We start from the raw sequence: 64,822 nt of genomic DNA on the forward strand, positions 1-64,822 counted from the left end.
CTCCACGCGCATCGAATCTATCCAAAAATCAGAACGAATAGATCACAATATGCTAAGGGGACATAGCCCAAGCGAAAACATTCAAAAAAATATCAAAATCTCGAATTTAGCAAAACCTGAGCCCCGGGCTTACGTCTCGAAATCGGGTAAAATTTACATTTTCAGAATCCTCGTACCCTCACGAGTCTAACCATACCAAAATTATCCAATTCCGATACCATTTGGTCCTTCAAATCATCATTTTACATTTTTGAACGGTTTTACAATTTTCTTCCCAAATTCCATCTCAAATCACGAATTAAATGATGAATTCAGTGATAGATTCATGTATTCTAGCCAAATCTGAGTTAAAATCACTTACCCCGATGAATTTCTTGAAAAACCTTCGAAAAATCGCCAAAATCCGAGCTCTCTAGGTCAAAATATTAAATAAAACCCAAAACCTCGTATTTATAGGTACCCCTCAGGTATCAGCTACCGCGGGCCGCACCAAAACTCACGCGGTCCGCGCAAGCCAGTGCGGTCCGCGCAAAGGCAACGTGCGGCCGCACAGGCCTCCCTCTGCAGTGACAGGCTTTAGTATTTTGGCTATAACATTTGCTACAGATGTCCAAATTACAATATCTTTACCTTTGTGAAAACTAGACACAAATGGCTACAACTTTTGTTTTTGAATCACCTCAAAATTCCTTGTAGATTAAACGATATAAGCTTCCGAAGTAGGACCAGCGGATCATTCCCACCGCATGACACCTACCGCGGCCGCACACCACTTTGTGCGGTCCACACAGCACTCAACGCGGGCACACCTATTTTTGTGCGGACCGCATGGGTGAGTTCTGGGGCCTGCAACCCCTGTAGACCTGGTACAACTATGATTTTTGCACTAAAACATCCCGGAACCTACCCGGAACTCCCGGAACTTCAAACCAACTGTACCAACACATCTCATGACATCGTTCAAACTTGCTCAAAACTTCGGAACGCTCACAACAACATCAAATCACCAATTTAACATAGGATTTAGGCCTAAGAACTCCAAGATCTCTTAATTTATGCTTTCGATCAAAAGGTCTATCAAATCTCGTCCGAATGACCTGAAATTTTGGACACACATCCCAAATGACACAATAAAGCTACTGCAACTCTCAGAATTCCATTCCGACCCCTATATCAAAATCTCGCCTATCAACCGAAATTTGCCAAAATATCAATTTCGCCAATTCAAGCCTAAATCTTCTCTACAACTCCAAAACTCATTCCGATCGCGCTCCTAAGTCACAAGTCACCTCCCGAAGCTAACCGAACCCTCGGAACTCACTTCCGAGCCTTCTAACACATAAGTCGACATCTGGTTGACTTTTCCAACTTAAGCCTTCTTAAAAGAGACTAAGTGTCTCATTTCTTACCATATCCTCTCCGAACTCGAACTAATAAACTCGATCATATAAAACACGGACAAAGAAGCGTAAAGAAGCTGAAATGGGGGAAATGGAGTGGTAACTCATGAGACAACTGGCCGGGTCGTCACAATTTTTTTTTATTTTTCACTAATTTCCCCAAGAAACACCTCAAAAGAAAATCTTTTTGGATTTTGAAATTAATACCTTAAAGAAGTACTAAAAGAAAATTCTCTTTTTTTTTTGAATTTTGATCCTAATATAGTAGAGGAAATATAAAAACAATTCATTTTAAGTCCTAGATATTAATTGCTTAAAGGAAAAACAATCTCAAAGGAGATTTTTTTTATTTCTTATAACAAAAACGCAAAATTTCTTCTTCTTTTTTTCTGGATTTTCGACTTGTAACACATTTCCACATACAAAATAAGAAATACAATAACAAAAGACTCGGCAAACTTAACCTGACTATTACAAATTCTAACATCACCTAAAAGACTAAATACTACTATACAGGACTAGAAAATAAAACAAAAATAATTGACTCAAAAACATAAAATGGCTCCTCGAGCAGCTCCTGAATGCAGTGATCCTGGGGTGTCTGTCATGCTCAAACTCCAGTAAGTAGATCCACACCTGTATGAGAAAACTTAAACTAGCACTATGTGAGACAATAACATTCCCTAAGACACATGCAAGACATGATTGACATTATTTTTGCAAAATGACTTATTTGGCAAAAAGGTGGCTAGAAGTGCAAAATTTGGCTATGACCCCGCAAAGCCAAGAACCTAAGATTTACTAGGAAGACCGGACCCTATGTGGGTTGCCTACGTATCACGTTCCGAAAGACGAGAATCAGGTATGCGTAGTTCGGGCAGATAGGATACGGGCGAGAAATAAAAATAACAACTAATTTAAAGAAAATATGTTTTTTTTTCTTTCTCTTTTTTTTTCTGAAAAATAATGAAACATGTAAACTCTTTTTTTTTATTTTCTTTTTCCCCTTTTTTTTATTTTTGAAAAATGATGAAAAAGTACAAAAATCTTTTGAATTTTCCAAGCTCTTTTTTTTCTTCCTCTTAAAAAAATGTAAGAGAAAACAAAATTAGGCCCCACTCGCTTTATCTTCACACTTCACCCTCTCTTTTTCTTTTTATTTTCTTTCTTCTTTCTTTTTTCATTTCTACATTTACCCTCAGCTATCATTGGTTCGCCAAATGACCCTTTTACCCTTGAATAAATGCAACATGTAGTACATAAGATGCATCAGGATGGTCTTTTATTTTTGGGGTATACCTGTCCTAGACGGACCCAACCCCTGTGTTGAGTCCCCTAAGTCAAGTGCACATGATGCAAACAAGCGTTCCTACTAGGGATCTGGCATGAAGCTGAGTTATTCTAGGTTCAAAACCTGGGTATTTGTTCTAGACTGTGTACCCGAGCGGACAACTCGAGTCGAGGAGGGGGCTACGTACCGGGAACCAAAAGGCCATCCGGCTTAGTAACTTGTCCGAGCCTCTTTCTTATTTCAAGATATGACACTAACAGAATAAGGAGTCTCGACCAGCGAGCACATCCTCGAAGATGAGAAAAGAAGGTTTCGTAGCAGTTTATATACAGTTCAGATGATATCAAAGCGGTAAAAAGCAGCATTTAGCACATTAGGCCCAAATATGTGAATAAAATCAGATAATAAATAAAGCCAAATACAACAATTATTCTAAGCTTGAATTCTAAACCCTAAACCAGAGATTCTGGGTTCTTTTCCCCAGCAGTGTCGCCAGAGCTGTCACACCTCCTTTTCACTACACCCCCGGAAGGGTATATAAGGGAGTTTTTCCAATTAAAGGACAATCGAAACGGGATTCATTATTAAAAGATTCAGAGTCGCCACTTGGGAGATTTATGGTGTCCCCAAGTCACCGGTTCAAATCTTGAATCGAGGAAAAGGTTGACTCTGTATTACAATCCGCTAACCAGAAATCCGAGTAAGGAATTCTGTTAATCCGGGAGAAGGTGTTAGGTATTCCCGAGTTCCGTGGTTCTAGCACGGTCGCTCAACTGTTATTATTGGCCTATTTATCTGATTTAAAACACTTTCACGACTATGGTAATTTTTAAACTTTTAACCGCTTCATTTATTTATTTATTTTTGGGAAATTGCAACGTCATTTAAAATATGTCTTGAACCACGTCACATAAATGCACCCGTGATCCACAACACATTTTATCCGACGTTGAGATTTGGATTTAGGTCACATAAATGCGCACCCGAGTTTAGGAAGGTAGATTATTGAAATAACGCGCCTAAAGCAACTACGTGTTTTTAACTTTGCGAGGGCCATGGGAATTCGCTAAATGGCGCGCCTCGATTTCCAAAGAATTAAGATTCATCAAGTGATGGCCATAGGTTATATGATTCAAATGTGTGAATGACACGCCTCAAAACTATTCAACTAAAAGAATTAAGGAGATACGTAACTAAAACTAATTTGAAATTAAATATCACAACCACACCGCGAAAACAGTACCCTTGATTTAATTATGTGCCTAAAGCTTGATCACCATATTCATAAGTTGTTTGTTCTCTTCCTATGCTTGAGACCAATTGTATGTGTTTAAAACTTGCAAAATGGTTTACGTGTAAAGTTGGGAGAAACTTTAGCTAATATGCATTCCATTTGTTTTATGAAATAACCATCACTCCACCCAGAGCAAACTCAACTTTGTATATCCTCTTTTAAAATGCCGAAATCAGTACTCATAAAATCTGTTCGTACTATGTACACATCTGGCATTTGCCTATTTATCAACATCACAATTTTAATCATATACAATTCATTGATTTTTTTTACACAATTAAGCAATCATCACTTCAATCCAGACAAGCTCATCACATGAACCAAAACTGCCTTCCACATAACTTCTACACATTCATTTCTAGTCCAAGTCCTAACTATTCTGTTAATTCGCTTATGATGATTGGGTTTTAGACGAACAAAATCAAGCCAATTATTGTCCAAACTTGTGAAAACTATTTACAGCTACCAAATCTATACCTTGTAATAATGTTGACATCACTTTGTTATAAGAAATGGGCTAATTGCACTCCTAAACTAAAAAAGGTAATTTATTGTTAAGAAAGAAAACTAGTTTACAAATTGATTTGATAGACAAATTCACACTACATATACCACGAATACACAACTGAACCTCTCATAATACTCCAATACTTTAAACATAATGGACTATATCAATTTACCTCTAACTTATGGTTATCCCAATAGCTGTTATCATACAAGATTACATACAAACAACATCACTTATCTCAACCAGAATTAAAACAAAAGTTTTGATGTTTGACGAAGTATACTATTGTGGTTCCTTGATATTTCCATACTACCATACACTTAGCTAACATGACTTAAACACAAAACTTAGCTAATGGTCAACATTCTACCAAGTTCCCCATCTCAGCAGTTCAAAACCAGATATAACCAATGAGCTTCATAAGTAAGTAAAATTACTGTAGAGCTATACTAACTTCGACAAAGGCAAGTTGACTAATAGCTCCCATGTTGAGCATATGACATGTCAATTAAGTAAAAAAACAAAACTGAAACTAAACTAATAGATTTGAATGTGCAGAAGACACATTTGGAACTTCGGATTTCATTTCATTGCAATATCAAAACCTTGTGTGAGATAAGTCTAGGAACATGTACCTGAAATTAGGGGTGTCAATGGATATTCGAAAACCGACTAAACCGACCGAACCGTACCGCATCGAACCGATTTTTAGGTTTCTTTTTAAAAAATCGTAGGTTTTTATATAAATCTATAACCGTAATTAAGGTAGGTTTTTTATTTTATAAAAATAAATCAAAAAAACCGAACCGTACCGAATAAATTTTACATGTAGAAAATATATTTATTTAGTAAGTTTAAAAATAATAATGCATTAAATTTTCTTTGATCCTTGGAATTATGAAAACTATTACAAGCCAACAATTAATTAAACTCAAAATACTAATTCCTAAAACCTATTATGCTACTTCTACTTAAACTAAGTTATTCCAAGTATCTTTATTAGCAAGACACGAAGTATTCTAGCAATTATGAGTAACAAACTACAATGTATTGAATATGTTTTCTTTCATATAATTTAGATTTATCTTTTTGAATACTTAATCTTCTATAAACTTTATTCTTGAGTCTTAGCTTGGTATATCTTTCAACTCGTGTGATTAATATTTTCTTTGCCTTTGTTTGATTTCTTTTACGCTGTTGTAGAATAGTTGATGGATCTATACTCTAGCCATATTTCCTTTTTTTTTTAATTCATTGCCCTTTAAACAGTAAAAATGTCTAGAGAGTTTTGCTAAGTCCTATAAAAGAACGTACGTTATTGCAATTCTACTTTTACTGGTGAATTTTACATGATATTAAAAAAATACCGAAAATTAACCGAACCGTACCGATACCGAAGAGAAACCGACATGATTGGGACGGTTTCGAAAAGTCTAATTTGGTTATACATAATAGAATAACCGAAAAATTGGTATGGTACAAATTTTATAAAATAACCGACCGAACCGAATCATTGACACCCCTAACTGAAATATAAAATGTAGGAAAACAAATGAAAATCAGTAGCCAAGCAGTACAGCAGCATAAACTCAACAACCAGTAAAGCTAAGTTGAACAGAAAAGTTATGTGCAACAGGCCCAGAAAAAGTTCGATCGAACAGTAAACTTCAACACGTCAAAACCAAACTTTCACAAACCCATCTTCATCTATTTTTAAACCCCCGACGAGTCAAATGTTCTTTCAGAGATTAGAATATCCAAAATGCAAAAGTGATCGATGAAACAGTAAAAACAGTACATCCTTTTTAATTTCAGATTGTTTCTCTTCAATCTCTTTGTTTCCTTTCTCTATTGATCTTCCTCTCTCCTATTTCAGAATACCCGACTGTTGTGTATATCTCAATGCCTATATCTCTCTGTCTATTCCTCTTCGTATTCTCTCACCCTCTGTCTCAATGTGTGTTCCCAGCTATATACTTCATAAACTGCACCTTTCCAGCTCCTCTTTTTCTTTACAATTGTATTATTTCAGCTTTTGAAATGTTCCCCTCATGTTATCTTACTTTCCAACTCCTAAAAGGGCATTAAGCTAGCCACTACCAGTCCCCTTTTCCATTTTTAATTAACTCCACTAACTTAATGCTTTTTGATTAATTCAGTATGTATTTCCTAGACCCTACCACTATTGAGAAGCCTCATAAGTAGGTGAATACCCCTTTTTATTAAACAATTCTCAAACTATATTCTGAAATCCTAATTATTTGATCAGAACTACTGAAAGTTCTGATTGTTTGCAAACTTGCACAAACAATTCTATAAAAACAAAATCATCAAGCAGCCAAACCAAACAACCTCAATTTCTGAATATATAAGGGTCTAATATTGAAAAGAAATCAGAGAATACCCCATACATGAGTGATTTAGAATTGAAACAAGCAAGAAATAACCAAAGAATGAACTCATTTGTGATTCGACCTTTAAAACAATTAACACCAAATTAACTAGACTTGTTACTAAACAAATTCAAACAAATTTAAATAAAAAAAAGATCTAATTAAACTGACTGAGTTAGCGGACCAACAACCAGAGAAGTAAAACAAATACTAAGAAAAACAATAATCAAGAAAACTTACCGGCTTAACTGGACAACTTGATACGCAAAATTTCCTTTTCGATTTCATCGCAAATGATGTTAGTCACTTGTTCTTTATTAAAAACAAGTGATTAACACCATTTCGTGATGAAACCGACTCTAAAATTATCATCACTTCTCGAGTTTAGGTTTGACTTTAGAATTCGGTCCCTTGGATTTAAGATTCGAGCAGATTGAACCTCATTCGAAGGAAACTGGTTATGGATTAGGAAAGAGGGAGATGTGGTGGTCAAGGGGTGTTAGTTTGGGAGGGATTGGAGGCGGCACCGCCACTGGAGAAAGTTAGGGCGGCACTAGGGTTCATCCTTTTGAATTGATATTCGAAGGGATTCAGGCATGTTCGAAGGTAATGGGTTACGGATTTGGGAAGAGGAGATCGAGGGGGTTCTGGGGTGTATTTTTGGGGCGATTTGGGCTACCGAAACCGCCGTGAGGCGATTTCCGGTGGGGCGGAAGGCAGTGGTGTGGGGCGGCGTTATATTTGGTCTCTGAGTGGATGAGAGATGAGGGGGGAATGAAACGGGAAGGGTCGAGTCTGGGAGGTTTGATATATTAAAATGATTGATTTAATTAGGGTCGTTGAATGATGGGAATCCAACGGCTCTAATTAAATCATGAATGGGAAACAGGGTCGTTTTGTTTCATGGGTGTTGGACCGGTTTAGGGGCGGGTTGGGGTCGGGTAATGGGCAAGGCTTTGGGCCGTTCGATCAAATGAAATCGACGGCCCTGATCAAAGCGTGTCCAAACGACGTCATTTGGTTCTGGTAGGGGCGGACCGGGTAGGGAACGGGTTTGGGCTGGACTGGGGATTAGGTCTGGGGTGGGTTTTTGTTTTGGGCCTGAGATTCTAACTAAATTGGCCCAAACCAGATTTTCCTCTTCTTATTTTCTTTTTCTTTTAAATTTTCTTTCTAATTAAAATAAAAATACAAACCTAAATTTAACCTTGACCAAATTATCCTAAAAATATTAATTAATTCTAAGTAGTTATTATCACAAATAACTAAATACCTAATTAAAAGAAAATCACACAATTTTGACATTAAACACTAAAATGCGAAGTACGTTATTTTTTGTGATTTTTTTATTTTTGTAAAACAACTTACTTAACTAATCCCAATTGTAAAATTAAATCCTAAATGCAAACTCAACATATTTTTGTATTTTCATTAATTTAACAAATAAACATGCACAGACAAACGCAAACAATAACAGAAAATACCGCAAAAATCCACAAAATTGCAAACAACGGAAAAAATATTTTATTTTGAATTTTTTGGGAGTAATCCTCATAGGGAAAAAATCACGTGCTCACAATAACCACTGCCAGTATCTAATACCCACAGTGAAGAATTAGTAGCTAAAGAAACCTTGAAAATATTTTTCATTAATGTCTCACCTTGTTACTTGTACTTTAGAGTTGCAAGATACTCCTGGCAGTTTCTCTTCCAATGCCCTTTCTTCTTATAGTGAAAACATTCAGTATCATATACTGACTGCAAGATCAAATCTTCAGAAATCTCTTCACCAAGCTTGTACCCCAACTTCTCATATTCTTTAGTAAGAACAACCGTATGATTGACAAGGGGTCCAACTTGAGAGTTTTCAATGTCCAACTGTGTATCAACCATCTTCTTAGGATATTCAATGATTGCAGTTGGATCCATATTCTGATGTTTCCTCTGGAATTCAGAACTCATAGAAACAAGAATGATGTGTTTAATAGCAAGGCATTCTTCCAAGTATTTTTGATAAAACTTGGTGCCTTGAACATCATTTTCTGGTGGGATTATCTTTGCAGGCTTATCGATCACATCAATGAGCTTTTTATGCATGAGAACAATTCTCAAGTTTCTATACCAGTCATCAAAGTTTGGTCCCACCAACTGGTTGGTCTCAAGTATTTCATGCAGTTATATAACAGACATACTGAGAAATCTAAAATACAGAAAAGAAAAGGCAATAATATAAGAACATATTTGCATATATCATAAAGACATGGACTTTTATCTAAATGATATTTCCACTAATTATTTAAACTATTTATCCTTATTATAGTTTACGAAATCTTTATTTTTGTTAGTGGAGTAAGGGAATCCTTTAACAATATGTATGAGCCCCTTGGAAGTCCAGTCGTATCTCACATATATTTTAAAGTTTGGCACTCTTACCAATTGTATCCCCATACAATTTCCTTAAATAGCTCTATGTCAAATAGTCCCCTGGTAGTCAGGTCGATCCTATTGGCATATTGAATTCAACCATCATGATAACAAAGAACTTATTAAATTTTATACTCCCCCGGGTGGTCCAGGCATCTAGTGTAAAATTGAATAATTCTTTCAATCCATACATCTAATGCAATAAATAATTTTAACATATTCTTGAATTATAAGTCTCTTGGTAGTCAGGTCGCTGCTTATAAAAAAGAAATAAGTAAAATTATTTACCTTGATGGATAGCTCTATAATAAAATATCTTATATTTTATTATTTAAGAACTCAAATTTTAGTAAGAGGGAATTGTTACTAAAACAGCTTTTAATAACATGAAGATCAAATCTTTTATAGCATGAGAATTTGGTTCAAGTTGTCTACATGCTTAGTCCTAAATTAGTTTACATCATATGTAATAAATAATTCAAAATTATGTAACGAACAAGCACATGACATAAAAACAAAATTCAACATTCTTCTAACATGTTTAATCTATATATCACATATATCACAAAAAAGTAATTCATGCCAGAATATCATTATTAATTAACATCTCATGAACTAATAACAATTAAAAAAATAACTAAAGAATCATGTAACCTATTATAGATTCCCGTCGTATCTAATACAAAATTACAAATTCAAGTTATGAACTATCTCAATATTATATATTACATATTTTATCCACAATAAAATAATATCAACATTCAAACGATTTGACTATTGCACAAGACTCATGTATTATGGTTTGAACTCTTCAAATATAATATTAAAATATTTCGTAAATAAAATTTATACACGAGAAACCATGGCTCTGATACCACTGAAGGATAGCGTATAGGTGTTCGTAACACGCAGCGGAAGACAATAACAATCCTAGGCAGATCTTTTCGTGTTTAAAATTTTATTTACATGTCAAAGATCGGATTTGAGACGTACCTGGTGAAGAGAGTATCGTTTCAAAATTTCTTCGATAGTGCGAAGACTCTATGCGTATCCACACTGAGACCGATCCTTACTATCAACTCTTTGATCAATGAAACTCGCGAACAAATTGAACGAAAAACTTGTGCTGAAATTTTTCTCAAAAATCTCAACTCAAATTAGAAGAACAAGCAACACTTTTCTTGTAATTGTATTTTCTCTCTTGGCTTTGTATTGCACTCCCACTTTCACAAAGTGTTTTTCTTCTTTAGAAAAATTACGGCAAATTTTTTTCATCACCCTTTATATAGCATCACATATAAACCTTTTTCCTATTTGGTTGAGGTAATGATTTGCTTAGGGTAAACGTTTATTCCAAAATAAACTTCATGGAATTTTTATGGAAAATTAGAAAATCACGTCTCAATTGAAATGTGACTGCCTAGCCTTTCATGTGAATCATCCAACTCAAAGTTGTATTCTCTTATTTGTGAATTTTTCATATATAAGGGAAATATTAATCTCATTCCAAATGGGTTTGAATTTACCGAACGTCCTTTTTAGGACTTTACACGTAAAGTTATCCAATCCACAAATGGATTCTACTTAATAAGTTTCCAACAACCTCTTGTTGTTTAATTAATATTTTATATATCATATCTAATATAAAATAATATATATTTTAACCAAGAGATATAATTATCTATTCCAAATGGAAAACTTTAATTTGTTCACAATATTAATCATATTCTTTGTGCTAGCAAAGAATATAATAATATTTCATTTGGACTAATAACTAAATTTATTTGACTAATTAAATTCTTTAATTTAATTATCAAATACTAAAGTAATTAATCTTTTAGCAAAGATCAGGACACTCGTTAGTGTGCGACCCCATAGGTTCAATACTAAGCCAGTAGTAAATTGATCACATCAATATACTAATCAAGGGTGGCGTCTAGCAACACTCCTTAATGATCGGATAGCATGAAGTATACAATCTAATCTCAAGAACTAGTAGAAGAATAATGTAGTAATTCCTTATGTCCTTATAACTCTAGATCACCCTAGGATATGGTTCAACTGTCAAATCCTAATAGGCGACCAACTATGTGTTCATGTAAAATATAATTAATCATTGAATAACCTAAGAAACTCATTTCTTCTTTCATTTAATTGCCCTGGCCAAGGTCTTAGTTTGGTCGTTTATAATTCATGACAACATGGAGTATAAACTCTTTACCAAGAGTTGATAGATTCCATCTTGATCAATCACTAATTCTACAAGTATTTAATCATACCCAATATCCTTTCAACTATCGCCCTAGGGCCATATGTGTCTGGTATCAAAGCACAATAAATAACTTGTTAATTACTATGACGATCTCAGGTCAAAGGAAACTTTTACATCACATTCGTCAAGAGAATATCATGTTGATAGTTTATGGTAATTCTAACCATTAGGAATTATCCAATGAGTCGGTTCAATGATCATATCTTTATATGCATCATCTATCTATGTGATTTAGTTAATGAGATCAACTAATCTTTATCTCAAAAAGACGATCACATAAATATTGATCTAACCGGATTACTAATGTCCAAATTAATAATCCTACGATCAAGAACAAATTTAGATTAAAATATAAGAAACTTTACTCTCATTATCATGATCTCCATCACAATGTCAAGTCTCAAAATTTAGTCAAGGACCTTATTAAATTAATCAAACAATTAATAATAATATTAGGCGAAATGGCTTCCTGGCCACTTTAACTTGTCGGGTTTTTTAAAGTCGATACATAAACTTATAACTTTCTCATTTGAACACTCGAACTCGTTTTTTCCATAACTAATAAACACATTTGACCATTGACCATGTAAGCGTGTATTACACATACACATACGTGTCCATCCAGTCAGCAAATGACCAATAGATGTCTTACACGTAAGGGCGCGAAAAGTCAAGCATCAACTCCTTCTCTTTGACTGTTTTAGCGTTCTTCTTCATCAACAATGGCTATCTGCTTTTCATTATTTTGTTTCACAGGTGGCTCTGCTTGATCCTTTTCCATGTTACTCTTTCGCTCCTCTTCCTTCTTTTCTTCCAACTTTTTTATTTCAAGGATTCAACAGTTAACAAGATAGTTCCCTAATTTCCTACAATGTTTGCAGAATTTGGGTATGTTTTAATATTCAATGCGCTGAAGGAATCTTTAAGAGGCAAATCATCATCTTCATCTCCAACCCAAATATTGGCGATTAAAGGTTTGAGTAAATCAATTTCCACGCTTACCTTCGCCATACTAGGTATGTTCATAGTTTTGGTCACCACATCAAGCTCCAATGGAGTCCCTACTTCTTCAAGAATATGTTTGACATAAGACCATTTATACATATGAAATGGTAATCCGGGCAGCAGGACTCAGACAGGATCTATTAGTAGGTAGGTCTTCTTCAGGATTAAAATATGGATTCCACTTCTGCAACCACATTTGTAGACCTTCAATTTCAATCACCCGCTTATATAGAACAAAATTGTAATCTTCATCATTAGTGAAGCTGAGAAACACATTTAATTTATCATAAACTCCAATTTTTGCAGATCCCTTCAAAGGAATTGTTTTAGAGAATCTTGACCTATAATTTGGGGTCGGGTCTTCAGAAATCGACCAACAATTGCCCTCTTACATTGAGCCGCCATGATGACATAGTAGTCTCTTGTTTTGAAGATCACTGTCGGCATGCCGTTGTGTGTCGTCTTTCTAGCTTGGAATTTCAGAGAGAATCCGAACATCCGAGTTCCTCCACAGGGCTGTTACCATCACCTTGAACATCCAGAAGGAGTACCGAAAGCTTTTGAAGGATTTCAATCAACGAACTTGGAAGGGGAAATTATGGGGAAGTTCAAAACTTAGCTTCAACTCTACAATGACAAAATATACAACTTTCCACCATTTTCACGATCTGAAAAATGAAAAAAAAAATGAAAATGGAGCTTCAGATTTTTAAAAATGGAGGAAGGGGGTATTGTGTACTGTTGGGCGTTGGGAAGGGGGTTTTCACGCTCCTGTGCGTCGTGTTCCTCACGCGGGCTGCTGATTAGGACCAACTGACGCCACATGGGCATGGTCAATGGTCAAATGTGTTTATTAGTTATGAAAAAAACGAGTTCGAGTGTTCAAATGGGAAAGTTATAAGTTTATGTATCGGCTTTAAAAAACCCGACAAGTTTAAGTGGCCAGGAAGCCATTTCGCCTAACTATTATAAAAGAATATCAAATGCCATATATTTTTATATCAAATAATGTTCAGAAAAATATGTTCAAATCATCAAATATGAGATTGGATCAAGGGCATATCTGCTATATCCCTAACAATCTCCCACTTGCATTAGAGCCAATCGCTCGTGTACTTCATTCCCAATTTTCACTTGTGCTTGTCAAACTCCTTTGTACAAGGAGCTTTAGTGAATGGGTATGGAGCATTTTCCGTTTCCATCGACCTTTTGAATCTAGACGTCTCCATGTCCAATGATTTCTCTTATCAAGTGATCCCTTTGCAGAACATGTTTGGATTTTTGGTGTGATCTTGGTTCTGTGCTGGAGCAATGGCTCCAGTTTTGTGACACAACAATGGAACGGTACCTTCTATTGAAGGAACCACACCAAATTCAGTTAAGAACTTTTCCATCCATACAGTTTCCTTAGCAGCTTCACTAGCTGCTATATATTCTGCTTCAGTCACTGAATCAGCTACTGTAGCTTGTTTGGAACTTTTTCAACTCACTGCACCACCATTTAAGGAGAATACATAACCAGAAATAGATTTTCTATCATCTCTATCTGAAGAGAAACTTGCATCAGTTTAACCTTCAAGTTTCAACTCAGAATCCCTATAGATGAGGAATTGGTCTTTAGTCTTTCTTAAGTACTTAAGAATGGTCTTCACCACCTTCCAATATTCCTCACCAGGATTTGCCTGATATCGGCTAGTCACTCCAAGTGCATAAACCACATCAGGACGTGTACATGTCATGGTATACATGATAGATCCCACTGCACTAGCGTATGGGATCCTACTCATGCTTTCTCTCTCTTCAGGTGTTTTAGGACAATCCTCCCTACTGAGAGTAATTCCAGTGCCCTATCGGTAGATAGCCTCTTTTGGAATTATCCATATTATACCTCTTTAAGATGGTATCAATGTACAAAGACTGGGAAAGTCCAAGCAGCTTCCTAGATCTATCTCTATAGATCTTTATTCCTAATATATAAGTTGCTTCTCCCAAGTCTTTCATGGAGAACTGTTCAGATAGCCAAATCTTGGTACTTTGCAATGCCGGTATGTCATTCCCTATGAGCAATATATCATCAACATACAACAATAAGAATATAATTGTGCTCCCACTAACCTTTTTGTACACAGAAGGTTCTTCGCCACATATAACAAAATTGAACTTTGCAATTGTCTTGTTAAAGCGAATATTCCAATTTCAATAAGCTTGCTTTAGTCCATAAATGGATCTTTGTAGCTTGCAAATCTTATTATGATCATGCGGATATGTGAAACTTTCAGGTTGTCATGTACATATCCTCTTCTAGCTCATAATTAAGGAAACTGTTTTCATATCCATTTGCTATATTTCATTGTCAGAACCTTGTGTCGCCTCTTCATAGGTCTCGGGGTCATCATTATTATGATCAACCTCATTTGATACATCATCTTGTACCATTATATTTGATCTAGTTGGTACATGGCGTTATCGTGTAGACCTTCTAAGAGGTTCTTGTACAACTTGCTCACCTTGTGCTGGATTTTATTGTTGTTCAATTTGGTTTGGAACTGGTTCATTAACCTGTTCTTGAACTACGTTTAGTTCTTGAACTTCAGCCATTGAAGATGGCAACTTCCTTGTCAACTTCAAAACATCCAATAAAGGTTCTTCAACTTGTGTCTCATGATCTTGATTTTGTGTTGATTCATTAGTTTCTTGAACTTCATCAAGTTTTATTTCTTCACTATAATTTCCTTCTAAAAGAAATTCCCTTTCTAAAAGGGTTGCTCCTCTAGCCACAAACACTTTATGGTCAGAAGGGTGATAGAAATAATATCCCATTATTTCCTTGGGATACCCAATGAACCTACACTTATCAGATCTCGAGTCAAGTTTATCAGACTACAGTCTCTTCACATAAGCTGGACAACCCCAAACTTTAATATGTGTAAGGTTAAGCTTACGTCCTTTCCATATCTCATGTGGTATAGTAGAGACTGACTTAGTGAGAACTTTATTAAGTAAGTATGTTGCTGCTTCCAAAGCATATCCCATAAATTTATTGAAAGATCAGTGAACCCCATCATAGTTCTCACCATATCCAATAAGGTTCGATTTCTCCTTTCAGACATACCATTGTGTTGTGGTGTTCTTGGAGGTGTCCACTGTGAGAGATCTCATTCTCTTTGAGATACCTAGTAAAATCTTCACTAAGATATTCTCCACCTCTATCAAACCTTAGTACTTTGATACTTTTACCAGTCTGCTTCTCAACTTCACTACGGAACCTTTTGAACATTTCAAAAGATTCAGACTTGTGTTTCATAAAATAAACAAATCCATATCTTGACATATCATCAGTGAAGGTGATGAAGTAAGAATATCCACCTCTAACTTGAATTTTCATGGGCCCACAAACATCTGTATGAATTAGTCCCAATAATTTAGAAGCTCTTTCTCCACTTCCAGTAAATGGAGATTTGGTCATTTTTCCTTTGAGACAAGATTCACAAGTTGGATATGATTCAAAATCATACTTGTCAAGGTACCCTTCCTTGTACAACTTGTTAATTCTTTTCTCTCCAATATAACCAAGCCTACAATGCCAAAGGTATGTATGATTTACAAGATCATCTCTTTTCCTCTTAAGACTTGAAACATGCATAATCGAATTAGCATTCACATTAGGTAAGACATAAACATCATGTTGGAGATAGCCCTTCACATATAAATTATCATCATAATTAATAGAGCAAATAGCATTGCCTATATTAATTCGAAAACCACGTTTGTCTAACATAGAAGCTACAATTATGTTCGAAACAAATTTAGGAACGTAATAATAATCATCCAACATAAGTACTTTGCCCGTAGACATTATTAAAGAAATTGATCCTACAGTTACGACCACAACTTTTACACCATTTCGAACTTGTAGATTAACTTCTACTTTCTTTAGCCCCCTACTTATCTTGAACCCTTGCAACATATTGCAGATGATATAACCATTGTTAGTATCTAATACCCACAGTGAAGAATTAGTAGCTAAAGAAACCTTGAAAATATTTTTCATTAATGTCTCACCTTGTTACTTGTCCTTTAGAGTTGCAAGATACTTCTTGCAGTTTCTTTTCCAATGTCCTTTCTTCTTACAGTGAAAACATTCAATATCATATATTGACTGCAAGATCAAATCTTCAGAAATCTCTTCACCAAGGCTGTACCCCAACTTCTCATGTTCTTTGGTAAGAACAATCATATGATTGACAAGGGGTCCAACTGGAGAGTTTTCAATGTCCAACTGTATATCAACCATCTTCTTAAGATATTCAATGATTGCAGTTGGATCCATATTCTGATGTTTCCTCTGGAGTTCAGAACTCATAGAAGCGAGAATGGTGTGTTTAATAGCAAGGCATTCTTCCAAGTATTTTTGATAAACCTTGGTGCCTTGAACATCATTCTTTGGTGGGATTATCTTTGCAGGCTTATCGATCACATCAATGAGCTTTTCATGCATGAGAACAATTCTCAAGTTTCTATACCAGTCATCAAAGTTTGGTTCTACCAACTTGTTGGTCTCAAGTATTTCACGCAGTGATATAACAGACATATTGAGAAATCTAAAATATAGAAAAGAAAAGGCAATAATATAAGAACATATTTGCATATATCAGAAAGACATGGACTTTTATCTAAATGATATTTTCACTAATTATTTTAAACTATTTACCCTCATTATAGTTTACGAAATCTTTATTTCTGTTAGTGGAGTAAAGGAATCCTTTAACAATATGTATGAGCCCCTTGGAAGTCCAGTCGTTTCTCACATATATTTTAAAGGTAGGTACTCTTATCAATTGTATCTCCATATAATTTTCTTAAATATCTCTATGTCAAATAGCCCCTGGTAGTCAGGTCGATCCTATTGGCATAGTTGAGTTCAACCATCATGATAGCAAAGAACTTATTAAATTTTATACTCCCCCGGGTGGTCCAGGCGTCTAGTGTAAAATTGAATAATTCTTTCAATCCATACATCTAATGCAATAAATAATTTTAACATATTCTCGAACTATAAGTCTCCTGGTAGTCAGACCGCTCCTTATAAACAAGAAATAAGTAAAATTATTTACCTTGATGGATAGCTCTATAATAAAATATCTTATATTTTATTATTTAAGAACTCAAATTTTAGTAAGAGGGAATTGTTACTAAAACAGCTTTTAATAACATGAATCTTTTATAGCATGCGAATTTGGTTCAAGTTGTCTACATGCTTAGTCTTAAATTAATTTACATCAGAAGTAATAAATAATTCAAAATTATGTAACGAACAAGCACATGATATAAAAACAAAATTCAACATTCTTCTAACATGTTTTATCTATATATCACATATATCAAAAAAAAGTAATTCATGCCAGAATATCATTATTAATTAACATCTTATGAACTAATAACAATTAAAAATAACAATAGAATCATTTAACCTATTATAGATTCCCGTCGTATCTAATACAAAATTTCAAATTCAAGTTATGAACTATCTCAATAGTTATATGAATACATATTTTATCCACAATAAAATAATATCAACATTCAAACGATTTGACTATTGCACAAGACTCATATATTATGGTTTGAACTCTTCAAATATAATATTAAAATATTTCGTAAATAAAATTTAGACACGAGAAACCATGGCTCTGATACCACTGAAGGATTGCGTATAGGTGTTCGTAACACGCAGCGGAAGACAATAACAATCCTAGGCAGATCTTTTCGTATTTAAAATTTTATTTACATGTCAAAGATCGGATCTGAGACGTACCTGGTGAAGAGAGTATCGTTTCAAAATTTCTTCGATAGTGCGAAGACTCTATGCGTATCCACACTGAGACCGATCCTTACTATCAACTCTTTGATCAATGAAACTCGCGAATAAATTGAACGAAAAACTTGTGCTGAAATTTTTCTCAAAAATCTCAATTCAAATTAGAAGAACAAGCAACACTTTTCTTGTAATTGTATTTTCTCTCTTGGCTTTGTATTGCACTCTCACTTTCACAAAGTATTTTTCTTCTTTAGAAAAATTACGGCAAATTTTCTCCATCACCCTTTATATAGCATCACATATAAACCCCTTTTCTTATTTGGTTGAGGTAATGATTTACTTAGGGTAAACGTTTATTCCAAAATAAACTTCATGGAATTTTTATGGAAAATTAGAAAATCACGTCTCAATTGAAACGTGACTGTCGAGCCTTTCACGTGAATCATCCAACTCAAAGTTGGATTCTCTTATTTATGAATTTTTCATATATAAGGGATATATTAATCCCATTCCAAATGGGTTTGAATTTGCCGAACGTTCTTTTTAGGACTTTACACGTAAAGTTATCCAATCCACAATTGGATTCTACTTAATAAGTTTCCAACAACCTCTTGTTGTTTAATTAATATTTTATATAACATATCTAATATAAAATAATATATATTTTAACCAAGAAATATAATTTTCTATTTCAAATAGAAAACTTTAATTTGTTCACAATATCAATCATATCCTTTGTGCTAGCAAAGAATATAATAATATTTCATTTGAACTAATAACTAAATTTATTTGACTAATTAAATTCTTTAATTTAATTATCAAATACTAAAGTAATTAATCCTTTAGCAAAGATCAGAACACTCGTTAGTGTGCGACCCCATAGGTTCAATACTAAGCCGGTAGTAAATTGATCACATCAATATACTAATCAATGGTGACGTCTAGCAATACTCCTTAATGATCGGATAACATGAAGTATACAATTTACTCTCAAGAACTAGTAGAAGAATAATGTAGTAATTCCTTCTGTCCTTATAACTCTGGATCACCCTAGGATGTGATTCAACTGTCAAATCCTAATAGGCGACCAACTATGTGTTCATGTCAAATATAATCGACCATTGAATAACCTAAGAAACTTATTTCTTCTTTCATTCAATTACCGTGGCCAATGTCTTAGTTTAGTTGTTTATAATTCATGACAACATAGAGCTTAAACTTATTACCAAGAGTTGACAGATTCCATCTTGATCAATCACTAATTCTACAAGTATTTAATCATACCCAATATTCTTTCAACTATTGCCCTAGGGTCATAGGTGTCTGGTATCAAAGCACAATAATAAATTGTCAATTACTATGACGATCTCAGGTCAAAGGAAACTTTTACATCATATTCTTCAAGAGAGTATCCTATTGACAATTTATGGTAATTCTAACCATTAGGAATTATCCAATGAGTCGGTTCAATGATCATATCTCTATATGCATCATCTATCTATGTGATTTAGTTAATGAGATCAACTAATCTTTATCCCATAAAGACGATCACATAAATATTGATCTAACCGGATAACTAATGTCCAAATTAATAATCCTACGATCAAGAACAAATTTAGATTATATTATAAGAAACTTTACTCTCATTATCATGATCTCCATCACAATGTCAAGTCTCAAAATTTAATTATGGACCTTATTAAATTAATCAAACAATTAATAATAACTATTATAAAAGAATATCAAATAACATATATTTTTATATCAAATAACATTCAGAAAAATATGTTCGAATCATCAAATATGAGATTGGATCTAGGGAATATCTGCTATATCCCTAACAATCTTCTTCGGTGGTAAATTAACTATATGTCTCTACTAACTATTCTTGAAATTTCAAATTATGAAAACATTAACGTTTGCAATATTTTGCCAGTCTTTTAAATTATATTTTACATACGTTTCATGTTGATAGGTGGCAAGAGACTCGAGTTACGAGGTACTCGAAGATAGTAGTATAGTAAATTCTTTATTCTTGATTGTTAAATTATGTTATTCTAATATATTCTACTATTGGTTCTTGATACGTATGTATTTGATAATTTTTGCTTTGATTGTATTTTAAATATCATTATGTTAATTTATAGACCAAAATAATATTTTCTCAATCACATGTTTTAGAAATTTATTAGATATAATAAAGCACGTTAAAATGAATATAATTATAATATTCAATATACTACACTATTTTTCTATTTAAACTACGAGTTTAGTTCTAATTATAATATGAGTCAAATATGCAGCAAACTCCCAACAACTCATACAAAGTTGCTTTGCTTCTTATTTTGGTATGTATCAAATATGATTGATCAATTAACTTTAGACTACACATATGAGATAATCCCAGACCCTTTAAAACTTATTCCTAATCTATATGGAATTATAATATCATTCAAGTGTCCTCTTTATTGCTAAAGTTCTAAAGTCATACCGATTATACATGAATAAAGATACTTTTAAATACCTTTAACTATCGACAACGAAATTACATAATTACATGCCACAAGTATATATTTTTACAAGGTGCAAGTCTTGTTGATGTCTCGCCAATGAGTCCTAGACCAACGTATAGTTAACATGGGAACAAACTTCAAATTGGCTCCTAAGTCCAATGGTGATAGCAAGAAAAATATTTTCATCATTAAGTGAAAATGTAAGTTGTAAAAATACATGATGATAAGAGATATCTTAGCAATTAAAAATAAATATGTCGATACTAAATAAGTTTTCGATAGTTACATTCTCTGGTGATAGCAAAAGACTTTTTAATTTTTATTCCACACAAGATGATACCAATAACTTTTGCCAGAAATAATACTTACATATTTTGATACTAAATAATCTTTCGCTATACATATTTATTGAGAAGATTACTATACCAAACTTAAAAATGATCTTCCTTATACATAGGTTGATTTTGAAGAAAATGACAACCATCATGATAGTGATATGAACTTTAGATCCCCCAATTGCCTAATGTAATGGTACAATGACAGTACGTTAGAGGTTAGCCAATAACGTCATATATACAGAAATTATAATAGGCCAACGTGTGTTAGGTATTATGTTAATGTAATAATATTGATTTTTAACATTTCAAAGATGTAGCATTGTATCCATATCAATTCTTTACAAGGATTCTTTCTTCTTGTATATTCTAATATAATTAATTTTTTACCCCCGTCACATAAATAATTGAGTGAAGATTGCACGTACATAAAAACTAGAAAACACGTTACTATATCTATCTATCTATCTATCTATCTATCTATCTATCTATCTATCTATCTATCTATCTATATTAAAAGTGTGAAGCCCTAAACTAAAAAGTTGAATTACTAAAATACCCTTTTACATAATTTTAAAAACGCCTATTTATAAAAAAACTTATTCCTACAAAGAGTTGTCAAGCCAATATATGCTAACAGTCACAACTATTCTTTTTACCAAACCAACGGTAACAATCACAACCATTGCTTTTAAGGAGTCAATATGCATGTGTATCTGTATATATGGTATGTTTCTTCTTCATCATTTTTTTCTTAGTTTTCATGTTCACATTTTGGCGATATTGTTAATTCTTGGTTTACTTCACTCAGTTATATTTTAATGTTTATTTTGATTTACTGTAATTAATAACTCAGCATTTATATTTTTGCTAATTATTTATGTCCTTGTAAATTTGTGTCTTTAATTATAAGTATACAATAACCTTTTCTTTAATTATGGTTACTTTCACAGTAATAGTTTGTGGAAAATAATACTTTTTTACTTGCAGTTTATTGTTGGACCTCTTTCATATACTAAACCAGATATGTAATCAGAAAAAGTTGATCGTCCAACAACTTGATAGTCTTTTTCTTGGATTATCAATATGAATTTCATATTCTTAATTTTATCTTCTATGTATGTTTCTGGATTCATCCGTTAACAAATATTAGTACAAGCAAATGTTTAGTCTTTCATTATGTGCTTGTATATAATTAGGATTTGTTTTCGTATGTGCATATTCTCGTGCATATTCTCGTGCTTAGTTAGTCGGAATAAGTTTAACTATTTTTTTAAAAGGCATCTACGTTATTAAGTAGGATGATATACCAGTTTAAGTTTGGTAAATAAAATAAATCGTTAATTTTGTGATATTCAAAAACTGCCATTGATCATTTTTTATCCTAATATTTAGATATTCATACCATCTACTCTTTGATCCACTCTGTTTACAATGAAGTTCTATTTAACATTATTGCGAATGAAAGAAATAAATATTTTTCTAAAAAATATTCCATATGAATTATAACTCTGTTATTATCTGCAGTAATTTATATAGGCATGTATGAAGCTTTTCTCTTAATTTTATCTTACTTGATTATCTAAATTTTATTCAGTAAATAAAAAATCATTATGCAATTCAACCGTTCATATCTACAAATGAGATTATAACTCTAACGCTTATTTTTATATAATAAATATATTTTTTTGGTAATTAATTTTCTTTTGTATTAATCACCAAAGATCGGACTTTACAATTCCATAGTCAAGCACAAAACTAAGCTGACTATCTCAAGAGCTTTAGACAAAATTGCTAACCTAACTAATCTAGTCATCTAAACAAAACTGTTGTATTTGATTCCTAGCTCGAGGTACTACTCTAACATTACAAATGTAAGCTATTTCTCTTGCTAATACATCACTGTTACGATATCTTTGCTAAAAGTACGTGTGTTCCTTTCAATCCATAGTACATATGAGGTTTCAGCATAAACCATCCCGAACATACTGGCCTTGTTTGACTTCCCTTTACCTTTCTTGATAATCCATTGGAGATGTTGATCCCAGTTGAATGTGGTCATTTGATCTTCTTGAATCTATCTCACTATTCTCTTCCACAATTCTGTTGCATATGAGCATTGCACAAACATGTGTTCTCTTGTTTTAACTTGGCCTAGGCACATAACACACTGATGAGTGACATTTAATCCCCAACTAGCTAGTCTGTCTTTGGTAGGCAATCTTCAATGTAGCATCAGTCATGATTGTGGACATCTGCCTATGTGGTTGCCTGAATTTCAACAAGTTTTCCTTTAATTTTCTGGAAGCATCGGAGCTCAGTGGATTGAGACATTTAGTGAACACTTCAGTTGCCTAGTCATCAGGTACTGTCGACAATAGCATACTCTCATTTTGAAATCAGATCACGAACTCTCGCAATAGCTCAAACTCTCCTTGAGCAATTTTGAATATGTCCACCTTTCTAGCTTGGACTTTTCTTAGCCCATCATGAGCTTTAATGAAAGAATCTGCATGCATTTCAAAAGAGGTAATAATATGCTCAAGTAAAAGAGAATACCATGTTAAAGCACCATTCGTTAGGGTTTCGCGAACTTCTTCAACAAGACATATTTGATCTCGTGTGGGGCTAAGTCAATTCCCTTTACAATCATAGTGTAAGTTGTGATATACTCTTGTGCACGAAGTCCCATCATACCTCAAAATATCGGGCATCTTAAAACTTTTCTCCGGAGCTATACTTGGTTTGAACAACAACTATGTATAAATATTTTAATCTGGTCCCTTCAACATTGATGGTGTTCCCGAAATTTTTGATCTATCAGGGCATGGAATTCTTGAGCATTTTGGTTAATTCATTCATTCATTCATCTCCCTCATGGATCTCATGAGCTCGATTATAAAAGGATCATTAGCGTTGTTGTCGTTCCGGATTCGGTACCTGCACCACCTGCCTCATTTTCATTAAAATTGAACTCTTCCCTTCAAGTGATGTGGCCGGTTCTTTGCACTATTGGATTTGTAGGCGCACTAGGAGGAACTCAAACTCCTCTATTAGAGTTATTGGAAGCAACCGAAAGCACATACTTCAACTCTGTCATTATTTGATTTTGTTTTGAGAGATGCTTCATAATTTTCCTTTGTTGCGCTCTCAAAATTTTTGACCGTTTCAACAACACGTTCATCATCCATATTGTTGTTGGACTTCTCACATGTCAAGAATTTTATTCTTTGCGAACCAGAGTTATTTCATCTCCCTCATTGCAAGTTTCACTAGTTGAATCCTCACGCTGGAACACATCCTCACGCTTGTTGTTTGTTCCAGCATTATAAGAAATTTTCACATCATTAGCTTCCACATCTGGTTTATATTTTTTTTACTAAAGAAAAATGTCAAACTGCATTAGTAACAAATAAATGGATTAAAGTAATAACATAATTGTCTATGGCCCACGTTTGGCGCCAAACTATTTACTGATAAAATATTATAGTTGAATTTGTAACGTGGATTATAGACACGTGAATTATTTTGGTCCAAGAATATAAAATAGCTAAAAACAAAAGAAAAAATTAGTTAAATAAATTTTTAAAAAGTACAAGCTTGACTGTGGGCTCAGCTCTTTCGATGACAATAATAAAAACAATATGAAGAACAAAAAAGAGAGAAAGAAGTTGTATAGAATAAGAGCAAATTTTGGCTTTTGTGTATGTATAATGTTTCGTCCTTCCATGAATATAAATTCTCCTATTTATAACTCTGTTCAGAGAGACAAGATTCCCAAATCAAGATCTTCTTTAATACGAATAAAACCCCTTTTGCTGGCTGAATAATGACTAGGTATTAATAAAAGATTCTTTGTGACGACTACTCATTGAACGTTGTATTTTCCAACCTATATCTTCCCTTCAAATCTTCGTCCGCGATTTTACTGTCTTAGGAACTTACCCAACGCTGATCATATGTTTGTAACCGGTGCCAGCTATTTGTTGACTCATATGTCATATCTACTTGTCTTTGCTTTCACGCGTTAACTAGTCGAGTATCCACGTATGGTTTACCAACTTTACCCCTACAATGTCATTGAGTTTGTCCTTTTTAACGCTCTTTTCTTCTCCTGTTCTATTCCAGTTTAGAATTGCTTCATTTTATACTTCAACTAATTTTGAAAACAAATATGAAGTCCCAATAATCTCTGCTTTGACTGTACTTAACAAAAATAAATAAATATCACCCATGCTTTGCTAAAGTGATAACGTTGACACGTTTAATTCTTCAAGTCTCCTAGGTTCAAATTTATATTTGCCGGCTACTGTTCTGTAGTTATATGGTAGTCCGCAATTAATACTTTTACTAATTTAATAAATATAAAATATTTATCTTTCATACATATAATTAGCATTTTCCCATACATATATGTATTTTGACTTTAATTATTTAATGTTGATTTGGCTCAGTTATATATTCTCTTGTTACAACTTCCAAGGGAGAGAAAAGAAGAATTGACAATCACGTGCTAGTGACGTGCTTGTTCCCAAATCCCCCATCCCTTTAAATAAACGATCAAATCAGGTGAGGAGTAAACAAAACAAAAATGGTGAGTCGTACCACTAACTCATAACTCTTCATTCAGATTCAACGATGATGAATCTCTTCGTCTTCTCTCTTCTATTTTCTTCCCCTTTTCATCTCACTTTCGCCAGTGGCGGCTTTCGCAGCTCCACTAATCTATCAGGTCTCTCTCTCTCTCTCTCCCTTCTAAATTTACCTTTCTATTTTTGCTTCCTTGATCTATTTATAGCATACTTTTTTTTTTTTTTTGTGGAAAATTTAAGCACTTTGATTGGGTTTTCTTTGTTAATTTTGAGCTTAGCAATGATGGGTATTGATTATTATTATTTTCAATATGGAAGGTTATTAATTGATATTGAGCACAAGTATAGTACGTGTAATTGCTCCATTAATTAACTAATTGCTAGTAGTACTATCTTTTGGTGGATTTGTTTTGAATTGGCATTGAATGCTATATCTATGGTTGTCTGATTTTGTTTTTAAGGTATAGGTAAAAGGGAACGATCATTTATTTTAAAGATTGACTCTTGTTTAATTAAATGCTCTTCTTTTCTTTACCAATTGTAGGTATTGTCAATAGTAGTTCTGCAGCTTCAGCTAGACATTTATTTGCGGATAACAACGTTCCTTTCACTGAGGAACAGCACTTGAAAAGACTGTATGTTTATACTTGACCAAAAAGAATTTTAGAAGTTCATTTTTATGCTTGTTCTAGTATTTATTCGTTTTTGTTTTACAATTTAGTGTAATGACAAAGAATCCTCTTTTTGTACTTACAGTGAAGAATTAGCAAAAGATTACATGTCAAATTCTGATCTTGAGAATGCTATCATGTCATTGAACCGTAGGTGCAGTAAGATATCCAGAGTCTACAGGTAACTTCAGGAGATCAAGAATTTATAGATTCCTTTTTCTTTTTCTCTCCCTCCCTCCCTCCCTCTCTCTCCCTCTCTCCCTCCCTCTCTCTTTTGGTTAAAAATAATTTGTAGATTCTTATAAATGCCTTTTATCATTGGGTTTTATCTTAAGAAACTTTCACTTGATTACTTCCCAAAATGCACATCCTTGCAATGTAAAAGTAATGGTTAATGTGCTTATATACTTGGATGACCAAGCTAATTAATGTCTTGTTATTTAGAACAATCTGTAGCACTAGAAGGGGGAAGTTGTCTTGGGTGGATGGTTGGACGATTTTATGTTATACTTTTAAGCTTTATTACTTGGATCTTCATTTACTGTACCATGTCAATTCGGTGTGACGGGGGGTTATTGGTATTTCATGTGGATTCTTCAAAGTACGAACAATAAAAATGGCATAACACTTCACCTAATATGAGAAATTCATAGTAAACTAGTCCAGGTAGCATAGCTTTTCTAGAACCTCTGCATAACGAGGATTGTGATAAATTCAGTAGTTATCTGTGATAGGCTGCTTCAGAAATGTGATTTTGGACTCGAAGAGTCTCCTATTCCATCAAATATGATGCATAAGTATTGTGCTTTGCTTTGCAAATCAAGCAGTAAATTTATTAAAGTACTTTTGACTTTTCCAATTTTAGTGGTAGTAAAGTACTACTTTATCGTGTCTAACTTGCATGTGATCCACAAATAAGAGACAAGCAAACAGAAAAATTGTACTCCTGGCTCTTACGAGTATATTTTTGTGAAATGATAATGGGAATTAATTCATTAGAAAAAGAAGAAAAAAAGATTATGGGATTAATGATAATGGAGGGTGCATCTCATACTTCTAGTAGTCTGAGACCTGGTGTGCTGCATGTGTTTGTGTATTGCAGTTTAAAATAATTGTTTTTTACACTCAGATAAGAAGTGCTACTTTGTGGATCCCTTGATGGATAATCTTTTCCCTCATAAGCAGGGGCAGAGCTAGCGTTGTGGTTGGGGGTTCAGTAGAGCCCAGTAGCTTTAGTCCAAACTCTTATTTGTTTTAAGAAATGTATTGAATATATAAAATATTAATTTAGAACCCAGTAGCTTAAAAAGACTAGAATTCCGAATCCACAAGCTTCAACTCCTAGCTCCGCCTCTGCTCATAAGTGGACAATAACTATCTGTAGTATAATTCTGAACTATGCTGCTTTAACACCTAACTCATTGTTCTTCTCTCTTTGAGGGGTTTTTGGAATGTATGATCAGCATTGGAAAGAGTGTGCTGGGAGTTCCATTGGTAATGCTTTTCTTCTCCTGTCTTAAATCTATATATGATATCTTCCTCTTTTTTCCTTGCATTTGTTCCAAAGTGGACAGCCTCTCTACCTTCTTAAAGGTAGGGGTAAGGTCTGCGTACACTCTACCCTTCTTAAATCTAATTTTGATATCCTTCTTTTACCTCGCATTTGTTCCAAAGTGGAGAAATATCTTTGATATTAATAACCGAATGAGCATTACCAACAGTGGGTGATGGAAATTTCTGACAAGCCAGGCAAGGAAGAGGCTGAGCCTGCTTTTAAGGTACTGATATCTCCATTAATTACGTTCTTGAATTTACAAGTGTCATCTGAGGTAACATATTGTTTATGCTTATATACTGTTAGACAATATCTCTTTTCAGTTTGTTCTAGCATTTGCCTTAGCCGTGAAGGTTAAACTGGTGATAGCTTGTGAATCCACTTCTAACTTATTGAATAACTGATGATAATGAAGCCGCAGCTTGTACTTAGTTTGCTACCTTTGCTCCTCATCCTGCTTCTTGAGCTAACCAAATAAAATTCTGTGAAGACTGTAGTACAAAAGTTTTATAGTTTCTTTTCTCAAGCTTAAGGTGGCAAGCTGTCAGGGTTAATGTAGATTCTTGAATCTTTCTTATTCTATGTGATACTAGAGCTGAATAGTACATAACTTGAAAAGTTAATACTCACAGGTGTTCCTTTTTGACCTTTTATTTAATTATGAAGAAATTGAAAGCAGACGTGCCTTAGCTTGCAAGTGCGGCATTTTGCTCTATGTTAGAAACAGCACTATGACTTATCACAAAAAAGGGTCCTTTTGTTATAAGATTGACAAAATATTTAGGACAACGCCTTGGGTAACTTTGCAATTAAATTCAGGCTTTTTTTCCCTACTATTTGAGACGTTATGATTCTGGGTGAACTGCTGAAACTCAGAGGTGGAATGCCCTCCTTCCCTACAACAAAGAAACAATAGCAAAAAAAGGCATAGGGTCACTTAACATAAAAAGGAAGAAAACTGAGAGAAATGGAGTCCTAAAGCTGCAGTAAACTACTTTTTCCTACTGTTAGTAATAAACCGAATGTTGGGTGGAACTGGAAAAGAAAAAAGATATCTTTCTCGCAATTCATTTTACTATTCTTCTGGCTAACTGAATGAACTAAGAACACACTCTATCTGTAGCTTTATGGCTTTCTCAGCCTGCGTTCCCAGAGAAATATTGCATTGGTTTAAGCTGTGGGAACTTGGTTTCTGCATGAGCTATAGCTGTTCTTGTGCTACAAATACTATTCCACATATTCTCCTCTTTTCACTGTTTTCTTTATATAGTTGAATTAAATATTTCAGTATTTTCTTGGAGCAATTTTATTTGGTGATTAAATTACTCAGCAGGCTTCGTAATGCAGTACATTGGCAACGTGCATGGGGATGAACCTGTAGGTCGTGAGCTTCTAATTCTTCTGGCGAACTGGCTTTGTGATAATTATATGAAGGATCCCTTGGTAATTGACTTCTCTGGTTAAATCTTCCTCTTTAGAAAGTTCATGTATCTTACTTGCTGGATTCTAGTCTTGTGTTTCCTCTCTTTGCTGTTGATATGTACTAGAAGCATTGTAAAATATTGGGGCATTTCCCTGGACCATGCAGAAAACTTATGTTTGTAATCTTGAAAATCTTAGGAAATTTCTCTACTGAAAAGATATCCAAGTAAGAAAGCATCCGAACAATTTTTACATACTTTGGGGGAAAAAGTCGATCTTTACCAAATATATGAATGTTCTTCTTTAAAAAAAAATAATTCTTCTTCAAAACATTTGAATGTTAGAGGTTGAAATGAACAAGGAAAGATAGTAAGTTTTACACTATTCATTGTGTTCCTTGGCCAATGTTGAAGCATCGGTTGTCGAGCAACCAATTCACTCGCCATTTGTCAAAATTACTATTTAGTATCTACATGGCATGAATTTGGAATTCCTTCTAAAGAATGAAAGTCTTCTGGCTCTACTGGATTTTATTTTACAGGAACCTTCAAGAATTTTTTGCTCTCAACCCTGTAAAAGCTGTTTGTTCTTGTTTCGATATGTTTCTAATCTTAGGAAATTTCTCTACTGAAAAGATATCCAAGTAAGAAAGCATCCGAACAATTTTTACATACTTTGGAGGAAAAAGTCAATCTTTACCAAATATATGAATGTTCTTCTTTAAAAAAAAAATAATTCTTCTTCAAAACATTTGAATATTAGAGGTTGAAATGAACAAGGAAAGATAGTAAGTTTTACACTATTCATTGTGTTCCTTGGCCAATGTTGAAGCATTGGTTGTCGAGCAACCAATTCACTTGCCATTTGTCAAAATTACTATTTAGTATCTACATGGCATGAATTTGGAATTCCTTCTAAAGAATGAAAGTCTTCTGGCTCTACTGGATTTTATTTTACAGGAACCTTCAAGAATTTTTTGCTCTCAACCCTGTAAAAGCTGTTTGTTCTTGTTTGGATATGTTTCTAATCTTAGGAAATTTCTCTACTGAAAAGATATCCAAGTAAGAAAGCATCCGAACAATTTTTACATACTTTGGAGGAAAAAGTCAATCTTTACCAAATATATGAATGTTCTTCTTTAAAAAAAAATAATTCTTCTTCTAAACATTTGAATATTAGAGGTTGAAATGAACAAGGAAAGATAGTAAGTTTTACATTATTCATTGTGTTCCTTGGCCAATGTTGAAGCATTGGTTGTCGAGCAACCAATTCACTTGCCATTTGTCAAAATTACTATTTAGTATCTACATGGCATGAATTTGGAATTCCTTCTAAAGAATGAAAGTCTTCTGGCTCTACTGGATCTTATTTTACAGGAACCTTCAAGAATTTTTTGGTTTCAACCCTGTAGAAGTTGGTGGTTCTTGTTTGGATGAGTTTATGAACATCTTTTTCTAATATGGTCGAATTCGTTATTTTATGAGTCCTGGAAAAGCTTCAGGAAATTTGCCCCCCCCCCCCCCCTTTTTGTTTCCAGAATAGGGTAACTATTATTCACAACGTCAGCACTAAGATGGTGCTGACAAAGCTGTACAGATGGAAGTAAAACCAAAAGTATATCCCTCTTCTATTCTTCGAGGGTATTCTATGCGATCTAAAACTGATTCGGCCTCATTCACAGGGTCCCTTTAACACCAAAAGACAAAAAAATTGCAGCTCGACTTCATCTCTGAGTAGAATCGGATTGTCCTCAAACCATCTTGAATTTCTTTCTGTCCACCAAATACAGCCAGGATTCATGTTGTCTTAAACAACATTGTGGTATTGGGTTAAATAACTCTTCTTTTGAACTAAATTTATTCTTAATAAAACCTTTTCTTTATCCTAGTATGATGCAGAAAAGATATTTTCATATTTTTCTTGTCATAGTTTCGAAATTCAATTTTTTTTATTGTGGCTTGTACAGGCTACCCTGATTGTAGACAATGTTCATCTTCACATACTCCCATCAATGAATCCAGATGGGTTTTCATTGAGGAGGCGTGGAAATGCGAACAATATCGATTTGAACCGAGACTTTCCTGACCAGGTATCTCTTGACATACTGTACTGGTGGATATTATGTTATTTTAAAGTTAGATATGAATGTTTTTCGTAAGGTAAATTTTGGAGTGGAACTTTCCATCCCAGCTCATACATTGTGAAGGAAACTACATTAGGACCATATCAATCAATCAATAACACCTCACTCCCAGATTAGTTGGTGTCAGCTTATGGATCGTCAATCCGACATTTGAGCTGTATGGTGAACAAAAATGTCATCCGAACATCTGTGGAGAATTTAGGCGTTAAGGTCTAGTCAAAGGAGTTCTTCCACGATTAGGAGTTAACTAAATAACTTTCAAAAATTATTAAAAGAAAGGAACTTGGAGTCACTGCAGAGTGATCAGTTCTCTGATGATGTGAAAAATTGTCAGACATAGGAGCTTGATGATGTAAGTTAGACCTATCATATATCAAGGGACAGGAGCATGATAATCATCGTTACTTTCATTGCACCAGTATAAGAGTTTTTAGTTGGCTTCTAGCTCTAAACTAGACTGGAAACTTAACAAAGGGAAAAGCGAGTAGGATTATTGCAACTTCTAAAACAAAGAAAGTCTGGAGATCTTCGTAGAGGAATTTCTGTTTAAGACATAATTGAGTAAATAAAAGCGTGTTCTGTCTAACAGCTTAAACTTTTAAATGAGATGGTCACACACTTTAACATGGTTCTCAAAAAGAGCAGGCAGAGGTACTGGATTCGAGTCTCACGCCACCCATTATCAAAAATAATTTCCACATGTTTGGTCCATGAAAAAGAATCAGAGCTGCACGTGGGTGGGGGGGGGGGTGTTGAGATATAATTAAGTAAATATAAGCTTTTAGATGAGATGATCACACACTTCAACAATTTGCAGTGGTTAACTTGGTATAATCAGTTTATAGACAAATTTTTCTCCCATTCTTTACTTTTAAAAAAAAAACTAATATAGGCTATATTCATCAAAAGAAATGTAGGTTATAATCTTATTTTTGAACAACTTGGTATAATCAGTTTAGAGACAAATTTTTCTCCCATTCTTTACTTTTTAAAAAAAACTAATATAGGCTATATTCATCAAAAGAAATGTAGGTTATAATCTTATTTTTGAACAACTGATCCCAGAAAGAAGAATGTCTCTTTAATAAGTTAAGTTGACATTCAACCATATCAGTAGGCTTACCTTGATCATTAATTAGTACCACAAATTTTTTTCATAAACTATATAATTAATCATCTCTTTCTGTTGGGTGGGGTGGGGTGGGGGGGGGGAGCGGTTGTTGATTCACATCTTTCGTGAAGTGCAGAAACTGTTTGCTTCAATATTCGCTCAACATTCATGCTAGTAACATGAGTTCTAGAATGTGGTTTAAAAAAAAGATCCCTTTATTGATTTTTCCATAATGTTTATTGTGAGACGTTGGAGGTTAGTCTTTGAGATCGAATTCAACTTTAAATATATATTATTTGTCTTTTAAAATTTCTTTGAATTGATATTAAAGCTTGTGTGGAATATGTTGACTTCACTTCAATAGGCTACTCTTAGTTTTGTCACAAATCCACTTCTTATTGAAAGGCTGTTCTTGTTTTTGTCTTTTCAAGTTCTTATCCTCTCTCCTATGTAGACTAATTATAACAAGGATTAACTGACATGAAATGACATAGTTCTTTCCCATAAATGATGATCCTGGTGCACATCAACCTGAAACAAAAGCCATTATGCATTGGTTGGAGGAAATGCACTTCACAGCATCTGCTAGTCTGCATGGGGTAAGCATTCAGTTACTCTTTCATCTAACTTATGGGTTGCATCTGAATGCCCTTTATTTATGTTGTAGTTAAGTAGGTGTATTAGTTATGTGGCTTTTGCACTTTTAGCGAAGTAAACTATTTTGTGTTTCATAATGTTTTCTTGTGTCACTTTATGTTTTAGTAGTGTGGTGACTTCTGTTCAAACTTGTGCTTATATTCTTTTGTCTACTAAATGACCCAGTATGAAGTTTTCACTTTCATAACAAGCACCAGTAGAAATGGTTATCCTTGTTCGACCTGGCCAGCTTCAAATGGCAGATCTAACAGATTAGTACAAGTAATGAAGCTTCTGCTGATAAGTAGTAACTTATAATGTAAAACTATATTGGAAGCAAAAGAGGTTCAAAACAGATTAATGATATGGGTGTCAAGAAGAACTCTCAGATCAGGAGAAAATCTGCGATAGTAGTTTATAAAGGAAAAAAGAAAGAAGAAAACCTGTGATAATAAATCGTTATAATAAGGGAACTGCTTGCCCAGTCCTTTGCAATATTTTGTTTGCATATACTGTTGTCTCTTTGGTGATAAAGAGTTTGTTCTTTTTGTCTCATTGCGTCATCAATATGAAAATGTTGGAGAATTTGACCTCGGCGAGTTACTTATAGTTTTCTTTAAACAGGGAGCACTTGTAGCAAATTATCCATGGGATGGGACTGAGAACAAAAGGTGAGTGTCTGATGATAGTTTGTTATCCTTAAATTTGATTTTTGAATGAGAGGCCTAATCTGTTTAGAGTACCATTCTTCACTTATTTGGTTTTCTATCATATTTTTTGATCTCCCGAGTCTCTAGTTGTCTTCAGATATTTTCATGCCAGCACTAATTTTTAATGATAATGTTCACAACATATATTGGTATCATTTTCAGAAAATATTATTATGGCAGTCCAGATGATGAAACATTCAGACACATGGCTAGCATCTACAGTCATTCCCACCATAACATGTCTCTAAGCGAGGAGTTTCCAGGAGGAATAACAAATGGTGCATATTGGTAAGGAAGAATGGTGATAATCCAATGAAATTCATCGTGTTAACATTCAGGTTTAGAGCTCCTTTGAGGCTTTATCTTTTTCTGCTGCTTTTGCTGTTGCTTCATACAAAGCTGAGTTTCCTATGTTTTCTGCTGCAGGTATCCAATCTATGGAGGCATGCAAGACTGGAATTACTTACATGCTGGCTGTTTTGAACTGACTCTAGAGATAAGTGATGACAAATGGCCTAACGCACGTGAGGTTAGATCTCAGTTTGCGTCAGTAGAACTTGTAGTTGGCTGACAATGCATGACTCTTGAAGGGTCTTCTGCATCAATTTTCATGATTTATTTTTGGAATTTATCCTCCTCATTTAATTGTCTTTGTATTGACGGTTTGGTGAATAGAAGTATAATGTTTCTGAATAAAGTCCTGTTTATGTGGATAACCCATTTATATAATCTCAAATATAATGTTTCACAATGCAGCACCCATTTATAAACAACTACTCGTTTATTTGCAGCTTCCTACTCTTTTTGAGTATAACAAGATGAGTATGCTCAATCTTGTCGCAAGCCTTGTGAAGGTAACCTCATAGCATCTATCATTTTGCGGTTCTTCACTTTAGGAGAATGATTTTTTTCCCTGAAAATCACTCTGTTTGAATTTACCTTTGTTCAGCTAGCTATTAATACATTCTCAATCATCTAAGGGGAGAAGAATAATATGATCTCTATGACCTTATCCTGACCAAGGTCTCTAGTATCTTGGTGATTTTCCTTTGCAATTTATAGAAGGTCTGGGTTATGGTTGCCTTTTATTTGTGGAGGGTTCATAATTCTGTTTAAGTGAATGCTTGCTGTCTATTCCTTAAATTGTTGTTTAATCTTAAGAAAAGGATAGTTCGATACCTGACCAAAATGGTGCAGAGAAGATGGTTGACTTTGAAGGTTTGATAGATTTGCTTGTACTCGCATCTTTAATTAATCCTCTTTGTGTTTAAGCAAAGTTATTAAGGTAAGAGTTGAAGTTTTTCTTATGTGGTACTAACAGAGGTGGCCCCAAAGTGGAGTCTAAATTACCATTTTTGAGAATTTTAAATTTCAAAATATTTCAGTGGGTGCCTTGGTACTTTTAGTGACATATTGCTAAAATATTGAAAAGTGAAGTGACAGCTTTTCTTTTTAAAAAGTGCAGACTTATGCGTCACATTACACTTACCTTATTTAATCTAACGCAGACAGGAATACACGGAAGGATTTTCTCATCAGATGAAGGCAGGCCTTTACCTGCCTTAATAGCTATAAAAGGAATAAATTCCACGGTGCGTTCTTCATTTGCAAATCCTTTGGTCATCGTGCATAAGTTGTAAAGATATATTCTGGATTTGATGTGATATCACCCGGTCTTACTGTGTGTCTTCATATCAATATCAGGAAGGTGAAGTTAGAGTATTTCTAAAACTCATTTAGGCCCTCATAATTACTTCAGCTCTAATCTTTAAATTATGTGTAAAAAGTAATATTTCAGGTCTACTCATCTTATTTTATTCTGTGGAAACCCCAATCTCCGGCTGCCTTTTTTTTTGAGGGGGGGGGGGAGTGTTCTATTTCCCCTTTTTGGTGGTTTCTCTTTTTCTCTTTCGTAGGGGAATAAGAAGTTAAAGGCATCAGCCTGGGCAAGTAGGGGCTAGTCTGTTTGTAGTTTGGCAGATTATTCCTTTTAGCTAACTTTTCACATACTCGTAATTCATTCATTTATTTATTTATTCCATGTCATCTATTACACCACTTTTCGTCTTAGCATTAAATAGGGCTTGTGAGATAATTCATATTTCTAGGACAGTCTTCTTACTGTTCTTGTCATTGTCTTCAGATACATGCAAGGGAAGCGTTAGCCGATTACCACCGGTTGCTGGCGCCTGGGGGCGATTATGAAGGTAACCACAGATTAAGGAAATAAAACTAGTTTCGTTACTTATCAAAAAGAAAATAATGCCTTTTCTTTCTCACTAATAGGACAAGAAATTTGAATAACTATTGTTACTAGTCTTTATGAAGAGTATAAAAGAGCTAAGAAGGAAGGTGAGTCCGCTATTCGCAAAACGTAAGGTAAAACACCCTAGGATCATACCAAAATCTAGACAGGTGGGAAGGAGAGTATGAAATGTATGAACTAGCATGAAAAAGAAAGGGGTTAAAACTTAAAATCAGGTTAAGTCTAAAAAAATAGAAATAAAAAATGAAGATAGCCAACAAGGTTTGACATGAGATAGTAAGATCAAAAAGGAATGGAGATGTTATTTGATCAAATGCTCAACTCAAATCTGAGATACCTTCACAGATCTCCATACATACGTGCAAGATATACACCTTAGGTATACTCGTAAATTAGGTGCGGAGAAGTAAAAGATGCCATGAAAAAATTAATGGTTATAAAAGCTTGTGGTCAAATGGTATATATCAGTAGTGGAAATGCTTTATACAGGTTGGAGTAGTTTGGCTTACCAAAAGAATCACGTTTGACATAACCATAATTTTGTGTAGGTTCTCCACTTTTACATCCCACTTGCATACAGGGAATTTTCCCACTACATCAAATATGTATCAAAAGAAAATAGTTGGTCGTTGTTTGTACATTTACATTAGGTCGACATTTAGCAAGATTTTTTTTTTGGGTTTGCTTAGAGATTGTATATTAGTGTAGAGAAAAGTTTAAGATTTAGAGAACTCCATAGTTTACGGAACTCGTAATTTCTCCTAAAAGATAAATTATTGGAGTAAGGCAGGCTCAAATGGAGATTGTCGATTAAGTTACTATTAACAATCAAGTATGTGGAAATAAGTTAGAAGTTGGAGGTTGCTTGTGTTTAATCATGTAATCTTCTTGATTGAATAAATCCTAATTGGTGCCTGAAAACTCACTTGCAGTTGTAGCAACAATGCCAGGATATAAGTCAAGGAGTACAAGAATTATGTTGGGGGAAGAAGCGATGACGGTGGATTTTGTTATGGATCCAGTAATCACTCCCATAAATAGCTTTTTGCAAAGGGGATGGAGCTGCAGCTTACCAGGTCCTCATTTAGAAGTTTTTTTCATTTTGGTTTTGGTGTTAGTTTCAGTATTCCTCTGCTTTTTATTGAAGAGGAGAGTAGTATTAAACTATCCAAAACAGAGACAGACAAAAAGGTCTGTTCTTGGGGTATGAAGTTAGCGTGCGCACACACATTTTCGAGAAACGATATTTGTAAGACTGAAAAAAATATGATAGTAATAGTGAAAAAGATTATTACTTGTATCATTTTTCCTTCCGTTTATTACTTTCTTCCTTGTGATTTTCGGTCGGTCTATAGCATGGGAGAAAATGCATTCCCCAAAAGATTTGAGATCTCTGGCTTCATCCTATTATACGTAACTCCGGTTTGCGTATCCATTACTCTTTTTTTGGTTTAATCATCTAATCACTGGCTTGACCGACCCAGGTTTGTGTTGTAGAAAGCCGTTATTTTAGGTTTTAGTATGTCTTACTAAATATAATTTTTCTAAGAGCTCGAATACGAGATCGATATTAAGATAGGGGAGGAAAGTTTACCCTTCTACCACAACCCTCGGTGGTTGTATTCATTATCTTAACAATCAAGTTCTAAATCTTAATAAAAATAAAAGATTCGGGGACATTATTAGCTGTTTGGCCAAGCTTCTAAGATCAGCTTGCTTTGAAAAGTGCTTTTCTCATAGTATTTTTCAAAAGTACTTTTGTTGATAATAATTTGTGTTTGACTAATTTGTTTGGGAGTACTTTTGAACGACAATTAGTGTTTGGCCAAACTTAAGTGTGTTTTTCTTAAAAATGTTTTTTGGGGAGAAATTATTTTTTCTTTCTTTTTTGCTTCTCAAAAATTGCTTATGCTTTTACTCAAATTTACGTTTTTTTTAACTTATAAAAGTTTGATTAAATACCTTAACCTCCGGAAAAATATTTTGACAAAAAACAGACCAAAAAGAAGCTTGGGCAAACAGCTTATAAATGGAGGTTCACTGATTATAAGAATGTTAAAAAACTCTATTTTACCTAAATATTCCTCGGTAACTTCCTGATTATATAACTAATCATAAGGTCATCAATGTGTCCAATAGTATTGATTACAACTGCCAGCGCCAGGTCATTAGACACAGGGGAGGGGCGGAGGGAGAGTGCCATGTACGGGTTCGGACGAACCCAGTAGCTTTTGTTTAAACTTTGAATTTGTATTAGAAATTCCATTAAATATGTGTAAATATTCAATTGCAAATCCAATAACTAATGAGCTATGAGATCGGTTGCAAGTTCAGAACCCATAAACTTCAATTTCTAACTCCGCCTCTGATTTTAGACATGACCCTTTTGTCTATTTTGGGATTATTTGTTAGGGTGGGTGGGATGGAGACGAGGTAAGAGCGCGGTGGTTTGAGGGGAGGAGATAATTTGCATGGAATGCTACTTATGGAACTCATTTTCCCTAATCCTACCAAGCAAGTTATTTTTATTTTTTATTTTTAAGGAACTTGTTTTTCTAGAAAAAAAATAGTTTATGTTTCAAAATATTTTGTCCTATCAAACTTGATACCAAACACACCTCGTGGTGCGGCAAATTGACTAGATATTTTGGGACGTGGTTGAGAATGAATAGTTTGAAAAGGAAAAGTTATCATCGATATTGTCTTTCACTTAAAAACATCAATTATCGTAGTGAAGTCCTTGAAGGTGACTAAAAAGAAAAGTTGACAAAATCCACACCACCCCTTTATAAGAAGCCTCCTATTATATTATATTAATATCTTGTCTTACCTTTTTATTTGGAATCTCCTTTATTTTCAAGGCAACGACGAGTTAATGGTTGTCACTGAACATGACTAGAATAGGAATCAACCAATATTAAACGTAAGAACAAAGTCGTTCTCATTATTTGAGGACAGTATGATCTAAAGTTGTTTTACAAATTTATCTCATCACCCTTTTTAATCAATCAGACTTCCAAACTTTTTTCTTCTCTTATTAGGAGAAAAAGACCTTTTATGTTTATAGTAATATTGTGGGTCCCACTTTTGGTATATGTAGGTCCCCATTATATCAGTCAATGTCTGTATTACGTATTAATAAAAAATTAAGATCAGTTTCAATATTTTTTTTCTTCTTCAAATTGCCACGTTAAGTAGCGTGGGAGAAATTTAAATATTATTAAAGTTGATGCAAAATATATTATGGTTGAGTCAGTCGCACGAAATTTAAATATTATTAAAGCCAGAATTTTCACTTGAAAAAGTTAAAATATAAAAAAGTGAATACACGAAAAAACCAAGAGAATTCAACATATATATAATTATATATACATATAAAAATATTTACTAGCTATATAGAGTAATTTTCAAGGCGAAAACGTATCAATTTGGATAAAGGTGACTCCGCCATGAGATGCAAGAACAGTTAAAATAGAACAAGTCCATCTTAATATGTTTATCTTTTTTCCTGTTTCGTATTTCGTTGTATAAAACATATTCCATACTGACGTACCATAATGTATCCCCTGGAAACTATAAGCCTCATGAGAAAATTTAGCAGTGTTTATACCTGATTTATATCCTTAAAATCTGGTTGGGAGGAGGGACCAATTCAAAAATACCATCCAAACGACCCTAATGCTATTAGAAGAGATTTTTAGTTAATTAATTGAAAGAAAAACTGAAACTTGAGGCATTTGAAAGAAGATAAAAATTAGTGGAGAGGACAATTTAGCTTACAACTAGCTTTTTGGATTGTTTGGCGTAGGTTTGGCAACCCATTGATGAAAGTTGTTAACCGTTGATTTTGACATAATGAGACATAATTAAAACAATTAAAAACAGAAAAAACAACGCTGTTCAAAAGATCAATCATGTCCCTTTAAAAGCCCGAGTCTGAAAATTATATCCCTCTGATTAAGTGGTGCTTTGGCATGATTTTTGTACACGGTAAAAATCAGAGGGTCCGATTCTATGATTATTATGGCGCTTCGTGAGACCGCCCCTGAAGCCTCGAGGCCCACCTCGAGGTTCGACCCCGAAGATTCTTAATGACCGACCTCGAGGTAGTGCAAACCAAAGGTTATGATGGACAAACGGGAAGTTCCCAAGGCACGTGATTAAAGCGTAAAAATAGCACGATATTTCAGACTGGTCATTCAAAAATAGCCAGCGTTTACGAAGTCAATAAAAAATAGCCACTATTTTGCTGCAACAGAGACCGGTCCAGCATAATATACTGGAGTTCGGTGCACTTGTGTATAAACTCCAGCATATTATGCTGGACCGGTATACTTTGCTGACTCCAGTATAATATACTGGAGACTGGAGCACCGGTGCTCCAACTCTAGTATATTATACTGGACAATTATACTTGCTGGAACTCCAGTATATTATGCTGGAGTTCTAGTGTACTTATGCTGGAACTCCAACATATTATGCTGGAGTTCTAGCAGTATAATATACTGGCGTATTTTTCGGGTTTTGAACGGTGTTTTCGCTCAGATTTATCTTTACATGAAAAGTGGCTAAATTTCGATTACTTTTGAAACTGGGCTATTTTTGAACGACCAGTTGTAAATCTAGCTATTTTTAAATTTCTTCCGATTAAAGCTGACCAAGTCTATTAGGCTAGTTCAAGCCCATACTGTGGCATTAAATGGCTGTACCAGCCTCAAATCCTTGGAATAAATGCATCTGTACTATGTTGGGATTCCTCCTATATAAAGGGCACCCTTGTTATTTTTTGCACACATGACATTATACACAACAATGAATACAAGAACATTATCTGTTCTCTAACTTACACACATTCTCCCTTGATTCTATTATTTACATTTATTGCTTACATTTACTGTGTTCTATTAATTGTTCTTCATTTATTGCTCATTATTGATCATAAAGAGCCTTCATCAAAGTTCTCAAAATTGTTAGTCCTTCATCGACTGTCCATAGCTTAGTATCGAGCTCGACCTCGAGGCCCTGTACAACCTGGCTCGAGACCCCGATTCTTAGCCTCTCGGTTTGCTTAAACATATTGCTTTCAAGTTCTTATCTTATTTCTTAGTCTCATACTTAGCATCTATTGCCTAACAACCAGCACAAAAACAAATCACATATTTTTAGAACCACAAAATCAAATCTAATTGTAATTGACATTTTCAAGGTAAACAATTTTCATACAAGTTAGTATGGTCTCTTTAAAAGAATATCAAATTTTACTACCTATAGGAATAGTAGAATTTCTTCATATAATCAAGATTGTGCATAATATATTAAAGAACAATATAAATTTTTTATTTTCATATTAAGTATGACTCAATCAAGAAAAATTATCAAAGTGTTAGGATGCTAGCTACTAGCTAGTAAAGATGAGATAACTAGAGACTGAATTTGTTCACCATATAAGAGGCAACAAAAAAAATCATTTTAAGTACTCGGTATACATATCCTGTTATATACGTCCAGCTATAATTAATTGTCTTTCCTGCTTGATTATTTTTACCAAGTCAAAATGGATTTAAATGACCAAACCCCACTCTTCTTGTGGATAAGATTGGTTTCATAAAGTGATAAACATTGGAGTAATAAATTCCCAGTATGAAAAAAAGAAACTAGATTTATTTATGTTGTTAAAAAAAGAATACTACTAAAATAATTCCATATCCAGAAATTCTTAATCTTTATTTTCCTATTGTATTTTTAGTTACATGGTTATGCTGGAAGTAACGTGATTTTGGTAATTTATCTGATAATGTGATAATTTCTTTTTTTTTTTCTAAAAAAAAAACCGTGTTGTCAATTACTCCATCCGTTTCAATTTAGACGAGATAGTTTGACTCGACACGAAATTTATGAAAAAAAAGACATTTAAAACTTATGGTCTTAAAAACTTAAGGGGTAAAAACTTTGTGGGACCATGATATTTATGCGATTATAAAAGTATGGGTAAAATATGTTAAATAAAGAATTTAAAATTAATTTATTTTTGATTGTAGAACTTTTTTTTTGGAACGGATTAATAAGGAAAATGTGTCATCTAAATTAAAATAGAGGGAGTATAATGCAAATAAGGAAGATGAAGGACGTCTTAACAAGGAGCACGTGTCATTGTCTCAGTGGTTCGATACGTTCCGTACTGATTTAGTCGTTAGTCGTTTATTTTCGCAAAAACTCATCACACTTTCTCCCGGTGATTTTAAATTAAGCGGGTTCATACGTGGCAAGTTTCTATTGGGAGACTGACTTCCCCACGCGTTTTAAATAGTGTGCCGACCAATTCCCTAGGTCTAAATATTTTTCCTTTTTTTTTCTTTCTCTTTTCAATTCTTATATTTAAAAATAAATTAAAATTCCCAACAGCTAACTACTCTCTCTCTCTCTTAGGGACGAAGTTAGTCAAAGCAATTTTGCTTGATTAAATTATTTCTTTTAGTGACCTAAATTTTGAGTACTTTAATTAAAAAAAGGAAGTTAATTCCTAATTATAACAAGATTAATCATTTGAGAAAATGTTCACAAAATGAAAAATAAATACGATAAATTTAAGTTTACCTACAATTCGAGACAAGTAAAGTAATTATTTGTATACAAATTCTTATGTTTAATATTGTTCATATAATGAATTAAACTTAGCATTAAATTAAACAATTTCGAATAGAGCGGGAGGAATATGAAAGATTCATATAGTCAAAATTGTAGGTATAGTTAATTGATTGATTGAGTTAATCGAATATTAACTCGGACAAAAATCCATAACCAGATTGTTTGATTTTTATTTAGTTTTATTTAATTATTCAGTATCCGAAATCTATTTATCTGACTAACTCGGATCCGCACCGAGTAACAATATTAGTCCTTTCAACAAAAAGGATATTAGTTGAGGATGAAAAAAAAAACGTCAAAGAACTTTTAATTTCTTTATAAAAAAACTTTATAAATGAAAAAAAAGAAAAAAAGTAGATTCTTGGTCTACATGGTTGTCACAATACACGGAAACAATCATCTATATATACACACACAGCACAGCGCTTGCGTAATGTCATAGTTTTCTTCCCTCTGTAAATCACTCTTCATATTCATATATCAACTTTTATAGCGCTGACCAGCGGTTCCATTTCTCCTTTTTCTCAGCTCCCCATAATTTTCTTTGTAAGTTTATCTAATTCTTGTTGCAAATTCCCTAATGGGGTCGGTTATTTTTATTAACTTCTTGCAGATTTATGTATATAACATGTGATTTTAGTATTCTACATCTGGGGTCTTGTTAATTGTATCAAAATCTTATTTTCTTGAAGAGATATCATGTGTTTGACTTTCTTGAATTTGTGTTAAGAATTTGGATACTTGGTGATAAGACTTATTGATTTTGGTAAATACAGGTGAAGCCTTCTTTTGTTTTTCTGATGGCGGTGAAGACTAATGAAAGTGTTCTGCCAGAGGAATTGATGAAATTGCTTCTAAATTTAGCTACAAAATGGGGGGATGTATTGGATCTAAAGACGTTGAAAGTTCACCATTTGAGTGGTGCCTTGACTAATGAGGTTTATCGGATAAGTTGGCCTACTAAGAACAACGAGAATGTGTCGAGGAAAGTCTTGGTTCGCATGTATGGTGAAGGAGTAGAGCGTTTCTTCAATAGGGATGAGGAGATTAGAACTTTTGAGTGCTTGTCAAAGAAGGGTCAAGGACCTAAACTTCTTGGTCAGTTTCCAAATGGTAGAGTTGAGGAGTTCATTCATTCAAGGGTATGTGATATTTCTGACTAAATTTACTTTGTTCATAAAGTTAGCATTAGTGTTATATATGAAGCTTTTATCTATTGGGCATATGTTGCTTTGTTAGTGTATGTTACTCTAAAGTTGAAAGTATAGGTGTTACCATTAATGATTTCTAGGAGGTTTTGCCATGATTAAATGATCATAAATTTACAATTCCATTGTTTGCTGAGGAAATAGTTAAAGAGGTCAGCATATATTGATGGTCAATGGTAATGCTCCGATTATAATGTACTGCCTTTTAGACGAAATCCCCGTCAGTCTGGTTTTCCCTCCTAAGTCCTAAGCCTAGGTAACATATTGAACTGTCTTAAGTGAAAACTATTACATGCAGATTTTGTACAATGAATGGCTTCTAATCTTGGGAGCAGGCGCTGGATCTTTGAAATAGGATTATATCAATTTGATGCACTCCTATTGAATGATCGAGCAGCAGGTGGTGCTCCTTGCCTTTTAATCACCTTCACTATAGCGCCGTGTTGTAGAGTCTTTGACCATGTCCGGTTTAGTGGAGTCAGTATTTTATCTGTAAAACACCAGTATAAAGTTACTAGAATAGGGAAAGATGGCCTTCTCTCTTGGGGGCTTGATATAATTTGATCGATAAACCTCCTTTAAAACTGGATACAAATATCAGATGCATACAATATTATTACAAGGCTAAGATATATTTTGGTGTTTATTGATTGATTGTTGACCTTGTCTGTATGTCTATCTTTCTTTGCATTTTCAGACATTATCTGCTGATGATCTTCGTGATCCGGAGATATCTGCTTCAATAGCTGCTAAACTGAGGGAGTTTCATAACCTTGACATGCCTGGTTTAAAGAATGTCCTTCTCTGGGACCGTCTCAGGTATCAATTTACGAGCCGGAATGTAATATGATCTTTTATCAGGGAAATTCTTTTTGTACTAATTATTTATGTAAATTTTCCAGAAACTGGCTAAATGAGGCAAAGGGGCTGTGCTCCCCTGAACATCTGAAGGAGTTCTCCTTAGGTAATCTTGAAAAGGAAATCAACTTATTGGAAAAGGAACTGTCAACGGAGTCTCAAGAGATTGGCTTTTGCCACAATGATATGCAGTATGGTAATATAATGATTAACGAAAATACGAGGGCCATTACTATCATCGTAAGTGTTGTAGGCATATGTTTGCTCAAACTGTCAGAGTTTTAGTCTGTTTTTCATTTTCTTTTCACTTTTCTTAATGTGGAATGCTCTCTTCTTCCTTGAGATAATACGATCAGGATGTAACTAAAGTATTTTTTGAGAGCATCTAATTTGTTGTATTCTCCAACTAATATTTTCACTGCGGTACTAATATATCTAAGCAAGTTTTGAACTGTTTTCTTAATCAGGAATTGGCTATCTGTTGCTTCCTTTCTGAACTTAATGTCCACGCCCTATTTTTTGTTGTTTTATTTATTTATTTGGCCTTTGACTTGACCACATGCTTCCAATACATCAGTAATGCCATTTTTTACAAACTGAATTCGATAACTCCAGCAATTTCTACAATGAAGTCTGGTGTACAGACTGAGACTTCTGTTTATTTGCATTGCAGGACTACGAGTATGCTGGTTATAATCCAATTACTTATGACTTTGCCAACCACTTTTGTGAAATGACAGCAAATTATCATACTGAGACTCCTCATATCATGCATTTCAATACTTACCCTGGTAAGAAAATATTAGAAGCAACAAGAGAGGGAGATCATGTTTGTTGCTACTCTGATCTTCCTGTTTTTTTTCTCTTTCCTTAGTATTTCTTTTATTTAATTAAACTATAGACTTAAGAAGTTAATGTTAATTCTTTTCTTTCATTTTAAATTTCCAACAGATATAGAGGAGCGACATCAGTTTATTCGTGCATATCTCAGCTCTTCAGGTAACCTTGAAGATTGACGGCCTTTACTGTTGTCTGCACCTCTCTGTTCAAGGCATACGGTCTTGAAATAGGCCTGTTAATGGATAAGAGACAATTTGATCATGAGCTGAGGGTTTAGTAAGTAGGTGGTGTAGAAGTATAAAAATTCCAATACTTGTTGGAAAAATAAAAAGTACAGCAGAAATCCAGCCAAACTGATGCATGTTTATGTCCCTTTAGGACTACGTAACATTTATTATTCGATTTGGATAGGCATCTGTGAGTGAAATTTTTGTTGACCTTTGAGCAACATAAGGATCAGTGTCTTTTGTGCTGGGACCAATATGTCAAGAATTTAATTACTTCAGATGTGTAGAACCTGATTCCCAACTAACTTGGGCATAGTAGTAGTAGTAGTAGTAATTGTTATTTGTAGGACCTAATGCATTTATAAATTGTGATAAGAACTCTGGCTCAACTAAGACCAAACATGGTTGTTTCCTTTTCCAATTATCTTATTGAGTTTGGAATCCCATTAACAAATGCAGGCCATCAACCTAGTGATGAGAAAGTAAAGAAGCTCGCTGATGAAGCAGAGAAGTATACCCTTGCAAATCACTTGTTCTGGGGATTGTGGGGAGTCATCTCGGTAATGCTTTTTACATCACATTTCACCACGCATTTGAGGGCATAAACACAAAATCAATCCTTTAATCTTTTGTTTCTGTGTTTGTTGTTTCTTTTGCCAGGCATATGTTAACAATATCGAGTTTGATTACATGGAGTACGCGAGGGGAAGATTCGAGCAGTATTGGTTGAGAAAGCCCGAACTCTTGGGTGCCACAGACAACTTGCCTCATGTAAACACTTCAGCTGAAGCAAAATCAGATTCTCCACTATTGGTTGATGTCAAAACATGTACATTAACAATATAGATGTAAAAGCCTTCATTATAAACAGGCCTATGTCGTATAATGAATGGAGCATTTAGAATCTTTGATGTGTTTCATAGAATATGTTGATAGGCTATTATTGAGGTAATATCTGTTGTATTGCCAGTGAGAGTGTTCTCACCAACTATATTGTCCAGTTCAATAAATTCAAATTTTCATTCTCAAGCATAGTCTAAATGATCTGCAATATCTGAAGTGCCACTAAAAATAGGAAAGACAAAAACAAGAAAAAGCAAAACAGCTGCATTCTGCATCAAACATGGCTGCCTGTGGCATGGGAATTATTCTATCACTTTGGTGATGATTGTCATGGAGCAAAATAGCTGGTAGTGGAGTCATCTTTCCCAAGAGAGGATTGATTCTGATTTTTCTTTATTTAACTGGATCATTGATTAATCAAATGCATTGACCATATCTCATTACATTACTATAAGGAGAGGTCTTTGAATTATCATATATTCGTGCCTCACAACAATTTAGGAATAAAAAAAAGGGCAACCTGGTGCACTAAACTTTCCCTATGCGCGGGGTCCGGAGAAGGGCTGGACTACAAGGGTGCCTTGCATTTCTGCAAAAGGATGTTCCCCATTTTACTACAATTTAGGAATAGAATAATAGCAAGAGCTGCACCTCTTTTTCTTAATTCTTCTTTATTCCACTTTTTCTTATTTGCCAAGTACATAAGTCATTGTAACTATTTAGTAATTGATCACGTCCAATTATGCCTTATAAAAAGGATAAAGCGGTTATTGCAAATATAATCCGGTTTACAAGTCCGGAGTCGAATCCCACAGAGAACTGAGGCTTAGCTATAATTGTTCACTATCACCAAGAATACAAGCTTGAACAATTCCTAACTTATAGATATCAAGATTGTTGTGTTTAACTAACTAACTAACTAACAAATTAAAATAACAAATTAACAGTAAAAATACTACATGTTGGAGAAAAGATTAAGGAGGTCTAGAGTTATGATTTCCCCAATTGTCGGAATCATTCCCGCTATGTCTTCTATAATTTCGCCTAAGTATTCTCTACCGATTGCATGTTGTAATTCTCTCCCGAGTAATTACGACAACTTACTAGACATACCCTCCCGAGTTACGCTAGCTGGATTTAATTACAGCTCACTTAGATCAAAGGTTTCGTTATCCCTAATCCCACCTTTAAACCCTTGGTTATTGATTCCTCGCATACGTCGGGAGTGATGTTGTTCAACAACTACCTAAATAAGCACTCTCTCCCGAGTAATACATACTAAATAGACACAGCTAATTGATGACCCTTCAATCAACCACAAGAATAATATAGTTGAACAAATAGAGAAAGTACTACGGCTCAATTATATAAAAACATAACAATAATTTGTCCTACAAAAGCTTCAATCAAAATCTTAGATAACAAATTAGCTATTCATAATAGTATGTAAAACTACAATACTAGAAGTCATAACCAATAATGAAAAATAGGGAGATGAAGGAAAAAGTCGTAGAAGAATTCCCCGCCTTGCTCCTATTGTGTCTCTGCCTCCTTAGGTCGAATCTGTCTCAAATCTGTTCAACCTCCTCAAAATACCGTTTTTCCATGTATATATACCAGGTAGGATCGGGCCCAAATAATTATACCTTCTCCTAGACGAAAAAAAACACTTTTTCGGGATTTGACTAGCGCGGCCGCGCATATTGCCCAGTATTCTGCCTGACGAGCGCGGCTGCGCACTTGACACACAATTTTCACCCTGTTCTGTTTGGAATTTGGAAAAAACGTAAAACATGAAAGTTGTAGCCTTTTGAGTTAGCTTTCCAACTATATTGTGGAGCCCAAATGGAGTTCTGAGAAAAAAGTTATGTCCATTTTACTAGACAGTGCGCAATATGCCTATTCGATTCTTCGTTCGTTCTAACTATCATCCGTTGATCCCCGAACATGATCCCGGATTAATTCCTTGGGCTTTTACTCAGACTTCAAAGCTCTAAATCACTTGAATTCATTCCATAACATCTACATAGCTCGGAATTACTCCTACAAGGCATAAAACACACCATTAGTGCAAACACTAGCGATTAAAGCTCAAACTCAATTAAAGTACAGTAAATTAGAGTGTAATAAGCGACTAAAATACGTAATTATAGCCGATCATCAGTAACGCGTGAAATTTCGCTAAGAATTGATGAGTGAAGTTAGTGTACATGAAATTAGACAACAGTAGTGGTCAAAATCAAATAGTTAACCTCATGAACAACTGATATTCAAACTAGAAAACAACACTATAAATAAAGCACCACAAGATTTAACTTTCAGTTGGTTATGCTAAAACACAAGGGATCTTTACCCAAATAGCCGAATAATTCATTGACATGAAATTTGTCTAAAGTGGTTGCATAGTTTTTCACTAATGTAAGCATCTATATATATTATAATTGAGGGCCATACACGTGGCACATCCCTTTAAGCAGGAATTACATTTATCTTTCTCTACGAATTTTAGCCTCTTCCACTGAATTTTCAATTTTCTGTCTTTCCTCTCTCTCTATATGTATATATTCTCAGGCCTGCTGCCATTGTTCCTATACTGTCAGGTATCTTCTTCGTTTTTCCTATTTCTTTTTCTTTTCTCTTTAGTTTGCCGCTTTGGCTGTGAGTCCCACTGTTCGTTCTTCTTAACGATTTTTTTAATTGTTAATGAAATTGAATACACTGTGATTCTGGGAAGTTATTGTGATTGCGAATCTTGATGTGTACACTTACATTGTATTATTATTTGTTAATATGTCAGAATTGTACAAAACAAAATTTTAAAACCAGAAAACCTCTCACGAAATCTTCACAACCGTACAAATCTAAACGGATGAAATAAAACAGAGCAAACACATGCTTATTTTACGCCCATGAAGTGTTCGAAAAAAGATCACATAGATTGACCTTCCCCATAGAATCATGAAATACTGTTAATTACTTCCCCATAAACACATACTATATGTTGAGTTTTTTTTTAATATAGAAAGATATTAAAAAGAGGGTGAATAGAAAAATGTTGGGAAATGAAAATTTTGAGTAAAATTTTAAGTTTCCCTCTCCTTTTAATGAGACATTGTCCCTCGTTGGTAGAAAAAAAGGAGTTTGGTGGGTTTATATACAAATGGATTTCATGGTGGGTTTATATACAAATTTATTTGTTAATAGTAGATATTAACGTAATATTATCCGTGTTTGTAACGGATATGTTCCAATCTGTGTTTTGTACCACCAGTTGCAATAGCAGCCGCCTAGTGCTCCTCCCACCATGGCTAAGTGCTTGCTCCATAACAAGCTAGTGCATGCTCCACCATGGCTTGCTCCATAACAAGCTAGTGCATGTTCCACCATGGAGAGGGGGCAGGTCTCACAACTGACTACTATAAATATGAACAACAGCAGTTGGAGAAAAGACACACCGAAACAGAATTGAGAGCTATTGATCTTCTCTTCACCGAAAACTCAACATTGGCTATAATTTGCATTCCTTCCTCTCAGAATTTCCATTCGACTTCTGAGTTTTCCTCCCTTGTTCTGCATTGTTTTAAACTACAAACAAAGCATCCGTAAGTGTGATTTGCTGCCGAACTTTGTATTCGCTGAAACACTGGGGTTTGAAGTACCGCTACACCAGTGTGTAATTCGTTCTATCCTGAAAGGAAATAATCCATAACCTTGGTTACTAGGAGGGGATTAAATTCCTTAAGGAAACACTGTGAATTCAGTGGGCTCGAATTGATTTCTGTTTTATTTATATTTACGTTTATAAGCTAATGTTCTAATTTCCAGAATCATTATTTACAAATACAGGCATAACAACAACAAGCTTAAAGAATTTAATAATTTTAATTTGTGTATTTGTGGTTTTCTTATTATTCAAGAAACTTAAAACCTTTGTGGTTTTGTGTACTCCCATTTGGAGAGTAAAACCTTCGTGGCATTTTGTTGGAGATTAAAATCTACGTGATTTTTCACTCCAGTTTTAAACGTTTATTAAATGTTTGTTTGTGTCATTTTTTTTTCAGAAAAAAAAGGCGAATCACGAAAATCAAGCTGTTTCGATGATGACTGCCAACGCATCGACAAGTCGAACACCGGCGTTGGCACCGACAGAGAAACCCGGAAAATTTTCTAGGATGGATTTCAAGCGCTGGCAGCAGCAAATGTTCTTCTACTTGACTACGCCATGTCTACAAAAGTTCATCAAGGAAGATGTTCCTGATCTTCCAGATGAAACTCTAGAGAATGAAAGCTTTCTCGTGATTGAGGCGTGGAAGCATTCTGACTTCTTGTGCAGGAATTATATTCTTAGCGGACTGGAGGATAATCTGTATAATGTATACAGTAGCGTGGAGACGTCAAAAGAATTGTGGAACGCGCTTGAAAGGAAATACAAAATAGAAGATGCCGGTATGAAGAAATTCGTCGCTGCAAAATTTTTGGACTACAAAATGGTAGATAACAAGTCTGTTATTACCCAAGTCCAGGAATTACAAGTGATTATTCATGATCTACTTACTGAAGGTATATTTCAAATGAATACTAATGTTGAAAGTAAAATTTTTAGTAATTTTACTAACGGAATTTTCATTGAAGGTCTTGTCATCAATGAAGCATTCCAAGTAGCAGCAATAATTGAGAAGTTGCCTCCATTGTGGAAGGACTTCAAAAATTATTTGAAACATAAACGAAAGGAGATCAAACAAAGTCATTAATGACGGTTCAACATTGTCAACAAAAATTTTGGTCCATTCTCGTGATGAGACAATGTTCAGTACCAAGGATAAAGCATGAAGGCTTTTTAATGATTTCTAAATTTGATACGGGGTATATCAAATAGTGTATCTACGGGATGACACGTTTAGAAATCACCTATGTAAGTGTGAAGTGTTAGCCGCTTCAAGGAGAATTTTGCAAGGCCAATTCTCTACGCACTTATGAAACCAGGCGGTGTTCATGGCTGAAACGAACACAACAATGAGAACCAAAGACGGTTAAGGGTTGATTGTGTGACTTATGGTTGTCTAGGTATACACTAAAGTTCGACGGTTCAAAGATATCAAATCTACCGATTGACCGAGTATATCCGACATAAGTTCACTACGGAAAGTTCAAAGGGAAACCTACTTATCCAGATGCAATTAATCCTTGCTTGCAAATCACACAAGTTTTTCATGCATACTTCCGTGATATAGCCATTCCCCATTCATGTGGGGGATTGTTGAGTTTTTTTTAATATAGAAAGGCATTAAAAAGATGGTGAATGGGAAATGGAGGCAAATGAAAATTTTGAGTAAAATTTTAAGTTTCCCTCTCCTTTTAATGAGACATTGTCCCTCATTGGTAGATGAAAATGTGTTTGGTGGGTTTATATACAAATTCACTTCATGTAGCTCTTAAAGAGTTAGGAAGAAGGCAAGCCTCGCGTCGTCGTCGTCGCTCGCTCGCTCGGCTACGGCTATGGCTTCGGATTCGGCTTCGGCTTTGGATTCGGATTCGGATTTGAATTTGGATTTGGTCAAATGATCGATTGATTGATTAATTTTTTGGACCAAATTTATTTGTTAATAATAGATATTAACGTACTATTATCCGTATTTGTAACGGATTTGTTCCAATCCGTGTATTGTACCACCAGTTGCAATAGCAGCCGCCTAGTGCTCCTCCCACCATGGCTAAGTGCTTGCTCCATAACAAGCTAGTGCATGCTCCACCATGGCTTGCTCCATAACAAGATAGTGCATGCTCCACCATGGAGAGGGGGCGGGTCTCACAACTGACTGCTATAAATATGAACAGCAGCAGTTGGAGAAAAGACACAACGAAACAGAATTGAGAGCTATTGATCTTCTCTTCACCGAAAACTCATTGTTGGCTAAAATCTGCATTCCTTCCTCTCAGAATTTCCACTCGACTTCTGAGTTTTCCTCCCTTGTTCTGCATTGTTTTAAACTACAAACAAATCATCCGTACGTGTGATTTGCTGCCGAACTTTGTATTCGCTGAAACACTGGAGTTTGAAGTACCGCTAAACCAGTGTGTAATTCGTTCTATCCTGGGAGAAAATAATCCATAACCTTGGGTACTAGGAGGGGATTAAATTCCTTAAGGAAACACTGTGAATTCAGTGAGCTCGAATTAATTTCTTTTTTATTTATTTTTTCGTTTATAAGCTAACGTTCTAATTTCCATAATCATTATTTACAAATACAGGCATAACAACAACAAGCTTGTGGAATTTAGTAATTTTACTTTCTGTATTTGTGGTATTCTTATTATTCAAGAAACTTAAAACCATTGTGGTTTAGTGTGCTCCCATTTGGAGAGTAAAGCCTTCGTGGCATTTTGTTGGAGATTAAAATCTATGTGATTTTTCACTCCTGTTTTAAACGTTTGTTTGTGTCATTTTTTTTTCAGAAAAAAAAAATGGCGAATGACGGAAATCAAGCTGTTCTGATGATGACTGCCAACACATCGACAAGTGGAACTCCGGCGTTGGCACCGGCAGAGAAACCCGGAAAATTTTCTGGGATGGATTTCAAGCGCTAGCAGCAGAAGATGTTCTTCTACTTGACTACGCTATGTCTACAGAAGTTCATCAAGGAAGATGTTCCTGATCTTCCAGATGAAACTCCAGAGAATGAAAGCTTTCTCGTGATTGAGGCGTGGAAGCATTCTGACTTCTTGTGCAGGAATTATATTCTTAGCAGACTGGAGGATAATCTGTATAATGTATACAGTGGCGTGGAGACGTCAAAAGAATTGTGGAATGCGCTTGAAAAGAAATACAAAACTGAAGATGCCGGGATGAAGAAATTCGTCGCTGCAAAATTTTTGGACTACAAAATGGTAAATAGCAAGTCTGTTATTACCCAAGTCCAGGAATTGCAAGTGATTATTCATGATCTACTTACTGAAGGTATATTTCAAATGAATACAGATGTTGAAAGTGAAATTTTAGTAATTTTACTAACGGAATTTTCATTGAAGGTCTTATCATTAATGAAATATTCCAAGTAGCAGCGATAATTGAGAAGTTGCCTCCATTGTGGAAGGACTTCAAAAATTATTTGAAACATAAACGAAAGGAGATCAAACAAAGTCATCAATGACGGTTCAACATTATCAACAAAAATTTTGGTCCATTCTCGTGATGAGACAATGTTCAGTACCAAGGATAAAACATTAAGGCTTTTTAATGATTTCTAAATTTGATACGGGGTATATCAAATAGTGTATCTACGGGATGACACGTTTATAAATAACATATGTAAGTGTAAAGTGTTAGCCGCTTCAAGTAGAATTTTGCAATGCCAATTCTCTACGCACTTATGAAACCAGGCGGTGTTCATGGCTGAAACGAACACAACAATGAGAACCAAAGACGGTTAAGGGTTGATTGTGTGACTTATGGTTGTCTAGGTATACACTAAAATTCGACGGTTCAAAGATATCAAATCTACCGATTGACCGAGCATATCCGACATAAGTTCACTACGGAAAGTTCAAAGGGAAACCTACTTATCCAGATGCAATTAATCCTTGCTTGCAAATCACACAAGTTTTTCATGCATACTTCCGTGATATAGCCATTCCCCATTCATGTGGGGGATTGTTGAGTTTTTTTTTAATATAGAAAGGTATTAAAAAGAGGGTGAATGAGAAATGGAGGGAAATGAAAATTTTGAGTAAAATTTTAAGTTTCCCTATACTTTTAATGAGACATTGTCCCTCATTGGTAGAGGAAAAGGAGTTTGGTGGGTTTATATACAAATGCACTTCATGTAGCTCTTAAAGAGTTAGGAAGAAGGCAAGCCTCGCACCGTCGTTGTCGCTCGCTCGCTCGGCTCGGCTTCGGCTACAGCTTCGGCTTTGGCTTCGGATTCGGATTTGGATTTGGTCAAATGATCGATTGATTGATTAATTTTTTGGACCAAATTTATTTGTTAATAGTAGATATTAACGTAATATTATCCATGTTTGTAATGGATATGTTCCAATCCGTGTATTGTACCACCAGTTGCAATATCAACCACCTAGTGCTCCTCCCACCATGGCTAAGTGCTTGCTCCATAACAAGCTAGTGCATGCTCCACCATGGCTTGCTCCATAACAAGCTAGTGCATGCTCCACCATGGAGAGGGGGCGAGTCTCACAACTAACTGCTATAAATATGATCAGCAGCAGTTGGAGAAAAGACACACCGAAACAGAATTGAAAGCTATTGATCTTCTCTTCACCGAAAATTCAACGTTAGCTATAATTTGCATTCCTTCCTCTCAGAATTTCCATTCGACTTCTGAGTTTTCCTCCCTTGTTCTGCATTGTTTTAAACTACAAACAAAGAATCCGTAAGTGTGATTTGTTGCCGAACTTGTATTCGCTGAAACACTAGGGTTTGAAGTACCGCTACACCAGTTTGTAATTCGTTCTAATCTGGGAGGAAATAATCCATAACCTTGGGTACTAGAAGGGGATTAAATTCCTTAAGGAAATACTGTGAATTCAGTGAGCTCGAATTAATTTCTGTTTTATTTATATTTACGTTTATAAGCTAACGTTCTAATTTCCAAAATCATTATTTACAAATACAGGCATAACAACAACAAGCTTAAGGAATTTAATAATTTTAATTTCTGTATTTGTGGTATTCTTATTATTCAAAAACTTAAAACCTTTGTGGTTTTGTGTACTCCCATTTGGAGAGTAAAGCCTTTGTGGCATTTTGTTGGAGATTAAAATCTACGTGATTTTTCACTCCAGTTTTAAACGTTTATTAAATGTTTGTTTGTGTCATTTTTTTTTCAGGAAAAAAAAAATGGCGAATGACGGAAATCAAGCTGTTCCGATGATGACTGCCAACGCATTGTAACGACCCGATCGGTCGTTTTGAGCTCCGGCACGTCATTCAATAGTTTGAGGCCATGAGCAGCTTCATCTCAGGTATATTGACTTGTGTGTATGATCAGAATTAAAATTCAGGAAGTTTGGAGTCAAATCTAAATGGAAATTCTCATTTTGAAAGCTTAAAATTGAAGAAATGAACTAGGATTGGAATTTTGAGTAAACGACCTCGGAATTGGGATCCGAAGGTTCCAGCAGGTTCGTATGATGATTTCGGATTTGGGCGTATGCCCGGATCGGGTTTTGGATAACCCGGGAGCGTTTTGGCGCCTATTGTGGAAGATAGCATTTTAAAAGAAATTGCATCAGTTTGGTTTAAAATGTATTTCAGTGTTATTGATGTCCGTTTGGGATTCCGAGACTGGGAGAAACTCCGTATGGTGATTCTGGAGTTGGGAGCATGATCGGAAGTGAATTCGGAGGACCGTAGGTCATTTTGGAGCCGTTCGGCTAAAGATGGAAAATTGAAGATTTTTGAGAAAATTTGGCCGGAAGTGGAAATTTTGATATCGGATTCGAAATGCGAATTTTACGGTTTGGATAGCTTCATTAGTTTATTTGGTACTTAGGAGTGTGTACGGAATATCTTTGTGTTGAAATATATGAATTATGGGAAAAATTTGAAAAATTTTGATATTTAATATTGTTAAAGTTGACTTTGGTCAACATTTTTGGCAAACGGACCCGGACCCGTGATTTTTCGGTCTCGAAAGGTCCATAGAAAAATATGGGAGTTGAACGTGTTCCCGGAATCGAATTCCGAGGTCCCAGGCCCGAGAAATGGTTTTTTTCGTGAAATTGTTTTCTGAAAATGTTTAAGGAAAATGAAAATGAAATTTGATCAGAAAGTAATGGTATCGGGCTCGTATTTTGGTTCCGACGCCTGGTACAGGTCATATATGTTGGTTAAGCGCTTCCTGTAAAGTTTGGTTACAAACGGACGTTGTTTGACGGGTTTCGGCCTTAAATTGGAAAATTTGAAAGTTTATGAAATTTGAAAGAATTCTTGGATTTAAGGCTCAAATCATTGATTTTGATGTTATTTTGGCGATTTGATCGCTCGATCAAGTTCGTGTGATGTTTTAGAGTCAGTGTTCATATTTGGTTTGGAGCCCCGAGGGCTCGGGAGTGTTTCGGAGGTGTCTCGGAGTGATTTCGGACTTAGGAAAAATTGCAGAAAATTCTGCTGTGCCCAGAAAATTTTAGGTGCGAGTAGTCCAGTTTGGAAGCTCATATCTTGTAATCTATAAGAAATCAGAAAAAGTGCAAAACATAAAAGTTGTAGCCCATACATTCTAGTTTTCGGAAAGTTAAACCATTCGCGATTTGGATATCATCTCAGAAAGTTACGATGGATCAAAAAGGGCTGCTGGAGCAATTTCGGAAGAATTTACGATGCACTTTAGAAGCTCATATATCAGGATATATAAGGAGTTATATGGTGTATAACCTATCAAATTAAAGATCTTTGATTCTAGTTTCTAAATCTTCAAACCGTTTGTCATTTGGATATTTATACAAGACGTTATGGGTGTTTAAACAGAAGGTGTCCGACAAGGAACAATTTTAATAGGATGTACAACTTGTATAGACCAAGTGCAAGGTACAATTCGACGAAGCACAGACAGATTCTTTTATACACGGATTTAGCTCACTTTTCTTCATTTCTTCAAAGTATGGACGATTTTTGGGGAGCTTCAAGAGGGGATTTTCATCATCAATGTGAAGGTAAGTTATCCCCACCTATTTTGAGTTAAGTACATCAATTATGTATGGATTTGAGCATGAAAATTGTAGAAAAATTGAGGATTTAGGCCTAGGGATTTGAAAATAAGATTTGGTGATTTGAGGGGTCATATGAACTCCGATTTTGGTAAATTTTATATGTACGGAATCGTGGCGAGATGAGGAATCTGGTGATGTGACTTTCGTAATTTTTCGAGAAGTGGGCCCAGGGCTCGGGTTTTGCAAATTTCGTGATTTTCGATATTTTTCGAGTCTTTTCGATTGGGTTATATTCCCTTAGCCTATTGTAATATATTCCTTGTGGTTTTGGCAAGATTCGACGCACGAGGAGGTCGATTCGAAAGGAAAGGGCATCGCGGAGTAGACTTTTGGCCATCTTGAGGTGAGTAATAGATGTAAATGTTGTTCTGAGGGTTTGAAACCCCGGACTTTCACATCGTAACGCTATATTGAGGCGTGACACGCACTCCATGGTGAGTGCGGGGTCGGATACTATTGGGGATTGTGACTTGGTCCATCCCGTGTGATGTTTATACTATACTGGTGATTGATACACATACTTCATTGATATTACTGGGCTTGATGCCATGTTTGGGGCCTTGTGCCGATTTGTAAAATCCTTCGAGGATTGATATTACTGCTTAGTATGATCTGCATATCATTTAATTTCAGTCCAAGGTTTTAAATGCTGTTTTACAAACTCAGCCATAATTCTAAGTGTTGAAAACTTAAATGATATTTTTAAATGTATTCCGGACTGGGAACTTCTGTTTTGTAAATGCCCAAGGGGCTTATTATATTATTTTCTGGACTGATTATAAAGTGACTTGAAACAGTGGTAACAATGACACGGTGTGATATACTTGAAACAGTGGTAACAATGACACTGTGTGATATACTTGAAACAGTGGTAACAATGACACTGGATGATATACTTGAACAGTGGTAACAATGGCACTGTATGATATAAATTGGTCAGGTAACAATGACTGACCAAGATATTGCGCTTGGGCTGTAGGAGCCCCTCCGGAGTCTGTACACACCCCAGTGAGCGCCGTCGACGATAAATAAATATGGATGGCTCGGGCTGCACGCCGCAGTGGGTACTGGAATGTACCATCATATTCATTGCATTGCATTCATGTATTTGTATTTATACTGGTGTTTAGCTGCTCAGTTCCATATGTTGTTGTATATTCAGATTGTAGCTTACTTTGTGTATTTACTGGATTTTCTTATCTTCGGACTGTAGTTACTTTTATTTCTCACTGGGTCGGAGTACTCACTTTACTCCCTGCACCTTGTGTGCAGATCCAGGGCAATCTCAGGCTCAGTAGATCCAGTTGATCAGCAGATCCAGCCTCTGGGAGTATCGAGGTAGCTGCACGGCGTTCGCAACCATTGATCTTCTCCCTCATATCCTATCTCTTTATTTCCGCATTATCGGACTTTGGATATACCGTGTATTAGGATGATATTCTGTATTCTAGAGGCTTAGATTCATGACACCGGGTCCTAGTGAGATTATATTGTGTATTTTGTTAAATTCTTCAGTACTTTAATCTTGCTTAATTGATATTTCTTTCCGCTATTTTTGATAAATTGGGTTAAGTGTTGAATAATGGTCGGGCTTGCCTAGTAGTATGTTGGGCGCCATCACGACCGGGATTTGGGTCGTGACAAGTTGGTATCAGAGCCTAGGTTACTTGGTCTCGCGAGTCATGAGCCGGTTTAGTAGAGTCTCGCGGATCGGTACGGAGACGTCTGTACTTATCCTCGAGAGGTTGCCGAACCTTTAGGAAAACTTCACATTCTTGAATTCTTATCGTGCGTGCTTGATTCAGCTTGAAAAGAAACTTTTGAAATTCCTTCCGCGTGATCGTATGCACCAACGGGCGCTCAGTATCAAATGTGTCTCGATGGCTTTTGATTCCCCGATCGAGGGGCATGGTGTAATCTCTGTGAGTTTGAGTTAGACCAGTCTGGATGACTTGAGGCCAAATCTTTGCCAATGGCTTGAGCACCGAGGTGCTGATTTTGTGAGCAAGTGTTTTGAACTCATATGTTCATTATTGTCCTTGTTAGCCGGAATGACGGTTGGATATCCACGTGATGAGTATGTTAGTGTTGCGAGGTGTAATTGTACGACTTGGTAGTGGCGAAGAAGCCTACTGGATAGTAGATGAATTGTTAAGTGATTCGTTTCTTATTGTGATCTGTTGAGTAGCCCGAGTTATGGGCGTGTGAAGAATATTTTTCGTGTCTCCTAGTTAGATAAGTCTGGGAGCTGAGATCGCTTCCGTAAATGTATTATGACGAAATCGTTGAGTCAAGGAGACCACCTTGAAGGTCGAAAATATTAAAGAAAGAATATGTTCCTACTTGGTTGAATAGCCCAATAATGGAGGGTTGAAGGGTATTTTCTATGTGTTATGATTCAAATAGGTGCAACGCATGTCCATGTATCAATTTAGATTTATGTAATTGATATGCATTGTGATGCTTTGTCAAGTTGTGGATGTGTTGTTAGGATGGTTTTGGTGATTCTCTGGCAGGTGGATAGGACCAATTACAAAGGAGGCTCTGCCGAAATTTTTGAAAAATTTAGGACTTAAAAAAAAAATTGGTCGCCTAGAGAGTGGGCTTAACTGTTGTGTGAGTAAATGCAAGAATTGCAGAAGAGTTAAAATTCCAGATGATTCGTGTTTCCACGAGCTTATGATGGAGTGAGTTTAATCTCACCATGATATTACGACAACAATAGAGTATATGTGTTGTGATCTATGGCTTCGAGCCAAGTTGGGGAGCTTGCTGTTGATTAGCTGATTGCACGGTTTATTACCTGCGTGAATTCTGGTTATTGGCGTATTGGTGGGTTATTGCAGCTACAGAAAAGGACCATGAGTGGTAATTTGAGTAAATGAATTGTTGGATGCATGCTATGGTTAGCCTTATTGGCTCATGTTCAGACTTGAGGGAAGATTCATGATTTATGCCTCGTATAGGTGCAGGCTTCGAGGGAAGTGATCCCTCTAGGTGCTTTATCAAGAGGGTATTCATATGTTATAAAATTCAGTAGAGTTGGTTGCATTCGGGGCCAAGTCAGAGCTGGGTGGCTCTCAATAGCGGTCCTAGTTAATTCAAGAGGTAAAATGTGGTGCCTAATGATTTTGAGTCTATAAGTACGGTTAAGAGTCAAGCTTTTGAAGCAGCTTATGAAGAAAGGCACAGAATGTTCTATGATGTTTTGACTTGCGGTGTAGCATTTGAGAGACATGAAATGGTCATGGTATTTGAGACAACATGGTCTCGTAATTTAAGGTCACTCGGGGTGAGTTTGGTTGAAATAAGTTAGGTGTTAAAGGGAGATATTATTATTTCTAAGGCAATCAAGGATAAATTGGAAGGAAGTAGATTGATTAGCCATAGTTGAGTTGGTATATTGGTGTTAGTGATCGGTTCATTCAGCGTGATCGAGTTATGCATGTGAGGCTTGTCGGCCGCAGTGATTGATGTTATTCTGAAGCATTCTTTTGTTAGGGCCTATTATGAGTAGGCGGATCCTAGAAAGTGTTATGGTGGCTTGGACGACTACTTAGAGATTGACATATTCGACGATTATGAGGATTCGCCTGTATGTTGCTATAGTTCTCCTGAAGTGAGTTAAATGGAAAGTCTTATGTGATGAAGTATTAGCCTATCGGCGGTTCCATAGTTGTGATGGAAATTGCATCTATCGTATATTGGCACGTGAGGTGCAGTGAGTGGTATGGAATTTGAAGTAAGGACCAAGGTTGCAGTTTGGTCAATGACTGTGATGTCACGATCTCGGATGAGCAGTATATGAGTTTCAGTGTTTTGAGTAAGATGGGTATTGACGTCAGTATCACCTGAGGTCGGTGTTCTGTGAGAAAGGCTTTGCATCCTGGTTAGGGATTCTTGATTGCTTTTCAGCGTTAGTGCAGCCGGTGGTTTGGATGTGCAGACCCGTTAATTATTTCGGAAGATGGTGGGAGCTTGTCCCACAGGAATATTGTATAAGTGTGACATGTAGTCACTTGATTAATTAGAAATTTAAACCAAGTATGAGGATTTTGGTAATATCATCCATTTGAGAATTTATGCTTGGAGGGCACTCTGTTTATTGGGTTATGGACCTGTGAAAGATTATTGGCCTAGCTTGGCACGATCAGGATCGACTTGAGGTCGGTGGATAGATTTAAATGTGGAAGTGAGCCTTACGTCAGGCCAGTTGTGTTTATTTCAGCAATGCGCTCTTTATGGAAGGATAGTCGCGGTCTTATTTCGTGGTCAGTTAATTCATGTAAAGATATATTGCACCGTATGAGTTGTGAGACGGCTTGGTAAATTCCTTATGTGTTGAGGTTCCGCTCAGCGATGATGTTATATGAGCAGGATGAGACTTAGATCATGTATCACACCTCAGTTGTGCTTGAGTTTGTAGCCTATAGCGCTATATGTTTCCTTGGGAATGATATTATGCACCTTAGTGTGTTTATGACCGATATCCGGTATTTTGATGTGATGAGCTATTCAGCTCGACGTATATCTCCTTATGTGAGTTCTATATGTGGATCGGGTGGCACACCGCCATGGGTATGTTGTTTGGATCGGGTTGCACGCCGCAACAGTGTGATGTTCAGTTCATTGCCCATATTTGCTTTTATGTGTTCTGTTTCCCTGTTTTCTGAGGAAGTCCATGTTAGTGTGCGAGTTGAGTAGTTCCTCCCAGAGTTCGCCTTCCTTTTGTATCGCGTTCGAATTGGTAGCCCACTGGCACATTGTGGCGTCTTGTGGGATTTTTGATTATGTCCGAGGTGACTTATTGCCTGAGCAGTTCGTACTGGGTGAGACGAGGTTACTAGATTTGGGGTCAGTACAAACTGATTATATGAAGTATATTATAGAGCAAAGATCATTCTTTGGTTTGAGACAAGGTAATGGAACTTGTCAGGAGTATAGATCCAATGAATTGTTGATTCAACAGTTGATTATGAATTTCGACACATCTCTTCAGTCGTATCGGTGTTGTAAAAACTAGAGCAAGACCTATGTAGGTCATGAGATGCAATGGGAGCATCAGATTTGTGGAATTTCGACTATTATGTTTAAAGAATGTTATTGTGGTCCTATGAGTAAAGTGATGCAAAGTGTGAATTCAGCAAAGTTATGCAGCCATGTTGGGTACAGCGTGTGGAGTTTGATATGGTGGTCGTATGATGGAAACAGGCTTGGCAGGAAATTCAGGATGTTGGAATTGGGCCTAATGGCTTATTTGCTTGAATAAATAAGTATATCTACAGAATTATCGAGCTAATGTGCTCAACGGAGTAGTGGTAGCATGAGAAGGTGCATGATGTGTTAAACAAGTGATTTCAGACTACTTTAGTGTAGTTCTCAGCACGTTCGAGGACGAACGTATGTTTAAGTGGGGGAGATTGTAACGACCCAATCGGTCGTTTTGAGCTCTGGCGCGTCATTCAGCAGTTTGAGGCCATGAGCGGCTTCATCTCAGGTATATTGACTTGTGTGTATAGTCAGAATTAAAATTCAAGAAGTTTGGAGTCAAATCTAAATGGAAATTCTCATTTTGAAAGCTTAAAATTGAAGAAATGAACTAGGATTGGAATTTGAGTAAACGACCTCGGAATTGGGATCCGAAGGTTCCAGCAGGTTTGTATGATGATTTTGGATTAGGCGTATGCCCGGATCGGGTTTTGGATAACCCGGGAGCATTTTGGCGCCTATTGTGGAAGATAGCATTTTAGAAGAAATTGCATCAGTTTGGTTTAAAATGCATTTCAGTGTTATAGATGTCCGTTTGGGATTCCGAGACTAGGAGTAGCTCCGTATGGTGATTCTGTATTTGGGAGAGTGATCGGAAGTGAATTCGGAGGTCCGTAGGTCATTTTGGAGTTGTTCGGCTAAAGATGGAAAATTGAAGGTTTTTGAGAAAATTTGGCCGGAAGTGGAAATTTTGATATCGGATTCGAAATGCGAATTTTATGGTTTGGATAGCTTCGTTAGGTTATTTGGGACTTAGGAGTATGTCCGGAATATCTTTGTGTTGAAATATATGAATTATGGGAAAAATTTGAAAAATTTTGATATTTAATATTGTTAAAGTTGACTTTGGTCAACATTTTTGGTAAACGGACCCGGACCCGTGATTTTTCGGTCTCGAAAGGTCCATAGAAAAATATGGGAGTTGAACGTGTTTCCGGAATCGAATTCCGAGGTCCCAGGCCCGAGAAATGAATTTTTTCGTGAAATTGTTTTCTGAAAATGTTTAAGGAAAATGAAAATGAAATTTGATCAGAAAGTAATGGTATCGGGCTCGTATTTTGGTTCCGACGCCCGGTACAGGTCATATATGTTGGTTAAGCGCTTCCTGTAAAGTTTGGTTACAAACGGACGTTGTTTGACGGGTTTCGGCCTTAAATTGAAAAATTTGAAAGTTTATGAAATTTGAAAGAATTCTTGGATTTAAGGCTCAAATCATTGATTTTGATGTTATTTTGGCGATTTAATCGCTCGAGCAAGTTCGTGTGATGTTTTAGAGTCAGTGTTCATATTTGGTTTGGAGCCCCGAGGGCTCGGGAGTGTTTCGGAGGTGTCTCGGAGTGATTTCGGACTTAGGAAAAATTGCGGAAAATTGCAGAAAATTCTGCTGTGCCCAGAAAATTTTAGGTGCGAGTAGTCCAGTTTGGAAGCTCATATCTTATAATCTATAAGAAATCAGAAAAAGTGCAAAACATGAAAGTTGTAGCCCATACATTCTAGTTTTCGGAAAGTTAAACCATTCGTGATTTGGATATCATCTCAGAAAGTTACGATGGATCAAAAAGGGCTGCTGGAGCAATTTCGGCAGAATTTACGATGCAATTTAGAAGCTCATATCTCGGGATATATAAAGAGTTATATGGTGTACAACCTATCAAATTAAAGATCTTTGAGTCTAGTTTCTAAATCTTTAAACCGTTTGTCATTTGGATATTTATACAAGACGTTATGGGTGTTTAAACAGAAGGTATCCGACAAGGAACAATTTTAATAGGATGTACAACTTGTATAGCACAAGTGCAAGGTACAACTCGATGAAGCACATGCAGATTCTTTTATACACGGATTTAGCTCA

At 35.3% G+C, this 64,822-nt stretch overlaps 3 protein-coding genes across 5 annotated transcripts; all 3 read left to right on the forward strand.

The window, feature by feature from the left end:
- Positions 1 to 25,817: 25,817 nt before the first annotated feature.
- LOC107762447 (carboxypeptidase SOL1) lies at positions 25,818 to 37,656 on the forward strand. 2 transcript variants are annotated; one of them, XM_075232839.1, is made up of 15 exons: positions 25,818 to 25,982; positions 26,387 to 26,477; positions 26,599 to 26,694; positions 27,977 to 28,007; positions 28,235 to 28,291; positions 29,416 to 29,511; positions 31,457 to 31,579; positions 33,239 to 33,343; positions 34,005 to 34,051; positions 34,253 to 34,378; positions 34,517 to 34,619; positions 34,882 to 34,944; positions 35,599 to 35,682; positions 36,234 to 36,297; positions 37,289 to 37,656. In XM_075232839.1, exons 1-15 carry the CDS (start codon positions 25,889 to 25,891, stop codon positions 37,564 to 37,566), a joined length of 1,458 nt encoding a protein of 485 aa, XP_075088940.1. In that variant the 5' UTR covers positions 25,818 to 25,888; the 3' UTR covers positions 37,567 to 37,656. The 2 variants fall into 2 exon arrangements, with proteins under 2 accessions (XP_075088940.1, XP_075088941.1); XM_075232840.1 differs by having other exon boundaries at positions 25,827 to 25,982; positions 27,954 to 28,007.
- Positions 37,657 to 43,410: 5,754 nt separating this feature from the next.
- Positions 43,411 to 47,163, forward strand: LOC107762449 (putative choline kinase 1). Its single transcript, XM_016580808.2, has 8 exons — positions 43,411 to 43,547; positions 43,778 to 44,143; positions 44,907 to 45,028; positions 45,112 to 45,307; positions 45,741 to 45,858; positions 46,019 to 46,066; positions 46,594 to 46,694; positions 46,795 to 47,163. The coding sequence occupies exons 2-8, from the start codon at positions 43,802 to 43,804 to the stop codon at positions 46,978 to 46,980; spliced, it is 1,113 nt and encodes a 370-aa protein (XP_016436294.1). The 5' UTR covers positions 43,411 to 43,547; positions 43,778 to 43,801; the 3' UTR covers positions 46,981 to 47,163.
- A 2,125-nt stretch (positions 47,164 to 49,288) lies between these two features.
- On the forward strand, positions 49,289 to 59,739 carry LOC142170689 (uncharacterized). 2 transcript variants are annotated; one of them, XR_012700058.1, is made up of 4 exons: positions 49,289 to 49,577; positions 55,822 to 57,645; positions 57,978 to 58,045; positions 58,975 to 59,739. XR_012700058.1 is itself a non-coding variant. In XM_075232841.1 (3 exons), the coding sequence occupies exons 1-3, from the start codon at positions 49,533 to 49,535 to the stop codon at positions 51,726 to 51,728; spliced, it is 663 nt and encodes a 220-aa protein (XP_075088942.1). In that variant the 5' UTR covers positions 49,308 to 49,532; the 3' UTR covers positions 51,729 to 52,174. The 2 variants fall into 2 exon arrangements, 1 of the variants encoding a protein (XP_075088942.1); XM_075232841.1 differs by lacking the exons at positions 55,822 to 57,645; positions 57,978 to 58,045; positions 58,975 to 59,739 and adding exons at positions 51,039 to 51,537; positions 51,610 to 52,174 and having other exon boundaries at positions 49,308 to 49,577.
- Positions 59,740 to 64,822: the final 5,083 nt, after the last annotated feature.

The sequence above is a fragment of the Nicotiana tabacum genome, chromosome 16, assembly GCF_000715075.1.
Source record: "Nicotiana tabacum cultivar K326 chromosome 16, ASM71507v2, whole genome shotgun sequence".
Taxonomy (NCBI): Eukaryota; Viridiplantae; Streptophyta; class Magnoliopsida; order Solanales; family Solanaceae; genus Nicotiana; species Nicotiana tabacum.

Bases quoted from the DNA above. Each gene is read 5' to 3' on its own strand.
- LOC142170689 (XM_075232841.1), top strand. From the start codon at position 49,533: ATGTATATATTCTCAGGCCTGCTGCCATTGTTCCTATACTGTCAG. The intron at 49,578-51,038 runs GTATCTTCTTCG...TTTTTTTTTCAG, and splicing joins CATTGTTCCTATACTGTCAG to AAAAAAAAGGCGAATCACGA. The intron at 51,538-51,609 runs GTATATTTCAAA...TTTTCATTGAAG, and splicing joins TCATGATCTACTTACTGAAG to GTCTTGTCATCAATGAAGCA.
- LOC107762447 (XM_075232839.1), top strand. From the start codon at position 25,889: ATGATGAATCTCTTCGTCTTCTCTCTTCTATTTTCTTCCCCTTTTCAT. The intron at 26,695-27,976 runs GTAACTTCAGGA...ATGTATGATCAG, and splicing joins AAGATATCCAGAGTCTACAG to CATTGGAAAGAGTGTGCTGG. The intron at 28,292-29,415 runs GTACTGATATCT...TTCGTAATGCAG, and splicing joins AGGCTGAGCCTGCTTTTAAG to TACATTGGCAACGTGCATGG.
- LOC107762449 (XM_016580808.2), top strand. From the start codon at position 43,802: ATGGCGGTGAAGACTAATGAAAGTGTTCTGCCAGAGGAATTGATGAAA. The intron at 45,029-45,111 runs GTATCAATTTAC...TAAATTTTCCAG, and splicing joins CTTCTCTGGGACCGTCTCAG to AAACTGGCTAAATGAGGCAA. The intron at 46,695-46,794 runs GTAATGCTTTTT...TTCTTTTGCCAG, and splicing joins GATTGTGGGGAGTCATCTCG to GCATATGTTAACAATATCGA.